At 36.5% G+C, this 72,089-nt stretch overlaps 4 protein-coding genes and 3 long non-coding RNA genes across 7 annotated transcripts; 5 read left to right on the top strand and 2 right to left on the bottom strand.

The window, feature by feature from the left end:
- The first annotated feature begins 12,053 nt into the window (after positions 1-12,053).
- On the top strand, positions 12,054-36,949 carry LOC135768986 (uncharacterized). Its single transcript, XM_065278344.1, has 3 exons — positions 12,054-12,114; positions 31,578-31,796; positions 34,264-36,949. The coding sequence occupies exons 2-3, from the start codon at positions 31,709-31,711 to the stop codon at positions 35,109-35,111; spliced, it is 936 nt and encodes a 311-aa protein (XP_065134416.1). The 5' UTR covers positions 12,054-12,114; positions 31,578-31,708; the 3' UTR covers positions 35,112-36,949.
- LOC135768427 (uncharacterized) lies at positions 19,707-21,614 on the top strand. Its single transcript, XM_065277655.2, has one exon. The coding sequence runs from the start codon at positions 19,707-19,709 to the stop codon at positions 21,387-21,389; it is 1,683 nt and encodes a 560-aa protein (XP_065133727.1). The 3' UTR covers positions 21,390-21,614.
- A 3,392-nt stretch (positions 36,950-40,341) lies between the features above and the next one.
- LOC135768983 (uncharacterized) lies at positions 40,342-60,237 on the top strand. The gene is made up of 2 exons (XM_065278340.2): positions 40,342-40,525; positions 58,286-60,237. Exons 1-2 carry the CDS (start codon positions 40,438-40,440, stop codon positions 59,635-59,637), a joined length of 1,440 nt encoding a protein of 479 aa, XP_065134412.1. The 5' UTR covers positions 40,342-40,437; the 3' UTR covers positions 59,638-60,237.
- LOC135768987 (uncharacterized) lies at positions 45,243-47,047 on the top strand. Its single transcript, XR_010542318.2, has 3 exons — positions 45,243-45,766; positions 46,331-46,467; positions 46,786-47,047. It is a non-coding gene; the product is annotated as an uncharacterized lncRNA (long non-coding RNA).
- LOC135768988 (uncharacterized) lies at positions 46,831-48,584 on the bottom strand. Its single transcript, XR_010542319.2, has 5 exons — positions 48,104-48,584; positions 47,494-47,587; positions 47,263-47,395; positions 47,082-47,180; positions 46,831-46,971 (listed from the first exon to the last, which is right to left on the bottom strand). It is a non-coding gene; the product is annotated as an uncharacterized lncRNA (long non-coding RNA).
- On the bottom strand, positions 50,194-53,933 carry LOC135758397 (uncharacterized). Its single transcript, XR_010536493.2, has 5 exons — positions 53,852-53,933; positions 53,227-53,322; positions 52,051-52,182; positions 51,909-51,968; positions 50,194-51,383 (listed from the first exon to the last, which is right to left on the bottom strand). It is a non-coding gene; the product is annotated as an uncharacterized lncRNA (long non-coding RNA).
- Positions 60,238-65,782: 5,545 nt separating the features above from the next.
- On the top strand, positions 65,783-70,503 carry LOC135768985 (uncharacterized). Its single transcript, XM_065278342.2, has 2 exons — positions 65,783-65,998; positions 66,736-70,503. The coding sequence occupies exons 1-2, from the start codon at positions 65,911-65,913 to the stop codon at positions 67,695-67,697; spliced, it is 1,050 nt and encodes a 349-aa protein (XP_065134414.1). The 5' UTR covers positions 65,783-65,910; the 3' UTR covers positions 67,698-70,503.
- Positions 70,504-72,089: the final 1,586 nt, after the last annotated feature.

The following is a 72,089-nucleotide window of genomic DNA, read 5'->3' as shown; positions in this document are numbered from 1 at the left end:
AATGCTAAAAATGACGTGTTGACTGATTTAATTGTAAGTAGTACTTAAAGTCTTTCACTAAGAAACCTTCATTAAAAGCATAATAAACATTATTATTATTATAGTGTCAGCTTACATTTAATTATCTGATTTACTGGCTAGGTAGCTACTGTATAAACATTTTGGTGTTTGCTAGTTAAACGTGCTGACATACCTCAAAGTATGAGTCAGGAGATGTTTATGACGCTGTCCGGACAATGGATCCCTGCTCCAGACAACATTATCTGTCTGCACAAGCGGAGGCTGCAGTTTCAGGACCGCAGTTTCAGGACCGCAGTTTTAGGACCGCAGTTTTAGGACCGCAGTTTTAGGACCCTCGTTTTTTTTAACAGCGCCATCTAGCGAAACTGTAGCCTCTGGTGGTGCAGGCAGATGCTACTCGAAAAAAGTGCCACAAATGCATATTTTCACCCAATTTAAACTACTTTTAAAGGCTCTCTAAGCGAATCTGCGAGACGTTAGTTATTGTTGACGTTTGAATCTGTTTTCAAACAGACGGAGCGTAGCTAACTCCTCCCCCTCCCTTCCGTGCTTTCATGAACGCGCCCAACCCCCACCCCCAAATCCTTCTTGTCGTTTATTGGCTGGAATACTTTGTTTTGTTTTGTGAGCTAGGTTTGGCCATTTGTTGATATTGCCGTTTGTGAAGCCTGGGCTGTCTACAGAGATCGCGTTTTTTTTACAGTTTGATCAGCAGACAGGCAGCAAGCAGATAGTGAGGAGATGTTTCCGGTACGTAACAAAAAATGTTTTATGGTCTAAAACGCTTCAATTCGCTTAGAGCACCTTTAAAGTTTTAGATGTTTTTAAAGGTTTATTACACCCAAATACTGCTTTCTTTATTTAAATTAAATCTGATTTTTAGGAATGTTAAGTAATTATTGGCTCTACGTTGCATTATTTAATAACTCATCAAGTAAAATAAACAAGGAATCGTGTACTTTAGCCTTTTTAGTCAATCACATATTCAAGTACAGAGGGAATACACAAGGATGACTCTGGGGTAGATTTCAAATTTTTGTATTTATAAAATTATATATTGCAACAGTTGAATTTGAACACACACAAAAAAATAGTGTAACACTTTACAATAAGGTTCATTAGTTAACATTAGTTAATGTATTAACTAACATGAACAAACCATAAGCAAAACATTTGTTACAGTATTTATTAACCTTAATCTTTAATTAAGCTAAATAAAGCGTTTGATTGTTTTTTCATGTTAGTTCACAATTCATTAACCAACTATCAAGTATTACTAATTGTTGAAATTAACATTAACAAATATTAATAAATGCTGTATAAGTGCAGTTTATTATTAGTCCATGCAATTAATGTAGTTAACTAATGTTAACTAATTAACCTTATTGTAAAGTGTTACCCAAATTTGTTAATGATGTGAACAACATAAGAACTGCATGGACAACGTCTTCACTGACTCCTAAGTGAGAGAAAGATAAAGAAATGAATGAAACCAGGAACATTTAGTTGAACATGTTCAACAACTCTTTAATTTTTGATTTCAAACTTTAAAGATCTTAGTCACCACAGAGCACACACATTATATACGGTACAAAATTATATCAATCTTCATACCAAGTAATGTTCATATTAGTATTGCATAGTGTTCATTACAGGATCAAAGGTTCTTGAAACATTCATGTCAATAAAGCACATCTGAGCAGATAAAAAATAATAATAGAGAGAGATAGATAAATATAAATATTAAATATTTAAAGCACACATTGTGATGTATGCAGCAGCAACTGGATGCTCTCCCCTCTTTTTTTCATTTGTTTGTCTATGATTCGATTAAATTCCTCCACTGCAGTCTCCGCTTGTGCAGGCAGATGCTACTCGCTCCAGAGACAACAGTGAGTCCGGGTCAGATTTTCAACTTCATCTCACTGCTAACGGTTAGCGTATTATAAAATAATCGAATACGGATTAATTATTTCAGTGAACACCGAAGCATTAACACGTGAAGGTATCATGCTTTAGTGATCGATTGCTTTAAACCAGGGGTGTCAAACTCAAGGCCCGCGGGCCAAATCCGGCCCGCCCCCTCATTTCATCTGGCCCGCGAGAGTTTACAAATTATGTTAATAATGTGGCCCGCCAGAGTTTACAGATTATTTTATTGTTATTATAAGTTTTATTTTTTGCAGGTTATTTCCTACATTGATTTTTTTAGCAGCCACCAAAACAAATTTTTGTCTCGCCAAAGTCTTTTTGTAATGTAATTATAGTGATAATGTTGATGATTGAATGAGAAAGAACGAGCAGTGCCCCGCACGCGCGCACTACTAGAGTGGGCGTGTCTGAATGCGAACGCTGCAGCCTCCGGAGGTCGCATATCCAGGCTGCATACGTCATCAAGACTGTCTTGTTTCAGAATATTAACAATTCTAAAGTTTAATATTATTCTTTGTTCATAGTAAATAGTTGTAATATGCGTATGACTTGCGAATGTAATGGTCAGTTAACTTAAATAAACCAGGCTTGATGACGCTGCCTATGCGACCTCCGCATATGGAAACGGACAGTATCTGCTCGTTGTTTCTCTCCCTCTCTCGCGCACGCTCACGCAGATCCAGCAAGAAAAATTTTCCCGTCTTGTGTACAGAAATGTTTGCGATGTCCAGCTGATTAGTTTACAACGCGTCTATTCCCGCTAAATACGCGAACTAATGACTCATCTGACTCCTTAATAAACGATTGAAACTATTGATCTGTAGCCTACAACACAGAACTCATGAGACGTCAGTCAATCAGACACTTAAAGCCAGGTAAAAAATCACAGCTTTTTTGTAAAGAGGGCAAGAAATGACAAGTGAGAGTATATGTGTCTAATAAATGCATATTGTGGTGGAGATTGTAAAACTCTTTATTAGTATCTAACAGGGACGTGCACAGACATTTTGAGGGGCAGGGGCTCAAGTGAAATAAAGGGCAATTCTCATAATTATGTATATTTTTTCTTTTTTTTTTAAACAAGAAGTATATATATTAACGCAATTCTGACTTCCTTTTAAAAAAATTAAAAAAGTTTAATTAATTTTATCTTCCTCAAACTCACGCAATTGTTTAATTTTCAAAAGATGTCTACAAAAAAATCAGTTCACAGACACCATGGTCTCCTTAGTAGTCTAGGTTTATAGAGCAGCAAAGGAAGCCATTACACAATGTGCATGATTTGAAAACATTAAATTACATTACAATAACATTAATTACCAATTTGTTAAAAAGCTAAAAACAACGTTGTGACTGCTGAGTTAGCGCTACATGCCAATAAATGCTATATCATGTGCTAGCGTTTAGCTGATTAGTTGTTAGTTGTTACTCAAAATTTATTTTTGTCTGATAAGGGCTCAAAATATAAGGTCTGTTTACTAATGTGAGCTTCTGGCATGAGCCTCAGAGCAGAGCAATCAGAGCAGAGCTCAACATTATTATTCATGACCCTTTCAAATAGGCCAAAAATAGACAATTTAATTAAAATGACAAATTCTAGGGTTGTAAGTTGACATGTAAAAACGTTTCTGGATAATTTTTGCACTTAATAAAGCAACATACCTTCTATGTAATTGTCAAAGAACAATTTAACATATTATGGCAACACATCCTATGGCACCTTTAATCTTAGGTTTCATATTTATTAGGGTTACACATGTCAGAAACAACAAATTTAGATTAGGCCTATTTTATTTGTATTTTATATTTTACTTTTTTGTGATGTCAGTGAAAATTCAGACTGGGCAAGTAAAATACTGAACCATCAGATTTCTTCCCAATCTACTCCAGCACTCCAGTATAACACATTATAGTTATTTAACAGCCATTACAAAAAACGCAAACAAAAAAGCTTACTACTGCAGTTAGCAATTATTTTATTGTTTGTGCTTTATTATTTTATGAGCAGTCTGTTTAAACTACATACACTACACTGTTACAAGTTTGCAACTCTTCAGGTTAATATGGGATTGCCATGGAAAACAATGTCCCTGAATCGTTATGTGTAACAACGTGTCCCATATTTTGTGCATAAAAAACGCTTTCTTCCTCACACACTTACCGGTAGACTCTAGCCTGCCTGCATAATCATGCACATGATCGCGTCTCGTTCGGGCTGAGCGCTTTGGCGCTTGAAGCGCGAATGATTCAGCATGAGTGTAGACCAGTGGTTTTCAATCTTGTCCTAGGGGACCCACAGCTCTTCACATTTTGTATGTCTCCCTTAACTGACACACCCAGTTCTGTTCATGGATCTCTCCCTCAATGAGCTGATGATCTGAATCAGGTGTGTTAGATAAGGGAGACATGCAAAATGTGCAGGGCAGTGGGTCCCCTAGGACAAGATTGAAAACCACTGGTGTAGACAAACCAATCATAAAGTGAAGTAATTTAGAGAGGCGGGACTAAGGAAAGGTAAAGCCAATCATATTAGCGATTTGAATTTCGGAGGCGAAACTCATCTGTTAACTGTTTGTGTGCCACAAATAGCGCTATTTTTCTTTATATAAGAGTTTAAATCTCATTTAAATGATTCCTGAATAAATTCATGTTAAATTAAATAAGCAACAAGTAAAAAACACAAGAAATAGACAGACATCAGTTGTTATATGAATAAAGATTTTTTTTAAAGCACCCCAGAAAAAAAGGGCACTTTCTCTCCAGGAATAAAAAGGGCAGGTGCTCAAGCCCCCTTTGATGTCTATGTGTGCACGTGCCTGGTATCTAAAATGCCTCTAATTTTCTGACCTGCACAATGAAGGGTAACAGAACATTTTGAATGTACTCACATACAGGGCCGTGCAGAGACCATTGGAGGGGCAGGTGCTCAAAGAATAAAAAGGGCACTTTGCTCGCCGACACGCAAGCACACAACTGAAACAAACAATAAAGTAATACAGAATAGAAAGATGATAAGTCTAACGTTTTTCTTTATTTTCCTTGCAAATAGAGTGAGACAGAAAAATCTATATAGACTGAGTTTTATATCTATATATTTATGCATTTGGCAGCAGCTTTTATCCAAAACGACTTACAGTGCATTTCATTTAGTGTTTGTGTGTGTCAACACAGTATATGCAGTTTTGAAATTATATGATATTATATATTGCATTGTGACATTAAGATATTATTACGTTTACAGGCTTGTGTTTTTGTTGTCATATTTAAAATATAATTCTATTCTATTCTAATCCTGTTCGAAATTTGTATACAAAGAGAGTAGCCTACATATTTTAGTTTTGAATCGTGTTTGTGTTGTGTTTTTGCACACTTTGATGCCTTGATGACAGGGCAATAAAATAATGACATTCATCTCTCCTTTCATTAATTTCATGAAGCCTCTAGTACTTTCTTTATTTTCAGGTAAACTAAAACTGGTTGCAAAGCTGGAGAGTTTTTGACTGAGTTAATAATTTAGCACGAGTATGGCTATATTACCCAACATCAGCTCTCATTGTCTTTTATCAAAGGCGAGTCCAGGAATCGTAAATTCAATGTGATACAAAAATTAAGAGTTTTTTTTACCGTATTCATCGGATCTTGCTCTTCCAACAAACTCCGCGTGACAAGTGGATGACATTAGAACAGCGCGAGAGCGATTTGAAATCAAACTCCTCCGTATGATTTCCCGAATATTTCTCGCGGTACTTTGATGTCATGTGCGTTTCGGTTCTTGTATTGCTGCGTGAAGTTGAGCACACCTAAAAACTCGAGACAGCTACCTGTATGAACTCCCGGCAGAGAACGTCCCTGCCTTTGCCTCATCCATTGTTTTTATATGGGAAGAATGTTTTATTTTCAGCGTGAGAAATACAAGGTGTGGCGTGTGAAGGCTGAAATGCGTGAGACTTGAGAGCCCTGTTTGCATCTAACGTTCTAGAGATGTTAATACACACAGACAGCAATAAACAAAAGCTGTGCATGCTCTCCTCACGTTGTTCTTGTAAAATAATAATAATATAACAAGCATACCGCTTCGGTTCAATGCCGGCTCGAGGGGGATCCTCCCTGTACTGCGCACTGTGTCGTGCACGTGTGGGCGCTGCTAGCGCTGTGAGCTTTCCCTAAAGAGATTGTCCAATAAAAGGTCAATACGTCATCATGTGACTAATTTTATTTTGCGGCTAAATTATTTTTTATTAATTTTACTAATAGTTAGATTGGGCAGGCCTTCACAAAAGGGCATTTAATTACAAAAAAATGCCTTGACAAAAAGGGCACTTTGGTCATCCAGGGGTAAAGGGGCAGGTGCTTGGGCACCCGCCGCCCCCCCCTCTGCACGTGCCTGCTCACATACAACATGTGCTTTTGTCACCACAATTATTTTTAAAATAATTTGTAGAATAGTTGTACTCTATACACTTTGTCATTATTTGCCTGGGCTTCTACTTTCAAAGCTAGGTATTAATTGAGTTATTAACAAAACCAATAGTAAGCAAATGCAGAGAAAATTATGCAATGTACAGTAATAAAAGAGTTGATACATTCATACAGTCGTTCAAATACAACCGGCCCTTTGAGATTAACCGTAATGCTGATGTGGCCCGAGATGAAATTGAGTTTGACACCCCTGCTTTAAAGAGTAACTAAACCCCAAACCAACTTTTTTTAGTTAATGATCTGTAAGAATGATGCTTTATTAGTGCTGTTCATTGATTTTAGTAAGTTTTTTGACATTTGGATATAAAGTGTTTCAATACTACAATATATGGTGTAAAAACGTCTGAGTGCTGCCCTCTTGAGGTTGAACGGTGGCTACTACAGTTGAATTTTCCTATTGGATGTTGGGTCCAAGAAATGACTCGTGACGTAAGCAGGTTCAAGCTCACCACGCCCTTGTTACGATCTCACCACACACTTAGTTCGTCCCCTCTATCTCCGTTGGGATCTGCCCACTTTTCTTGCATTTTTCAAATATTGCAGTGGGTGGAGTCAGGCTCTGACCAGGGGTTTAGTTACGCTTTAAACACTGATTCGTGAGGCTTCAAAACCTTTACGAATCTTTTGATTTGAATCTTCTTCTGGAGTTTTATGGCGGTTAGTAACCCAACTTATGGTGCACTACCGCCACCTGCTGTACTGGAGTGTGGAGCACAGCCATGCAAGGAAAAACATCACTAAATTATCCTGTATAAACCAATTTCTTTTACAAATTTTATAATGGCTCTAGACTTCCTAAACACTCTCTTACGTCGAGTGATTGACATATGCCGTAGCCAATAGGAACACAGTGTCTCAAACAGTAACATATGATTGGCTCTTAGCAAAGCCTAAGAATACTACAGTCGCCTATCCATTTGTACAATAATCAAAAGCTTCTAGCATCATATGATATTCTCCTCATATAGACATGTCAAATCGATCAAAAATTACTCAAATATTCATTCTCACATATTTAAGTTACTAAATGAAGAAAGATAAAAAGAAACGCTAGAAACGTCTAAAAAGATAAAAAGATAAAAAGAAACGTCTCTGAGACGTAAAGCGAAATTTTTTAAATGACTTGAGTTAAGCTTTTTGCTGAGCACAAGAGAAAGCGGGTATGCCTACTGGTGAAGAGCGGTGCCTGAAAAAGCGCGTAGAGGAGCGCGCACATATCAGACGTGCACTCTAAATAATGGGTTTAATTATGCTTTCGTTTCATTTCCTCAAATGAAATAAAATAAATAATAATATTAATGATAAATATAACCATTAGAGAAGGTTCTGTATAAGTTATTTTTAATAATCACCCTGCAACTTTATGGGACCGTGATTTTGTGGTTCCCAAAAAAATACAAATAAATAACTACGACAAAAACGTCATGTATAAGTTACTTATAAATAACCACCCTGCAATGTTATGGGAAAATATTTTTTGTTGCAAAAATAAAACATAAAAAGAATATTCCCAGAACATTATTATTTGGTTCCCAAAAAATTACCGAAAGATAACAAAAAACTAATCGTTTCTGTGGGTCCCTGCTCATATGTGAGTGGAGGCTAATGAAGTGGTTGACAAACTAGCTAAGCAAGCTTTAAATCATGCAGATGTTGACATACAAGTGGCACTTAGTAAAAGAGGTCAAGCAAGCATGCAACTGGTAAATGCAGACATTGTAATCAAACAGAGACAATAGAGCATATTTTATGTCAACAAACACAGTGTGAAAATTAAATAAAATATCACTTATTCAGGAAATGGAATAAAATGGACTTAAAAACTTTTTGGAATGTAATTTAGAGCAACAGAAGTAGTATAGAGCCATTATAAAAACGAGTTAAAGAAATCGGGTTATACGGGATAATTTTGTGTTTTTTCCTCGCATGTCTGTGCTCCACACTCCAGTACAGCAGGTGGCGGTAGTGCACCATAAGTTGGTTTGCTAACCGCCATAAAACTCCAGAAGACGAAGATTCGAATCAAAAGACTCGTAAAGGCTTTGAAGCCTCGCGAATCAGTGTTTAAAGCGATCGTCAATCTGATGTCTTCACGTGTACATTGAAATAATAACTCCGTCTTCGATTATTTTATTGGTTTGTCAACAGAAGACAGGATTTCTTAATACGCTAACCGTTAGCAGTGAGATGAAGTTGAAAATCTGACCCGGACTCACTGTTGTCTCTGGAGCAGGGATCCATTGTCCGGACAGCGTCATAAACATCTCCTGACTCATAAAGTTGTGTACTTTGAGGTAATGTACAGCACGTTTAATACCAATATTATTAAATGTTTTTACACATGTATTATAAAGCAGTTTACTGTGCAGATAGAGGACTAAAAACAGAAGATGTGCGCTATTCAGACAACTTTAAAATTACCTGAGGATTGCATCTGTATTTATCACTTCTTATTTTAGTTCTTACCTTTATATTTAATAACGTTAGGGGAGAGCGGGGTACAAACTAAGGCTTTTTGACTTTGGCTCTATCATTCAAAAATATTTGCGTTAGATTTGCTATTAACATAATTTACAAGTTCCTGTTATTTAAAAGTGCTCACTTTTGGTTGACATCTTCGTTGGAAACTGTAGCAGGATAGGCTGCATCTCTGTCGGCATCCTCTCTGACTCGGGGTGTGGGAGGTGGATGGAGCAGATGTATGGCGTTTAAACAGACCCAAAAGTCGCGCGCACAAAAATTACGCGCGAGCGCAAGATACGAGCGCGCAGAACACTATTCGCGCGCGGACAAGCGTCCTCGCGAGCGCGCAGAACACTATCCGCGCGCGGAAAAGCGTCCCCGCGAGCGCGCAGAATACAGTTCGCGCATGGAAAAGCGTCCTCGCGAGAGGGCACCTCCGCTCAGCGCGCACAAATGTAGTCACGCGAGCAAAGGCTTGGATGAGCGCTCGCTCGACTCTCTCTATGCTCTCACAGCTGCACCACACGCGCTCGCTCGATCAAGATGACTTTTGGGACTTTGGGGGCGGGACATTGACTGATGTCTCCGCTTCTGTGATTGGTTGTTTGATTTGATTAGTGACACGCATGATCTCTTGTTCCACTATGCGTATCCAGTCAATCTAGGTAGAGAAAACATGTTTTAATATGACCATTATGTCGGAGTAGGTAATTTATGTTAAAACATTAGTCTTGTTTAAACCATGCAATAAGCTCCCCTTACAAAAATGAACCATGGTTTTACTACAGTTAAAACCAAAAAAACATGGTTACTGTAGTAAAACCATGGTAACCACAAAATAACCATGGTTTTGATAACCATGGTTTTTAAAAACCATAGTTAAACCATGGTAAGTGTAGTAAAACCATGGGGTTGCTGATAGTAATCAATACACCAAAAAACATGGTTTCTACACTTTTACTACAATAAAACCATGGTTAATTTTATTAAGGGTCCAAACATAACCAAACAATAATGCTTATTTTAAGGTATTAATTTTGTTTGTTGTTTAATATGTAGATAATTTAACAACCATATTATGGCAAATGAAACTCATTGGGAAACTCAAATACAACAACAAAGTAAAATTAAATGCTATTTTGACCCTGAAAAGATACAGAATAAAACTAATATATTAAACAAAACTAGTATCTAGTTTTTTAGTTTTTTTATATAAACATATACACATACACATTTATACACACCAACACAGCAGTCCATAATTTCTTTATAGTGAGTTGGTGTTTGTATGTATCATTTCTGGTAATCTTTGTTTACATATTCTTTACACTATACTATTTTGTTTTGTATATTTAAAAAAAATCTTACTGTTCCATTTGACATTTTTAACTATCTCACATTTACTTCTTTTATTTGTACACAGCCCAACTGAAAATGCTATACATGTACAGTCTTTGTCATGCTGATAAGGTACACTTAAATTACAATTGTTAGATAATATCACCTTTTTTTATAAAGTTTTGTACAGGACTATACTAAGTTTGCTAATGCTAAGTCCGAGCCAACTATGTGACCTGACAATGTCAGTAGCCTACAGTATATATGCAAGATGATAAACAGTAAACATAATAAAATTGGCAATGTTGTTTGGTTTTGCAATCATTAAAATTACGTGCTCCGACATAATGGTCATATAAACGTGTCTTCTCTACCTAGATTGACTGGATACGCATAGTGGAACAAGAGATCATGCGTGTCACTAATCAAATCAAACAACCAATCACAGAAGCGGAGACATCAGTCAATGTCCCGCCCCCAAAGTCCCAAAAGTCATCTTGATCGAGCGAGCGCGTGTGGTGCAGCTGTGAGAGCATAGAGAGAGTCGAGCGAGCGCTCATCCAAGCCTTTGCTCGCGTGACTACATTTGTGCGCGCTGAGCGGAGGTGCCCTCTCGCGAGGACGCTTTTCCGCGCGCGAACTGTATTCTGCGCGCTCGCGGGGACGCTTTTCCGCGCGCGGATAGTGTTCTGCGCGCTCGCGAGGACGCTTGTCCGCGCGTGAATAGTGTTCTGCGGGCTCGTATCTCGCGCTCGCGCGTGGTTTTTGTGTGCGCGACTTTTGGGTCTGATTAAACGCCATACAGATGAGGGCGCTTTGCAATCGTTAGCTGAGTTGCTGGCTAACAACACTGATGTTGATTACTATCGTTAGTTTGAACTGTACTGCTAGCTAAAAACGGGGATGTTGTTTGTAAATCTGAAAAAAAAAGTTTCAGTAGTTCGCTTCATCTTTCCCCCTTCAAGGTTTGTAAACATTGAATGACTATCGGGTGCGCGCGCAGCACGGGGTCGAACTGTTCATAACATTTAGGCTTTATAATTTAATCTAACAGGGCTGAAAAATTATGACTTACTTGAAATGAAGTGAGCACTACAAACACAAGCCTCTTTGATCTTTGCATTGTCCCAGTCTGCACGTTAATTGCTTGCAGACTCAGATGTTGTACTTTTTGGTTTTTGAGATTCTGCAGGAATCGCGAAAACTTAACGGAAGACCTGATGCGACTTTCACAGCCCACGACGTAAGTAGGCATTTTTGACGATACCGAATAATACGCAACTCAATCTGGTGTAATTACTTTTCTGACCCCGACATGCGCAGTGGGAACAGCCTGTGACGTGAACCGTGAAGGGGTCTATAATGATGGCAGGCAGTGAACCAGGTAGTGATTGACAGTTCTCTAATCCAATTGCGCTGGGCATTATCAGATTGACGGCAACCTAGCACAACGGTGTTTAGGCGAATCATATTTCAAAGGAACCCGGTGCCTCAATCCTCCTAAGTAAATTATTTTACCGAGTGTTTTAGGGTATAATTGCGTTTATTCACATCGTGCGTTTGGATTAGCTACAAGAGAAATGGAAATACGCCATATACTTGCATATACCCTGCACTAAATCACTGTTTAGAAGTGGCTATACGCAAATCCTACTGAAATAGAAGTGGGTATACACCGTATACTTGCGTATACCTTGGACTACAGCACTGGTAGTGTCTTAAAATTAACTGCCCCCCTCCCCATACACTATCACTCTCCTTAAAATAAAGAAATCCTCCATATATCATTTAAGGTGGGGGATTATTTCCCTTCCATTTTCCAGGCCTTGACCTCCACAGAAGCCACACTTGCATTTGACCCCAAGGACTACATCAAGTCAAGTAAGTTTTGATGATAAACTTGGATAAATATATTTGATCCACGGTATTATGGTTTAACTAGCAAATACTAAAATGTGTTTATACAATAGCTAGCTAGCTAGCCAGTAAATAAGATGTCTAAATATAAGCTACTATTATAATAACTATAATAATGTTTATTATGCGTTTGTCTTTCTTAATGAAAGGTGTCTTCATCCTTGATAGTTGAGGAATAATAAAACTTTAATAGATTAAGTGTCTGTAGTTAAATCACAAAACCTGAACATTGTCATTGAGAAACATGAGGTGAAACTAAACTAAAATCCATGAGATGATAACTTTCTGCATCTATAATCGATTCAGTAGAATTAGATTGAAACATCAAGTAAAGAGTTTTATCCAAAGCAACCCTCAGTGAATTGAATGACTGTGATTTCTGGGAATTGATCCATGTGTAGGGTTACAAATTTATAAAATGTTATATCTAGGTTCCGATGTAATAGTATATAAACTGAAAAGTGATATACATTGGGTTTTACATCTTGAGGTAAAGATTATGACATTCAACAATCAAGTCAGGCAGCCCAGGTGGCTAAGACATTAACCTTTTGTCTTTTACCTTTTCTGCGTTTTGCGCGTTGCAACATTCGTCTGTTATAGGACAACTGACAAACGAGCAGACACTGATTAGCTACTTGCTCAACTTTTATTTAAAATTAACAGCAAGACAACTAGCAGTGAATGTGCTTTAACCGCTTTACCCCACGACCCTCTTCTTTAGACTAAGAAGCATCCCCCTCTAACCCGTCGTTTAAAACAATTGACCCTTCGCAGGGAGCTTGATTGACAGGTGATCTGACAAATCATACTTCTTCACCATTTAAAGCAGTCAGGAGAGTTAGTAGATTAACATGGGAGGATTTGAACTTGAAAAGCGGAATGTACAGACGCCTTTCTGCGGTTAAAAGAACATTTCTCTTTATGATCATTCATGTTTATTTGATGCTATAAATTAACTAGAAGGAAGAGATTATTTGAAAGGTGAGACTTTGTTTAAAGCTCCCGTTCTTCCTGTAATTTTGAAGCTTTGTTTGTGTTTATAGCTCGCAATATAACATGTGTTCATGTTTCACGTGTAAAAAACGCTGTATTTTTCACACAATTTACTTATCTGTTAGGGCTGGGTATTGTTAGGAATTTCACAATTCGATTCAATTTCGATTCTTGAGGCTTCGATTCAATTCAATTCGATATTGATTTACTTGCTTCGATATCGATTAGGGGTGTCTATGGTTAACCGATTAACCGTTAAAAATTGTTTAACCGAGTGAAACATTCGGGAAAATTCGGTGAAAATGAAAAATGCATCGGGGAGCAGAGAGGACACTGACAACGCGCTGACACACAGGACAGACCAGGTTACTTTTTGGTTACGTTTGATATTAAACATATTAAAGGTCACGTTCTTGCTGATGCCATTTTTTAAACCCTAGTTAGTGTGTAATGTTGCTATAATAGCATAAATAATACCTGTAAAATGATAAAGCTCAAAGTTCACTGCCAGGCGATATATTTTCTTCAATAGAATTCCTCTTTCAAAGCCTACAGCGAACGGTAGGTTTGGACTACAGCCCTCTATTTCCTGCTTTAATGACGTCAGTAAAACAGTTCATTGTAAAACTCCGCCCACATGAATACATCAGTCACCAGCTTTGGCTCAAACGGCTCTGCTAAGCTAAGCTGCTATCGAATCACAGCACACTAAACAAACTACACAATTAGAACTTGTTACGTATTTCTGAAGGAGGGTCTTCACAGAACAAGGAAGACATCAGCCTGTTTTGAGGACAGTGAAAACAGTGAAAACAGCGGTATACAGATAATAGGGCTGGGTAAAAATATCGATTCATCAATGAAAATTCGGTGACAGAATTTTCCCACCGGTTAATGCATGCAGACGTGCGCATTTTACTTTCACTTTTGAATTACGCAATTGTTTAAATGCAGCGCTTGCGTAAGCTGCATTAAATCGCGTATGAATTTCTTGATAAAAAATACAACAAAACTATCTCGCTTATATTAAACATCATATATGTGCATTATAACAAAAACGAGTAAGCACGCGGCTTCTGCTATCGTCTGGTCATTCAGCTCGCCTCGCAAACTCTGACAGAAATAAATGAAATCTGACACCTGCTGCTCTGTGACGTGACTCGCGTTCAGCTCCGCTGTGAATTCATGCAGCAGACACATTCAGTTATAAGTGTTTGCTCTCTCTAATAAAGCTAAATGATTTAATTACAAGAAAATATCAAAACGACGGTGAAAGACGGTGTCGGGGTGGGCAAGTGATCTAACCGGTGAGAGGCTGAAGCACCGGCAATCACCGTTTCACCGACTATCGCGGCAAACCCAGCCAACACCCTGACCCGGGCATCATAGAGAGGCGGCCGCATACCTGCGAGTACCTTCGCCAGCCTACCATCCCCGCGAACGCAAAAGTCAGTGACATACTTAAGCTGCTCTGTCCTTACCACTGCGTCTTATTTCTATAAATTAATTTAGTTTTAAATGTGGTTCAACCAGTTATTAAAGGTGTTAAAAATTAATAACTACCCTTTTCTCGTGTGTCTGTATCTCTGGGTTGCCTTGCGCATAATATGGTTAACCGAGTATTAACCGCTAAGGGTGTCGGTTAACGTTTAATTAAAAACTTGAAAACGTGCAGCCCTAATATCGATTCAATAATAAGTAAATACACAAGCAATTAAGTACCTGAGTATATTTTTAAATAATGTGTGTAGTATTACTAATGTTTGATCACGTTGATGGTGAAGGCTTGAAAGAAGTGCTGCTGTTTGCCATCTTTGATCTTTCTGTTTTGATAAAGCGCGTCTTGTACAACGCTGAACGCTCTCACTAGAGTGTTGCCCACAGCGGCGCAACTTGCCGGGGGGGCTGAATCGATTCATAGGATTTGATGAATCGATATTGAATTGAGAAACAAATAATTGCAATTCATTGATGAATCGATATTTTTACCCAGCCCTATTATCTGTATACCGCTGTTTTCACTGTCCTCAAAACAGGCTGAAGTCTTCCTTGTTCTGTGAAGTCCCTCCTTCAGAAATACGTAACAAGTTCTGATTGTGTAGTTTGTTTAGTGTGCTGTGATTCGATAGCAGCTTAGCTTAGCAGAGCCGTTTGAGCCAAAGCTGGTGACTGATGTATTCATGTGGGCGGAGTTTTACAATGAACTGTTTTACTGACGTCATTAAAGCAGGAAATAGAGGGCTGTAGTCCAAACCTACCGTTCGCTGTAGGCTTTGAAAGAGGAATTCTATTGAAGAAAATATATCGCCTGGCAGTGAACTTTGAGCTTTATCATTTTACAGGTACACTGTAAAAAATTTCCCTGTAAAATAACAGTAAAGAGCTAGCAGCAGAGACGCCAGCAGTATACTGTTATTTTTACGGTATTTATACGTAAAATGACTTTACGGTAGTAGTCTGTAAACCAGAAAAACTGTATTGTTCTGTATTTATATAATTTACAGTAAAGAGCTGGCAGCAGAGACGCCAGCAGTATACCGTTATTTTTACAGTATTCATATGTAAAATTAATTTACGGTAGTAGTCTGTAAACCAGAAATACAGAATACTTCTGTAGTCACACTGTTAAATGATTTCACAGTCTAATACAGTAAAAAATAAATGCATTTTTCTGTGATTTATTTAGAAACTAAAATAATATTGTTTAGGTTTAAAGTAACAACCTTAACAATATTATTGTAATTTCCAAATAATCACAGAAATATGCAGCATTTTTTAAATAACATAAATTTAGTCTCTAAAAATTCTTCATTGATATTTAAAATATCAGTCTCCCATGAACTTGCCCAATGAATTCCCAGGGCTAAAGACAACTGCTTAAGATATGCATTATTGTGAATATTATGCAAAATAAGCAACAAAAACTTCCAAATCAAACACCTTTATTTCAAAGAGAAATGTCAATGTCAACATGAATACAAAAAAGGAAAGAAAATAAATCCTGTTGGACAATGCTGAAAAAGCTTTCTAGTAGTAAACAGAAACAGTAGTGTCTTGCTTTAGACTATGGCAATAAACGTACGTTCTTAAATTGCTCGTCAGAGACTGCCCCTAATCCTAACCAAATGTGAAGGGCATAACCTATAGTTTTGCATAAAAAAGTATTTTTGGAAACATACCTAAGGCCATTTTGAAACTATTATAGTACAGTAGAACATTTTGTCAGGATGTATCAATAATAAGCATAAAAAACATTTAGGATGAAACCGTATAGGCACATGTGCCACTGCAAGCTAGACTTGCAGGTTACCTCTTAAAATTGTCCTGTGAGGTAGGTTTGTGTTTTTACATCTTAGTTCTTGTGGATCCAGAAGAGACGATCATCACTTTAGTAGCCGCTGTTCCTCTCTGCAGCATTATTCCAGTGCTGCCACTGTCAAAGAACAAAAAACAATCATACTCATAAATAAACTAAACAATCACGAATGTAAAGTATAAACTCCAAGCGAATGCTTATAAAGTTAAAAATACCAGTATAATTGTGGCAATGCCAGACTGTCAAAAAAATGAGAGAAAGATTATATACTCACCGATATGAAGTTCCATTAAAAAGTCAAGGAGATCCTTCAGTAGCATGGCCACGTGTGTATTTAACTGCAGAAGACGACTTCTGGACGATCACACCTTTCTTCTTAGAGACAATCTTGTCTGATGATTTTGGCATTTGTCCCTCTCTCTTGATTTATATCAATGAAGTGCCTAAATCAAAAGCAATTAATTGTTTTTTTGTCTTTCGTCATTGCACAAATTGAGTGGATTTAAAGGAATAGTCTACCCTTTTGCCATATTAAACTATGTTATTACCTCAACCTAGACAAATTAATACATACCTATCTTTTTTCAATGCGTGCACTGTACAACATGGTGTGAATGTGTTAGCATTTAGCCTAGCCCCATTCATTCCTATGGTACCAAACAGGGAAGCCACCAAACACTTCCGTGTTTTCCTTATTTAAAGACTATTACATGAGGACTTATACCAGTAAGTATGGTTCCACAAAATAACAAACTTTTTTTTGGTACCATAGGAATGAATGGGGCTAGGCTAAATGCTAACACATTCACAACACGCTGTACAGTGCACGCATTGAAAAAAGATAGGTATGTATTAATTCGTCTAGGTTGAGGTAATAACATAGTTTAATATGGCAAAAGGGTAGACTATTCCTTTAATGAAATCAAATGGAATTATAATAAAGTCTATACCCTGTGTGTGTGTGTGTGTAGGTGTTGAGGCTTGAAATGTACAGTACTAATTCCATTTTATGCATAAAATACAAACACATTAATTTAATTGTATATATCTATATAATGATGGCAGGGATTGAAGGGGTTTACCTCTGAATGAATTCCAGAGGGCAGGCTGTCTCATCTTGATACTGAAGGCTGAAAATGTAGTAGGTTGCAAACATAGCAGCAAGTCCAATTTCAAATGTTGGTGTGATGCCCTCAGAGCCCTTAAAGGTGATCATCCAACCCTTAATTGTGACTTGCCTTGTTGCACTTGAAACTTAACAACATGGTAATACTTGTTACCTTGTGTAAACATTTGTAAACTCAAGATGAATGGATAAAATATACAATGTGTCTATCAATGATTCTAAATTAAATGTATATTACCAGGTATCAGGCGAGGACTTGCAGGAAGACTGAGAGTTGTCTCAACGTCAGCCGCAGTGGCAGATACCTGAAGGGAACAAATACATTATCCTTACCATAATAAGATTTTTAAGAAGAAAATTTATAAAAAGGACAATAATTAGTAAACACTAGGTGGAATGTAACCAAGACGTGAACGAGGTACCTACAATCAAACTTCTAAATAGATTTGACATTCAAAATTTAAAGGGTAACAATTTATCTTTTTAACTCCATGTTGTCACACGTAGCTTACATGCAGCTTCCTTTGAGCCAAAAAAATATTTACACCTCTCTTTTTACATATGTAGTAGTACTCCCACAAACTAGTACACACATTGCATTCACAAAGAGTCCAGAAAGACAATATTTTCACACCAATTTGGCGTTTAAAAAGAAAAATGCAAAGCCTTGACTATTCAACTTTAACCAAACTTTTAACTTTTCATTAAAAGTCGACACAAACAAAATAAAACTCACCAAAACCATCTTGGATAGTCGATGTTCAAATAATCCTATGGTTTGGTTAAAGTAAATTTTTAGTGTTGTTTCTCAAATTCAGAAGTAGCCTACGTCTAACTTTACCAAAATTAAACAAAATACCACTCAAAAGTAATATTGTTTTGGCTATTCAAATCTAAGCCTCACTGTTCAATGACATGTTTAAATCCCTAGCAAGAGAAGCTTCTATCAGTTGATATCAAGCATTTTTGGCAATATGAATAAGATTTGAATTACCGTTTCATTTGTAGATGCAAGACCCGATGAATTTGATGAACACTACTTGAGAATGTGCAGTACGTCATCTAAATTGTACGTCCTCTTCTGGAAAATCTCCAATCCAAATAATGGTTCCCGAAATTCCATCCAGGGGTTAATGACAAATTACTTCTGTATTTTTTTTAAAGAAAATTTACCAAAAGCAAAAGGCTAGCCTCAATTTATAAAACTAATATTGCTTCTGACCGTGCTCCAAATTCCCCAGTCAACATGCATTTTCGAGAAAATACTGTATTGTCCTGTAATTTAAAACATCAACTTACTGTTGAGGGCCTCCGTCTTGTTGCTCCAATTTAAGCAGCCCACAATGCATTGCTAACTACAGTACTAAACTGTTTAACATGAAAACAGTATTTTAGTGTTGAAAATTGGCTGTAAATTTACAGCAATTGCTTACAGTGTATTATTTATGCTATAATAGCAACATTACACACTAACTAGGGTTTAAAAAATGGCATCAGGAAGAACGTGACCTTTAATATGTTTAATATCAAACGTAACCAAAAAGTAACCTGGTCTGTCCTGTGTGTCAGCGCGTTGTCAGTGTCCTCTCTGCTCCCCGATGCATTTTTCACTGCGTGAGAACATGGTGGGGCGTGAGAGCGGCGTATCTTGTTGGACATAGCGACAGTAACTAAGGGGGTCGGGTCTTTGCGAACGGTCAATTGACCTGATATATTCTCTATGTTCATGAGTCATCTGCACATCTCACTTATTATGTTTTAGAAAAGAATCAAATACAGTTTGAAACGACGGAGACCATTAATAGCACAAACTGTTAACAAAAAAATATATATATATATAACACGGTTTTGGCAATTATAGAGTTCTATTGACGGTGTTCAACTATAACCATCGCTCTCACGGTTATATAATAACCGTCACACCCCTAATTGGAAACATCAGAAGTGTTATAGCGTTTTAAACACAGCACAAGACTCAAACTACAAGAACAGAAATTGACAATAGAAATGACATAATGTACTTCACATAAAAAATATCATGGATACATGACATCTCAAATGTGTTTTGTCACTCTTGTTTTTCAATATGAACTATTTACTGTCTTCATTTTAGATATGATGGAAGTGAAAGAGGAGAGTCAAGCTGAAGTGGATGAGAAACATCAGATTGTAAAAATAATCCATAATGTTTCACAGAAAGAAACTCTGAAGACAGAAGACATAAAGTGTGAAAATAGTTTCAGTGAAGATGAACACCCTGCAGATCACAAGAGGACTCACAGTGAGGAGAAACCTTTCACATGTCAACAGTGTGGAAAGATTTTCAGAAGAAAAGATAACCTTAAAGAACACACGAGGATTCACACTGGAGAGAAACCTTACAATTGTCATCTGTGTGAAAAGAGTTTCAGAGATAAACGTGGACTTAAGACTCACATAAGAAGTCACACTGGAGAAAAACCTTACACTTGTCATCTGTGTGGAAAGAGTTTCACCTTTCAATCGAACCTTAACCGGCACAAGAAAACTCACAGTGGGGAAAAGCCACAAGCGTGCCTTCACTGTGACAAGAGTTTCCCAGATAGAAGTCAACTTAAGGAACACATGAAAACTCACACTGGAGAGAAACCTTACAATTGTCATCTGTGTGAAAAGAGTTACAGAGATAAACGTGGACTTAAGACTCACATAAGAAGTCACACTGGAGAAAAACCTTACACTTGTCATCTGTGTGGAAAGAGTTTCGGAACAAAACCTTCCCTTAAACAACACATGAGGATTCACACAGGAGAGAAACCACATGTGTGCCATCCGTGTGGAAAAAGTTTTATAACTGCAGCTGCACTTAAGAAACACACGATGACTCACACTGGAGAGAAACCTTACACATGTCAACAGTGTGGAAAGAGTTTCGGAAGAAAAGTTAACCTTAAAGCACACATGATGATTCACACTGGAGAGAAACGACACGTGTGCCATCAGTGTGGAAAGAGTTTTATAACTGCAGGTAACCTTAAGGTACACGCGAGGATTCACACTGGAGAAAAACCTTACACTTGTCATCTGTGTCGAAAGAGTTTCTCTATTGAAAGTAACTTTAAGGTACACGTGAGGATTCACACAGGAGAGAAACCATTTGTGTGCCAAGAGTGTGGAAAGAATTTTAAAAGTGCAACTGAACTTATGATACACATGAGGTCTCACACTGGAGAGAAACCTTACACTTGTCATCAATGTGGAAAGAGTTTCTCTGCTGAAAGTTACCTTAAAATACATGCAAGAATTCACACTGGAGAGAAACCGTTCTCTTGCCATGTGTGTGAAAAATTTTTCATAAGCCAAAGTAACCTGATAATACACATGAAAGTTCACAAAGCAGAGAAACTTCACACGTGTCTTCAGTGTGGAAAGTGTTTCAGTATGAAGCGTCACCTTAAGAAACACATGATAACTCACAGTGAAAAGAAACCTCACGCATGTTCTCAGTGTGAAAAGAGTTTCGTAGATAAACGTGAACTTGAGACTCACATGAGAAGACACACTGGAGAGAAACCTTACATATGTCTTCAGTGTGAAAAAAGTTATATAAGTGAAAAAACTCTTAAGACACACATGAAAGTTCACACTGAAGGAAAACCGTTCACTTGTCAACACTGTGAAAGGGGTTTTACAATGAAAGCTCACCTTAATGCACATGTGAGAATTCACACTGGAGAGAAACCATTCACTTGTCAACACTGTGGAAAGAGTTTTAGAGTAAAGGGTACTCTTAACACACACATGAGAATCCACACTCGATAGAAACCATTCATATGTCAACAGTGTGGATATGACAACAAAGCTTAGAAATCAGCTGAGGTCTTGTTAATAAAACTGTCTGGAGGATCCTTACTAAAAGTCTACATGCGCACAAATTCCCAAGATGTCTGTACTTGTGTTCTTGTGGACTTGTAAAACGTCATCAGTCACAGCCCAAGTACTGCTCCAATTCCAACTTTGCATCGTGCCAAGTAAGGGATAATGTAGAGGCAGCCGGTAGTTATCGGGAAATAAGCCCCGACAGTGTGATCAGGACCCGACGCGAAGCGGAGGGTCTTGTATCACACTGAAGGGGCTTATTTCCCGATAACTACCGGCTGACTCTACATTATCCCGCTTATTACACGGCTACTTGTCACATAAGAAAAAAAACTGGACAAGAATATGAATTTGAAACATTTTATTGGCATATTTGTTTTAAATTAACATTTTTATCCTTCCGCGAAACTTTGCACAGATGCATAAAATGATCGTAATACCTTATTAAGATCCTCTGCTTCATACTTGTCTGTCTCCATTTTTTTTCTCTTTTAACCAGTCTTTGAGAAGTTTTAATGCCCATTCTGTATTTTTTTGTGTGTTGGCTTCGTAGCTGTCATGCTCTATTTTGTCAAGTTCAGTCTCAGTAAGCTGGTTGTGTCTTGTCGTGGTTGTCCAGTGTTTGTCACAAGATGGCGCCAAACAAACAGTAATCTTTATTGGCGCGGAGCGATCTTACTCGTAAAAGTAGTACCGGCTATGCGTTATTATTTTGGAGCGGTTATTATTCGAAAAGAACGAACCTGCAAATGTCTCAACTGACCAATCAGAATCAAGCATTCCAGAGAGCCGTGTAATAAGTTCAAATAACATCCCCAGATGTGTTCTTGATCTGCTTATTTTATTGAGGATGCATCAGGAGGTGACGTGTGGACGTATGACAGCAAAGTTTCCCAGAATGCATTTTGAGTCAGCGCAATGAAGCTTAAAACCTGCAAAATATTTGAAATATTACTCTTTCTGTGTCATAAAATGTAGCCGTTTAGGCGGGATATGAATAAACTTTAAATCTGTGGTCAGTTAGTAAAGAGGGTGCCTATATTAAAAGATTTTGAATATTTGAGATAAAGGTGATCAGCAGGCGGTCAGCGCCGAGTACACCGCCGAGGGCAGCCTTATTTTGTCAAGTATTTCTAAAATGTGCCGCTAGCTCAGTGCAGCTGCTCTGCCCTTCAGTGTCTGATGGTCAAACATGAAATATACCCTTTGGATATATAGTGAGGAAAATAAGTATTTGAACACCCTGCTATTTTGCAAGTTCTTCCACTTAGCATGTCCACTTGAGACTTAATAAAAAAAATCCAGAAATCACATTGTATAATTTTTTTTACCTTTTTTGTATGATACAGCTGCAAATAAGTATTTGAACACCTGAGAAAATCAATGTTAATATTTGGTACAGTAGCCTTAGTCTACAATTACAGAGGTGAAACGTTTCCTGTAGTTTCTCACCAGGTTTGCACACACTGCAGGAGGGATTTTGGCCCACTCCTCCACACAGATCTTCTCTAGATCAGTCAGGTTTCTGGCCTGTCGCTGAGATACACGGAGTTTGAGCTCCCTCCAAAGATTCTCTATTGGGTTTAGGTCTGGAGACTGGCTAGGCCACGCCAGAACCCTGATATGCTTCTTACAGACCCAGCCTCGACCCATCTTCAATGCTCTAACGGAGGGAAGGAGGTTGTTCCCCAAAATCTCGCAATACAGGTCATCTTGTCCTTAATACAGTGCAGTCGCCTTGTCCCATGTGCAGAAAAACACCCCCAAAGAATGATGCTACCACCCCCATTAGAGCTGTAATCGGGCCTTAAAAGTTAGGCCCGAAATGTCCGGAGCCCGACAGAATGCAGCCCGAACCCGAACGTACATTTAGATTGACAGCTATTTAAAAGCCCGAACCCGTTTACAGCCCGACATTATTTAAATGTGCGCACACACACAGCTTTTGTCAAGAATGAGAAATTTACACAGGTTTTAACATTATTTATTCATGACTAATAATCTACACGCCACTTGGAAGTTGAAACAAAGAAATAAAATAAGTCATCTGTAACATTGTAACATCTCATTCTAAATAGGCTTATGCAATACACTATAAATATGCCAATAAAATTATTATTTCTTAACGAATTAAATTAAGATAATATATTCTGAATTAAGATGGGTATTTGGCAATAACGAAATTAAGAGAAAGGCTCCGCGGGATTTGCGTCGGCACTTCTCTCCATTACTGCCAACATTAGTCTATATCCTCTGTCTAAATTATGTATTTAAGACTCGATTCATATTTAGTTATACATTGAAAAACCTACTCACCAAAATTAGGCTACATGTTTTTGATGAGGAAAATCATTAAATCCAATCCACTGTAAATGAATTCAGCGCGATCCTGCGCTACTGATTGAACTTGACCGCTCATTTACCTCACAAAGCCGGAGCGCAAGCCCGAGCCCGCCCCGAGCCCGTGTAAAATGTTAGAAAGGAAGCCCGAACCCGCCCGAGCCCGTCGGGTCCCGACGGGTCCCGTTGGGTTCGGGCAAAGATCTTCAGCTCTAACCCCCATGCTTCACAGTAGGGATGGTGTTCTTGGGATGGTACTCATCATTCTTCTTTCTCCAAATACATTTACTGGAATTATGACCAAAAAGTTATATTTTGGTATTATCTGACCACTTTCTCCCATGACTCATCATTTCTCCCATGGATCATCCAAATGGTCATTGGCAAACTTAAGACGGGCTTTGACATGTGCTGGTTTAAGCAGGGGAACCTTCCGTGCCATGCATGATTTCAAACCGTGACGTCTTAGTTTATCATCAACAGTAACCTTGGAAACGGTGGTCCCAGCTCTTTTCAGGTCATTGACCAGCTTCTCCTGTGTAGTTCACACCTTTCTTAGGATCATTGAGACCCCACGAGGTGAGATCTTGCGTGGAGCCCCAGTCCGAGGGAGATTGACAGTCATGTTTAGCTTCTTCCATTTTCTAATGATCGCTCCAACAGTGGACCTTTTTTTCACCAAGCTGCTTGGCAATTTCGTTGCAGCCCTTTCCAGCCTTGTGGAGGTGTACAATTTTGTCTGTAGTGTCTTTGGACAGCTCTTTGGTCTTGGTCATGTTAGTAGTTGGATTCTTACTGATTGTATGGGGTGGACAGGTGTCTTTATGCAGCTAACGACCTCAAACAGGTGCATCTAATTTAGAATAATAAATGAGGTGGAGGTGGACATTTTAAAGGTAGACTAAGGCTCTGTTTACACGTACATGGTTATTTTTAAAAACTGAGAGATTTACCTTCGTTTGTGCCCCTCGTTTACACGCAAACAGAGAACTCGCCTCTGAAACCGATTGTTTCTAAGAACTCCGGCCAGAGTGGAGATCTTGAAAATCTTCGGTTGCACGGTTGCATGTAAAGTGAGACAAACGGATGTTTAAGCAGGCAACGTCACAGAGTATGCGCCAGAGCTCGCACCTACGTCAAAAGTGCGACCTATGTTTACATGTGACTGCTACTCTGAACGCTTCCAAGATCACATTTCTGTTCGTGCAAACTCGTTTCGTGTGTTTGTATTTGCAAATACAGCTGCTCCATTATGTCGAGGAGCAGAGACGAGTGCTCGGAGGTCAGCAATCTTGCGCATTTTTGACTTCATGGAGCGCTGCAAGAACCGACAGACGGATGATGTCAAAGTACCGCGAGAGCGATTCGAAATTACACCTCTACGTATGATTCCTCAACTCGCGCTCGCGGTACTTTGACGTCATCGATCACCTACTGCAACAACTCCTCCCTCCAACATGAAGAACCAGTTCGCGTCACCACCAGTGCAGCCGGTGATTGGCTTACGTGGGCTTGAGCTTCTCTTGACGGCATATATGCACGGGTATGTGTAAATAAACACTTTTCTGAAAACTGACATGTGTGCATGATATTATTTTTGAAACCGGAGAGGTTGAAATGTCCGTTTATGAAAATAACCACCCACGTGTAAACATAGCCTAACAGGTCTTTGAGGGTCAGAATTCTAGCTGAGAGACAGGTGTTTAAATACTTATTTGCAGCTGTATCATACAAATAAATAAAAAAAATATACATTGTGATTTTTAGATTTTTTTAGATTATGTCTCTCACAGTGGACATGCACCTACGATGACAATTTCAGACCCCTCCATAATTTCTAAGTGGGAGAACTTGCAAAATAGCAGCGTGTTCAAATACGTATTTTCCTCACTGTAGATAGATTTTTTTAGAGGGAGTTATTTCCTCTGATATTGTATTAACAGTTATTATTGAATAGTATTTACATTGTTTTCATTTCATTATCATTGTATACATGAGGCTTAATTGTAACACTGTGTGACAACTAACCCCGCTCTGTAAAAATGTTTTCAATCCCAGCTATCAGTTATTAGGAGTTGCTAACATGTCTCAAAATTGTTTTAGGTAACAAGACCGTGATTAAAACTTAGATAAATACAAATCTTGCAGCATAATTTTGTTTAAAACATCAAGATTTAATGCAGTTTTATAATAATGATATTTATTATGCGTTTGTACCTTGGACCTGGTACAGGTTTCGCCGTGTAGAGGAGGTTAATGTATTTATTACAAAATGATATAAAACACAACCATTCATTTTAAAAGTACAAAACTTTGGTACAACATGAAGTGCCACCATACTTACTCGTGTAACTACTCATGTAACAGTCTTTAAATAGGAAAAACCGGTATGTTTATTATTCATGAAAGAGTCAGCAAAAATTATTTTGGAAAAAAATCCAGTTAAAGATTTTTTAATGTTCAAAAACAAAATCACACCATTATCAAATTTGTTAAAGAAATCGGGTTATACGGGATAAGTGTATGTTTATTATTTCCTTGAATGTCTGTGCTCCACACTCCAGTTCAGCAGGTGGCGGTAGTGCACCATAAACAACCGCCATAAAACTCCAGAAGAAGAAGATTCGAATCAAAAGACTCGTAAATGTTTTGAAGTCTCACGAATCAGTGTTTAAAGCGATCGTCCCTAGAGTCTGATGTCTTCATCCACGTGTAAATGCTTCGGTGTGCACTGAAATAATTAAAGCTTCTTCGATTATTTTATTGGTTTGTCAGCAGAAAACAGGATTTCTTAATATGCTAACCGTTAGCAGTGAGATGAAGTTGAAAATCTGACCCGGACTCACTGTTGTCTCTGGAGCAGGGATTGTCCGGACAGCGTCATAAACATCTCCTGACTCATACAGTTGTGTACTTTGAGGTAATTTCACAGTCCACACGTATAATACGAATATTAGTAAATGTTTTTACACATGTATTATGAACCAGTGTAATGTGGAGATCGATGACTAAAAACAGAAGATGTGCGCTATTCAGACAACTCCAAAATTACCCGAGGACCGCGTCTGTATTATCACTTTTTATTTTAACGTTAGTTCTTATTTACCTTTTATATTCAGTAACTGTAGGGGAGAGGGGAGTACAAACTAAGGCTTTTTGATTGGGATCTATCATTCAAAAATATTTGAGTTAGATTAATAATTTTTACGCACAAATCTCTGCTACAAATGAACACTTATGGGCGGTTTCCCAGACAGGGTTCAAGTCTTGCAGTCCCCGCATATTAGTTGTCTTGACTGAAAACAGCTTGCACAGACATAAGTTTAGATACATCCCTTTTTTTTGTCTCGAGATGCACATGAGTTGTTGTTTTTGTAAGGTATGTTTGTAAAAACAACTTAAATGGCCTAAAATAACTAAGACCTTGTCCTGCTGAGGGGTATTGCACAAAAGCAAGATATGGGATTAAGCTGGGATTTTTCCAGTTATCCTGTCTGAATTTAGCCCTGACTCGGTTGCATGAAGGGAGGCTAAATCAATCTTGATGAAGTTACTATGGAGATTTACTCTTTGCAGCTCAGGCTAACAACCCGGCTAAGATTAATCCTAGTGATTAATTCAATTCAAAGAACTTTATTAATCCCAGAGGGAAATTGCTTTAATGTTACAATTATTGAAAAGAAAGAAATTAAAGAAAAATAAAGAAAAAGATAATTGTATGTAGTGGGTGAAAGGGATTGTTCAGAATTGAATTTAGTTTTGACATTATTCTTCTCTCAGCCAAAACATGAACAGAGTCCAGCTCCATACCAAGTACAGAGCCAGCCCTGATGCTAGACACCACAGACTCATAAAACATCCACAGCATGCAGATTAATCGGCTAGTTCCTCTGTCAATACTACTAGATATTTATATGTTTTAAGTCTCTTCATGGTCCTGCATTAAAATACTAGATATACTGTAATTTATCTAAGTATGCATTCTGTTATTTTAGTATTATTATGAAGACTGCTGTCAGGGGTTTGATGAATACATTTATTAATGGCACAGATTCTCAGGTGATGTAAGAAATTTCAGTCTAGCACTGAAATCACTTCTACAAGATTGCAAGCAACAGGAAGAGATTACTCCATAAAGTGTTACATTAGGGGAGTCACAGTAAAACAGGCATTATTTTATGTTACAGCTTTCCTCTATTGTCATTGGATGCGGTGGATTGCACCCACCCCTGTGCCAGATATATGAAACTTTTTTTAATGTTAAAATTAGTACATACAATAAAATATGTCAGCAGACACCTTATGTGTAGATTTATTTCTGCAGTCAAGTCACCAGCATGCAAAATGTTCTTAATCTTGATTTTCTGAAAGTGATGGACTGTCCAAATTGTTATGCACATGCTATTTTTTTAAATAAAGTCAGTAAGTTTACAAATTGTATTTTAATCTCAATAGTATGACACATATGACAGTGTGCATGTTATTCTATTTAAATACATAATTTGACATATTCAAAATTCAGTGTGTTAAAATGATTCATACAGTAGAACAGATATCTGTCAAATGTGCTGCATGGACAGATAATTAAAAAAAGTTACATTATAATATATGAACATTTTTTCCACATGACTTTAAATCTCCAATTTATTCAACTTGTAAGTCTATAGTTTCTGTCTTTAATTCACTTGAAGATGCTAGTATTGCATTATTATTGTAGCTAGTATTATAGTGCTGTCCACTTCACAGATCTTTCATATAATGACGCTCCATAGACTCCTAAGACTGAGGTCAGAGGATAGTATTCACACTGTACCTTATTAATTGTTTTCTTATTTCATGCCCATATTAAAATAGTCAGTGTTGCTTTTTTTGCAGCATATAGTGTATTATCCTGCATGAAAGTAGATTAATTTCAGAAGACATGATTAATTTTTTTCCCATCCCCATCTTTAAGGTACTCTACATATCTTCCAGATGTACCATCTTACTTTCCAATATTCCAGTCCAAACCAGCCTTGTTTGAACATGGTGGCTATTCACCAACAATCCAGAATATACTATTCAGTGTATTATGGCATGTGAATGAATAAAACGTTTTGAAAACCTCATGAAGCTCAGAGCAAATGTAGTATTTTTGGAAGCTTCAGTTTGTGGGTGGGGTTGAAATCCACCTTTTATGCACTGAAGGATCCCATATTAAGGGCTTTTTGGTAGGGATGCACCAATAGGATTTTTTTGGGCCGATACCGATTTAAACAGACAACTTCTGGCCGATACCGATATTAAACACTTGAATACAATACTACCTCCTCTTGATATTTCTGCAGAACACTCGTTGCAAATGGCAATTTTTATTTTTTTTATTTATTTTTTTGGTCTTTATCCGAGATTTTTAAGAAAGCCCAGACCGCAGACATTTTCCCAAAATACTCTAGACTGCATGGATCACGTGAATGAGTAATCTCGCGTGATTAACTACTTGATTTATTATTTTTTCCCCTCATTGCACTGACAAACTATAATTTATACAACTTATTTTGTTTTGCAAAGTATTTAATTATTTTGATAATTATTGTTAAAAATGCTGGATTATGCAACACACATGCAAGTCATTGCCTTTATGCGGTTAATTAATAAACAATCGGTATCTGCCTTTCTCGTGCTGTTGCCGATATGCCGATGGTTTCAAATTCATCAAAAATCGGCCGATAAATATCGGCGGGCGATACATCGATGCATCACTACTTTTTGGTATTACAGGGACACCAGGATGTTTGCTGCTTAGCAGTGCCATTTTTATGGTTGCCTTTTCCTAATATTTTCCTTAAAAGATTCTTCATATGGTCAAATCCTGTACATAAATCTTATAATAATTCAATGATTTCAGTTTAGTTGCACCAAATATAAATTGTTATAGGAAATAAATAGCTTTTTTAAGATAATGCACACTTTTTTGCATCAAATACTGTATGAGCACATAGTAGTAGTTAACTGTTTGCAGTTTCATGATGAATTTTTATGAGTTTTATCAATTTTTGCATCAGTGATTCTGTGATCGACCCCATGGTCTGTTTAAGAATGCCGTGAACGTTCACTTATCCTAGCTAGCTACACCTGGCTTGACATATCTGCACGTTCTCATCCTGGCTTAACAATCGTGCAACAGACTTAGCCAGGATGGGCTGATTAAACTAGAACCTCATTCACACAGACCTCTGGTCCCAGAAAATACCCGTAAAATTGCCAGACAAGCGTCTGTGTGAACAAAAACTCGTTCCGTTAATCTTCTGGGATCGTTGCCGGAAAGAGGACCTAGTAAGATACGCGGGTAACCCTCTGTGTGAACAAGAATGCCATAAAGGGCGTGTCGAAGTGAGGACGCGCGCGTCATCATCACAACACAAGTTATGGTTCAGCTCCTTACAACGAGAGATAACATGTATATAAACATTCACAACGAGAAATGTTGCAAACTAACATGTATATAAACATTCACCACGAGAAATGTTGCAAACTAGATTGAAGCAGTTATCAGGAATGATATATGAGACGCATAAACAATGACGCACGTGCCGTAGTGAGGACGCGCGTGTCATGGCAACATGAAGTTGGTTCAACTCTTTAAAATCAGGGATTTACAACATTCACTACGAGAAATGTCAGCATACTAGACTGAAGCGGATATCAGGTAAGTTAGCTCGTTACTTACTGCGTTGAAACGGAGATCATTCAGCAGCATAAAAGAATATCGCGTCACGTGCTCATTTGAGCTATAATAAACGAAAATACCCGCATGTCATCCCAACGAGATATATTGTTCAGCTCCTCAAAATGCGGGTTTTAAATGCATATAAACAATCACGATGAGAAATGTCTGAAAACTGTATCAAAGCAGAAATCAGGGAGCTTGTCAAATATCCACTCTGAAGCTGAGATCATTCACCAGAATAGAACTGTGCATTCACGCGCTCCTTTGTAGTCTTATCATAAACAAAAATGCACGCGAGTTGTTTCTGGAGAGAGAAATAATAAATAATATGCAAACTTCAGACGCTGCGTAGAAGAGAGGGCGGGACTTTCAACATGTCACGTGTCTTTCCGGGACCATCAGATGCGGTGTAAACTTGGCAGTGTGAATGAATAAAATATCAAGCGGTCCCGTAAAATTCCAGGATGCCTGTCCCGTGTATCTTACGGAAAATCTGTGTGAAAAGGGCTTAGGTCAAGCTGGGTCTATCCTGGCTTTCTTAATTCTACTTTTGTGCAATACCCCCCTGGATTAATCTAAATCCTGTCCTGGAAACCACCCCTTAAAGTTTGTTTGTAGGACCTACAGTTATTGTACATATTGTACAATTACACCGAAAGTGACAGGAGTGCAAACGTTACCTCAGTTGTCTGTTGACAAATAAAGCTGAGGAACAGAGAGCTTAAAGTGAAGCATGAGACTCTGTTTCTCATGTTTTGCAGATTTAAATGCAATTAGCCGGCCGATATATCGGTCAAAACCTTAATCCCCCAACAAAACATTTATTCGAATTAATTAAAGTAAAATCACGCAGGTTTACACCAAACATAGATTCAGATCTGTAATTAATGCGTGAGAAAACAAGTGAATCATTACACCCCATAACATAACAGTCAATCTTAGCATAACATGAATGTCAACGTTGGAAAAAACCCATTATCTGTCATAAATAAACTAAATAAATGAGATGTTAAAAAGTCTGAAATCGATGGTGAATGTTTTACTGACATTAAATGTTTTAATGTCTCTCTTTTCATTTCTAGTTCACACCCATAGAGTGAAAGTGATTGAGATCTTCAGTGAAGCTCCTCCTACAACAATCCACCAATAAATGCTGGAGTCAAACACACAGAGAAATCACTCCATGTGTGACAACTGAAATCTTCATGACATAATGTTGATGCTGGTGAAAGAGGAGCTTGAGAAGATGACAGATCCACAACCATGCAGAATAAAGGATGAAGATACTGAGAAACAAATAGGTTGGTGGCTATTTTTCAATCTTTATTATTGAGGGTTGAGGAATAATCATAAAAACATTAAGAAACATGAGGGGAAAAATTTGAAAGTCTGCACATTAGTTCATAATGGAGGATCATACTTATGCCGAGCCACAGGAGAAGGAATCATCGTTGCCAAAAAAGGGAATTAAAAAGGAAACGTGACGGCGAATTAAAAAAACGAGGGTAAGCATTGCACTTGTGGTGTTCTCAGTCAAAAATGACCAGCCTACAGAAAATAGTTTATAATCAGGGTCTTCAAATGTCTCAGACAGAAGAGAGAAAAGGAAGAGATGCACATTGTGTGCCCCAAAAGATGTCCAAACAAGCACTGTCTGTTTTAAATGCAAAGCACCCATTAACAAGGCGCATGAAATAGGCTATTGTCATTCATGTGCATACGTTCAGTAAATACATTAGATGCATGCATCATTTACATGAGTTCACACAAAGTTGATGACATTTTGGTTTAATGACTCAGATTTGATAATGACTCTGTGCCATAGTGTAAAGCATAAAAGCAAACTTCATAGTTAAACATTAAAGTAGACTAGTGTGATCAACAGGAGTGATTATAAGATTTTCATTTTAGGGAGGTTCAGCCCCCAATGAGGCTATAATAAAATAATATATAATTAAATAAAAAAATTATTTGAATACAGTGTAAGGTCAGGTCTATATATTAACAGTGGCAGAGCTGGAATTTAAATGGGGTGGACAAGGCTACTTTACATAGTCAATGAAAGAAAACAATGTGCAACCTGTATCAAAAAGCATGAATGATTCTCATAATTACTGATTACTTGACAGACACTTCAAAAGGAAGGCTTACTATAACCCTTATGAAAATAAACCATGTTTTTTATGGTAAAAGTGTAGTAACCATGTTTTTTGGTGTATTAATTACTATTAGCTAAACATGGTTATACTGCAGTAAACATGTTATTTTGTGAAGCATTTGTTTACTACGATACTCACAAAGGCAGTTATTTTGAGACATGTTTATTTGTATGTACACAAAAAAAAACACAGAAAAATCGGTGGACAACATAAACAGCATAGTACATTAGCTAAGATTAACCTGTACTAGTAATATTGTAATGTATAGAAGAGATATCTAATTTAAACCAATGTCAGCTGACTCCCTAGGGCTTGAGAAAAAACTCCTAGGAGAAAAAATCTGCTTAGGAGGAAAAAGTCCTAGGAAGAAAAAAAAACATTGAGAGAGAGCCAGACATAGATGATTTATAGATGACATAATATATATCAAGTATATATCGTGTGTGTGTGTGTGTGTATACAGGTGATTTATTTCACTAATTCCATTCAAAAAGTGAAACTTGTAGATTATATTCATTCATTACACACAGACTGATACATTTCAAATGTTTATTTCTTTTAATTTTGAGGATTATAACTGACAACAAAACAAATCCCAAATTCAGCATTTCAAAAAATTAGAATATTATATAAGACCAATACAAAGAAAAGATTTTTAGAAATCTTGGCCTCCTGAAAAGTATTAGCATGTACAGGACTTAATACTTAGTTGGGGCTGCTTTTGCCTGTACTGTGGCCAAACCACTGACTTTACTATTGTACATATCACTCGCAGACACAAACACAATGCATCTTGAAGTGTTGTCACTATGCTACGTGGGATGTGATCAAAGCCTGGAGTGGAGCAAAAGCACGTTCTTCTCTCCACTGTAAGCGTTCTGTAATCACTTTTGTAGTCACCTTTTTAACCCATGCCCAGATATTGGTAACACCACAAATGTTATAGGGTTTTGAACAGCGCACAAAAGTTAAACTACAAGAGCAGAAATTGGCAATAGAAATTACATAATGTAAAGTCCCTCCAGAAAAACGCGATTGTGCGATCGCGCGATATATTGCATAATCAGCCAAAGTCCGCATATTTATGCGGGGCTGCATTTTTTTCCAAATACGTCACACTTTCGCCGCATTAATTACATATTTCCGCGCACAAAATATGTGGGGCTTGCATGATTTCGTAATCACGCATTTTCATAGCAAAAAGTCACATATATATACAGTATATTAGCAGAAAGTTGAGAAATGTTGCATTTACTTCCCAAAAGAGCAGCCGTGTCCTCTATTGCCATGGGAACGTTATGAAGTGACGTGATTATGTGACGTGAACATCATTGCAGCTTTTGCAAGTTTGCGCAGTTTTTGCAAGTTACGCAATTTTCGCAAGTTCCCGCAATTCCATTGCATAAATTGCATAAATATCCCGCATATTCCATTGCATTTTTTAAGAAAACGTGCCGCAAAATCGAGGATTTTTGCCCGCAACAATCACAAAAAAACTCTGGAAGGACTAAATGTACTTCACATTAAAAATAACATGGATACATGACATCTCAAATGTGTTTTATCACTCTGGTTTTTCAATATGAACTATTTACTGTCTTCATTTTAGATATGATGGAAGTGAAAGAGGAGAGTCAAGCTGAAGTGGATGAGAAACATCAGATTGTAAAAATAAACCATAATGTTTCACAGAAAGAAACTCTGAAGACAGAAGACAGAAAGTGTGAAACGAGTTTCAGTGAAGATGAACTCCCTGCAGATCACAAGAGGACTCACATTGAGGAGAAACCTTTCACATGTCCTCAGTGTGAAAAGAGTTTCAGATATAAAAGTAAACTTGAGGCTCATGTGAGGATTCACACTGGCAAGAAAGCATTCAAGTGCCACCAGTGTGGAAAGAGTTTCACCTTTCATTCAGGCCTTTACCGGCACATGAAAGTTCACAGGGGAGAAAAGCCACACGCGTGCCAGCATTGTGACAAGAGTTTCCCATTTACAAGTGAACTTAAGATACACATGAGTTCTCACACTGGAGAGAAAGCACATGTGTGCCATCAGTGTGGAAAGAGTTTTGCAAGTGTAAGTGTCCTTAACAGACATTTGAGGATTCATACCGGAGAGAAACCTTTCACATGTCAACAGTGTGGAAAGAGTTTCAGAACAAAAGGTCACCTTAAAGTACACATGAGGATTCACACTGGAGAGAAACGACACGTGTGCCATCACTGTGAAAAGAGTTTTATAACTGCATGTGAACTTAAGAGACACATGAGGACTCACACTGGAGAGAAACCTTTCACATGTCAACAATGTGGAAAAAGTTTCTCTGTTGAAAATAACCTTAAGATACACACAAGGATTCACACTGGAGAGAAACCTTACAGATGCCATGAGTGTACCAAGAGTTTTCAAACAAAATCTAACCTTAACTCACACATGAGGATCCACACTCGATAGAAACCATTCATGTGTCAACAGTTTGGATATGGCAACACAGTTTAGAAATCAGCTGAGGCATTATTAATAAAACGGTCTGGAGGATCATTACTAAAAGTCTACATGCACACAAAAGCCCAAAATATCAGGGACACGTTTCAATAAGGAGGTTCAACCAACTCTGAGTTTAAACTTGAACTCTGAGTTCAGATATGAAACTCTGAGATTTCGGTTACAGAATCGCTGATCTGAGTTAGTTCAATCGACGTAGGTTAACTCTGAGTTAAGCGCGTGCATAACCACAATGAAAAGCCATCATCAATGGAGCTCAGATATTATGATTTACCATGGCAACAGCACGTGACAAAGAGGTCTTAATCATTTTTACTACTAAAACTGAAAGTGTTACTGCAAGTGTACAGTAACTACGAGCTATATTTTAAAGAAAGTAGTTGTTATTGGAAATTGCTACTCTAGAAAATGCGTACATTTAATTTTTCATCACAGTTAAAATATCAGAAATAAATAAACCGAGGACTGTACGTTATTATATTCATTTTCATGCAGATGTAATCCCATGGACAAAAAGATGACAGTAGCTCAGCTAAAAATTAAATTAGACATAATACTTTGGCATAAAAGGCTACGAACCTGTCATGAATAAAACAGAAATACCCCAAGGCGGTATTCGAACTCAGATCGCCGAGAATATGTCAGAACAAACCACTGCACACAGCACTATCCACTAGACCAGCGATAATGATGACTGAATTCATAAGAAATGTAAAGTCAACTGTTCAGATGTAAGAGCACGGCCACAAAGACTGATATTAGTGACGTAAGGATATTTATATATCTAAAATGACTGCAAAAAATAATAATTTCGCTCACATAAATGTAAGTGGATATGACAGAAAACCACTTGGGGTCTCAAAATCCTCTCGCGATATAAATCTAACTTTCTACAAATAAATGCAGCATCATCTACAGGATCCTCTATAAAAGTACATGACATTTTAGTCACTTAGACGGTGTATGCACCTAAGTATATCATATTAGCTTTACAAGTCATTTAAATGTACTGTTTTAATTATTTAGTTGAAAGTTTATTGTAATTTATAAAAATGTAAAGTAGTAAGTTAAAATGGTTTGCACTGGCAATTTAATAATAACTTAAAGACAGCTAAAAATATTTTACAGTGTACATAATAAAAATGTGCGCAATGAATGAATGTACTAAAGCAACTAACAAGATTAAACACCGCTACTCCTTTAAAAAAGCGGAGGAGAACACAAGAAACTCTGAGTTTACTAAATAAACCTGCTTCCGACCAGGTTAAGTTAGGTTCACAAGTTACCCCAGAAACAGACTCTGAGTATAAGCTACCTCTCCTTCTGAAACAGGGTTGACTTACCCCGCTATCTCAGGTTTAACCTAACCTCCCATTTTGAAACGGAAAACTCAGAGTTTCCCTCATTTCAGGCTTAACAAACTCTGACTTTTCACTTAACCACCTTTCTGAAACGGGCCCCTGGACTTGTGTTCTTGTGAAACGTCAACAGTCGTGGCCCAAGTACTGTTCCAATTCACATGAAGCCAAGTTCACATAACAGGATGTGTTCTTGATCCGCTCATGTTATCGAGGACAATACATCAGGAGGTGACTTGTGTGGACTTATATCAGCCAAGTTTCACAGACCTTCAAATCTGTGGTCAGTTAGTAAAGATAGGACCTAATATTAATATTTCCTCTGACAATTTTGTATATTTCAGTTCAAGTTGAATTATTAAGATAAAAGTAACTTTCCTAACACTGAATGTATGTGAGATTCTTTCTGTTTTGTGACCACAGTTCCACTTCCTGTCATTCCAATTCAAATTCAACTTCCTGTTGGCCGGAGTCAATTCAATTCAAATTCCAATTCATGAATTGAATGGAGGCCAATTGAATAATATGAATAATTGAAGATTAACAATTAACATTGCATTCATATTATTGTATGTCATATGCATTTCTATAGTTTAAATATTAAACACTGAACAGTGACATTATACACTTTTAAGGCTAGCAGGTGGTTTAACAATGCGCGCTGGCAAGTACCACGCATATGCGCCTACATTCGTTTACTCTGAGACATAAAACACTTTAACGATAGTTCACTTTAAAATGAAAATTCTGTCATCATTTACTCATCCTCATGTTGTTCTAAACCTGTATGAATTTATTTTTTCTGATGAACACAAAAGAAAATATTTTGAGAAATGATGGTAAACACACAGCAGTAAGTGACCATAGACTTCCATGTTAGGAATAAAAAAAATATGCTGGAATTTAATGGGTAACTTTGTGCTTACCATCATTTATCAAAATATTTTCCTCATTATTTATCACAATACTTCCAAAATATTTTTTCCTACTGTGGAAGTCAATGGTCACTTACTGCTGTGTGTTTACCATCATTCCTCAAAATATCTTATTTTGTGTTCTTTAGAAAAAAATAAATTCATACAGGTTTAGAACAACATGAGGATGAGTAAATGATTACAGAATTTTCATTTTAACGTGAACTATCCCTTTAAATCCACACTTTTAACAATATAATTACACTAATGACATAAATATGTAGAAACGACAGTGGCAAACGTGAAATATAAGCGTAACAGAATGAAATGACCACATTAAATCGTTTAAATAATAATTATTAAGCTTAATAAACCAATTCACATTAATGGCAAATATAAGAAACAGAAGTCAAACCGTACAGAACACAGGATTGGTCATTACCGAAGTCCAATAAGATGCACTTACTTCGCATTTAAGCACAAACACACATAACATTAAAGAAATTGTCCTTAAAGCAACAGTAAAAGTTTGCGTTTTGTGGGCGGAATGCTCGCCTGCACATAGATCACGGGCGCTGGATGCTGTGCGTCAATCAATCTCGGCAAGAAAAGAGATCTTATTAGCGAACTTTCATAATTACTATAATAACAAGTAACAGTCTTTTTAACAACCGCATAAACAAGTCTAAATAAGCAAAAAAAATTGAAACATTATCTTTTAAAACTTTATATGAGAAAAATTATATTTAAAGGAAATATTCTTACAGTTATTCAAAGATGCACACATTATTCCATATTTTATTTCCTGTTTATGAGCACGTTTGTCTCTGGCCGCGCTCTGTTATGTAATAGCTGATTGACAGGTGCGCATCCCCGTCTTTCAAACAGGTATCATTTTGTAAAGTCACTCCCTTAGAAAAAATTACCATTAATTTATTATTGTGAAAATGTTTTTTTTTTTTTTGCAGATTGATTACGATTTGTATTTCCCTAGTTTTACTACAAAAACCTTGGTTATGGTTATTTTTTTTTTACCACTGAGGGTTGGTGGTCTACGAAATTTTCCTTTAGATTTTTTGGTTCCACTTCGCCCCTTGCTTTCAAGCCTTGCAAGTGGACTAAAATCAACTAGGCAAGATATTATATATGATATTCTTGCAAGTTTATTGAGAAATAGTAATACAAGTCTTATCGGGTTCCAAGTCCTAGACTAAAATAAATGTAAGAGCTGTCCAAACTGATAACAACTTGCATAGCCTATCTTAAAATACATGAATGCCCTTTGTTTTGCCTCAAAATGCACACAAGTAATGTTTTTAGTAAGGCATGTTTGTTAAAACTAGTTATATATTTCCTAATTAAACTAAGGCCTAGTCCTGGTTTAAGCTAATCCCTCTCTGGGAAACCACCAAATTATGTTTCTGTGGGTCCCTGCTCATGTGTGAGTGGAGGCTAATGAAGTGGTTGACAAACTAGCTAAGCGTTAAATCATCAATGCAGATATTCATATATTGACATACAAGTGTCTCTTAGTCAAAAATGGATCACCTGTAATAAATGTCAAGAAGCATGAAATATTGATAGCAAGAGCAGACATCTTAATAGCGTTCAGCTACTTGTTGGAAATGGAAGAAGTGCATTTAAGAACAGAAAAGAAGATATTATCATTTCACGTCTTCAAATCAGACATTCTGGACTAAATAATTCCCTTTTAAAATAGGAAAGCATGCAACTGGTAAATGCAGACATTGTAATCAAATAGAGACAATAGAACATATTTTATGTCAACACAGTAAGAAAATAAAAAAAAACACTTAATCAGGAAATGGAACAAAATGGGCTTAAAAACCTTTTGGAATGTAATTTAGAGCAACAGAAGAAGTATAGAGCCATTATCAAATGAGTTAAAGAAATCGGGTTATACAGGACAATTAGTGTTTTTTTCCTTGCATGGCTGTACTCCACACTCCAGTACAGCAGGGGGCGGTAGTGCACCATAAGTTGGGTTACCAACCGCCATAAAACTCCAGAAGAAGAAGATTCGAATTAAAAGATTCGTAAAGGTTTTGAAGTCTCCCGAATCAGTGTTTAAAGCGATCGTCCATATAACCTGATGTCTTCACGTGTAAATGCTTCTGTGTACATTGAAATAATTAATCCGTCTTCGATTATTTTATTGGTTTGTCAACAGAAGACAGGATTTATTAATACACTAACCGTTAGCATTGAGATGAAGTTGAAAATCTGACCGGACTCACTGTTGTCTCTGGAGCAGGGATTCATTGTCCGGACAGCGTCATAAACATCTCCTGAATCATACAGTTGTGTACTTTTGAGGTAATGTCCAGCACGTTTAATAACAATATTATTCAACGTTTTTACACATGTATTATGAACCAGTGTACTGTGGAGATCGAGGACTAAAAACAGAAGATGTGCGCTATTCAGACAACTTTAAAATTACCTCAGAACTGCATCTGTATTTATCACTTCTTACTTTAGTTCTTATTCACCTTTATATTTAGTAACGGTAGGGGAGTGAAGAATAAAGGCGTCGTTAATTATGTAGGGTATAAATACCTGTGTGGGTCCTGATTCGTTTTCAATGCAGGAAAACCCTGCTGCAATAATCAGGTGATGTCTGCGTCATTTCACTTTGACATGTATAACTAAATTCTATTCAAAACCTTGATCGCTCAATTTAAATAAAATGAAAACGTTCATTTAAATTAATAAAAAAAGGAAAATCGCCCAGGTCTACACCAAACATAGATTCAGATTCTGTAATTAATGCTTGAGAAAACATTCTGAAGTGAAACATTAAAAAGTCTGAAACAGATGGTGAATGTTTTACTGACATTAAATGTTTTAATGCCTCTTTTTCATCTCTGGTTCACACCTATAGAGTGAAAGTGATTGAGACCTTCAGTGAAGCTCCTCCTACAACAATCAAACACACAGAGAAATCACTCCATGTGTGACAACTGAAATCTTCATGACATAATGTTGATGCTGGTTAAAGAGGAGCTTGAGAAGATGACAGATCCACAACCATGCAGAATAAAGGATGAAGATACTGAGGAACAAATAGGTTGGTGTCTATCTTTCAATCTTTATTATTGATGGTTGAAGAATAATCGTAAAAACATTGAGAAACATAAGGGGAAAATAAACTTAAATCCATGAGATGATAACTTTCTGGATCTATAATAGATTCAGTAGAATTAGATTGAAACATCAGGTAAAGAGTTTTATCCAAAGCAACCTTCAGTGGATTGAATGACTGTGATCTCCATGCAATGCTCTACTACAGTTAAACCTCATGTTGTGTTCACGTCATTATGGAGAAATTTTTCTTTTACCCTAAAATAGTATTTAAAGGGACATTTTGTAGAGGCACTAGAGAGCACTATTTGTTTTAATGCAATATTCAATTTCACCGTTAGATGAGAGAAATTCCTACACAGTGGCCCTCATTTATCAAAAGTACGTACACCAAATTTCCAGCGTACACCTGGCGTACACCCAAAACCACGGTGACTTTGAGATTTATCAATATGGACGTTGGCGTACGGCACGCTCAAATCCTACGCCTGCTCAGGAGGTGGTGTACGCACATTTTGAGTTAGTGCAGGAATGCGCAAAAACTTCCTAACACAACAAAACGCACTGACAAACTAAAATATATGATATATTATGACCCACTGTAAAAAAACAAAAACATAGTAATTATAAACTTCATTGTTTATTTTTATGCAACATGGACTTCAATGTTTAATTTGTGAGACTTTACCAAAGCATTTGATTTGTATGCATATGTATTCCTTCAGTTGAGAGCCTGGGTGCTTTACCTGACGTTTCAGGGCAAAGCATGTGAGCGGAGCGGAGCGTACCTTGAGCGGTGCGGTAATATTACCATCAAAGCGCCTCTCTAAAAACTCCGCTCGCTCAGCACCGCTCGTTGAACCCAGAACGCCCTTTGATAATTTGCTAGTTCGAGAATCTGTAAAAACGTCTAGCAATAAGTTATGGAATTCAAGCCTTATACATAAATGTAAAGTAAAAATCAAAGTTTAGATTGGACAGGAAGAAAACATTGAAAGGAAGTGCGGAGAGACTGTAAAAGTTAGCAAATATTCATCCTGGAATCTGAAGCGGCACATTGCAAGAAAGCACAAGGATGTGCTACGAAAACATGGTAATAATGCATCAAAAGGTAAGCTAGTTACATACCATTCGATGATAAATAAATAGCTACACATGAATAGGTAAGGTAAAATGCTTGTGTTGAATGGAGCCATAAATCCGATCATGATGACATGCGGACAAAATCATGGCCACGAAATATCTTTTATGCTACATTATGGACACTTCTTTTTCTTATTTAGTCTAAAGTATGGCCATAAATATAAAATTCGTTCCCAATATTCAACAGTTTGTTCCTTGGAATTAATTATTATAATATTTCGTAATTACTATTACAATTATTATTACTTCAAATTATGAATTAGCCTAGTAAAACATGTGGATGTCGTGGAAACAAATTGTTAATTTGAATTATATTCGGAGCTCCGTATCAAACTGGATCTTAGCTAACAAACAACTGTATGTAAATACAGAAAAACACGCTACAAAAGTTACTAAATCATTTTAAAATATTATTTAAAAAAAACTTAACCGAACTATTAAGCAGACATATAATTTAGATGTAGGCAATAGTAAATAATAATAATAATAATAATAATAATAAATAATTATTCTTCTAAATATCAATTAAGCGTCATTAATAATAAAAATAATAATACAAATATTACAAAACGTCATGCAATTATTAATGTGTCTTTAATCCCGCTCTTTAAACTCCCAAATAAAACAATTTTGTTTCTTTCCACTTCCCTGGTTTGTCTTCTTTGCCGTCTTCCATGTGTCAATGTCGTAAAATGATGGCGTGTGGGAGGTGGAGACTTGAATTTATATGGGCGTGTTATTCTAATGACGATCGTTTTCAGCCGCGGCATTTATGAAGGGCAGATATTGCTTACACCTGAATTTCAGAGGTACGCACAGCTTCATTAATCAGGCGGTGAGAGGAGTGTAAGCATAATCTTACGCCAACATATACGCCCGTTTCTACGCAAGAATGATAAATGAGGGCCAATGTCCCTTTAATGTTATTTCACCAGACTTAAATTACTACATGAACTATAACAATCTATAACAATCGGGAGGATTATTTTTGTCACTTTTTAAAATGTATTTCTCCACCTTGTTACACTTGTGGTGTTCCCACAATTTTCATTTTAGGGTGGTTCAGATTTCAAATGTCAACATTGGCTTTCAAACTTTGTGCACTCCGCCTTTAAGACAATAAACCATGTTTTTTATGGTAAAAGTGTAGTAACCATGTTTTTTGTGTGTATTGATTACTATTAGCTAAACATGGTTTCACTGCAGTAAACATTGTGAGTATCATAGTAAACAAATGAAATAACAAAGACAGCTATTTTGAGACGTGTTTATTTGTCTGTAAACCAAAAAAGAAAACACAGAAAAATCTGTGGACAACATAAACAACATGGTAGAGGGGCTAAGATTAACCCGTACTAGCAATAATGTAATTTATAGAAGAGAGGCCAATTAAACCAATGTCAGCTGACTCCCTAGGGCTTGAGAAAAAACTCCTAGGAAAAAAATCAGCTAGGTGAAAAAAGTCCTAGGAAGACATTGATAGAGAGCCAGACATAGATGATTCATAGATGACATAATATTCAGTCGAGCTCAAAATTATTCATACCCTTTGTAAATATGACCAAAGGCGGCTGTGAAAATAAATCTACATCATTAATACTTTTGATCTTTAATATAAAAAATCTACAAAAATTCAACCTAATCCAAATTTTAAAATGGGGGAAAACCATTATGAGAGAAATATTTTTCTCTAATTCACGCTGCTCACAATTAATCATACCCTTTTATTCAATACTTTTTGCAACCTCCTTTTCCCAAGAGAACAGCTTTGAGGCTTCACCTATAATGCATGATGAGTTTGGAAAACACCTGACAAGAGATCAGAGATCATTCCTTCATGCAGAATCTCTCTAGGGCCTGTATGTATAAAACATCTCATAAATGCTCTTAAGAATAGTCTTAAGCTATGACTTATATGTCAAAAAATTCTTAGTAAGGAGTAGAACCAGTTTGAGAATAGAAGACGTTTATAAAGAAGCTGAAAGCAACTTTCAGTAAAGTGTAAGACTCATTCTTATGTGCTGACTTAAGTGCCGCAAACTGAGGACTACAATAGGTGTGTTCGACTTCATGCGGCGCTGCGCAGACCGATCGGTGGCTGACTTGAAGCAGTGCATTCCGGTTAGTAATTTTGTCCGACTTAAGCTGGCGCTGCAGGCACGTGACTGTGTCATATGGTTTTAAGTACCGCGAGAGCGATTCGAGATCAGTCGCCTGAGTTAGCCGGCGCAGTTCCCGAAGAGGAGCTGCACGGGCTGTAATGACGACACAGCCAGGGGCGTAGGAATAAGTTTAACATTGGGGGGGACACATATCGGAAACCTGACAGATCCGTTAATAGCTTGAACAGAAATATGTCTTAAATAAACTACAGTGCAAAACATTCACCAACATACTTTATTCAGGCATGAAAATGGGTTAGGGGTGAAAATGGTGAGAAGGATACCCCTCTAGGGGTCTTGCAAGAAAATTTTGAAAATTCCATATTTTAATTCATCAATCTGATGCATTTTGAGATGCATTTTTTTGCCATTAATGCCATATTGAAGTCTCCTGAGGTGTAGAATGATCAGAATGATAGCTAATCTCCTAATTTATAACTTTTATGCATACAACATATTGTAGGTAGTTTGTTAATTTACAGCTTTACTTTTAACACAGTCCTTTAAACAAAACACTTGTGAATCTTGCACTAAGGGTTAAAAAGGTTATCCCCTTCATATTAATCTACGTGCGACAAACTAAAAAAAAACATCTTAAATAGATTCTGTAAGCGGTAGTTTCGAGTCAACATCATATACTTTAACAAATAAGATTATTAAAACACACATAAGTTACAGACTGTGAATCATGTACGAAAATGTCCAAGCAAAGTTGGAAATGCTTTTGAGGCATAGTAGATTGAGGCGAAACGGCTAAATAACCCACTTTAAAAAAAGAAAACATGAAATCGTATTATATCATCCCTTTTAATGTACACTTGAGGGGGTCTGTGATTGAATGACAGGTGATCATTCTCATGTGTTGTCGTGATCAGCATTGCTGCTGGTTCGACTTCGTACAGCGGTGCTGAAACCGACAGGCAGATGACATCAAAGGATTTCAATAGCAGTCTCACCTGTATGTTTTCTTGAATCGCTCTCACATGATTTTGATGTCATCTGCCTCTGTGGCGCCACATGAACTTTAACAAAACCGTATCAGTCAAAAAACGGGACGCGATCGATTATGTACGGGACAAATCAATTACCCCCAAAATACTGCCCTAGACATACAATGCCTGGCTCGGCTGGCTGTTTGATTCTTTTATCCCACGAACTAAAAGGCATCCCCCCCGTTCCTACGCCCTTGGACACAGCTGTTTCAAGATTGGTCGGATTCACCACATGACAACAATCACGTGTGTTTCGTGAGTATTTTCACGCCCTCAGTTCCACAAATGCTCACAAATCTGTATTTTTATAACATTTAAAGCTCTTTTCATGTCGCTATGTTATATTGTGTCATCTTCATCAAAATAAAATGGATAAAAAACATAGACCCCACTACATTGGTATTTAAAGAGCACCAATTATGCTAATAAATTGGCACGTTAGCACGTTTTTGCAATATCCCATAGTACATACATGTTATTAAAACTTGAACTAATGCATTGTGAGTCTTATAAATTGCTTACATACCTCACCGATTTCTGCATGTCTGGAAAACGCTCGGTTTAGTTCCTGTCTCCGCCTCCCAAAATGTCTAGTGTAATCGGATTGGTCAGATGACTACTCAACTGTTATTGGTCAGCTGGGTTCGGCTTGTGTTTGAAAGGTTACGCCCCTGACTACGCGTGGGTTGACACAGATTCTGACTGAGAGTCACAGCCTCAGAGGCATCGTAAACAAGCGTTATATTTCTCTATAAACGATGGTGTCTGTACTGCCTTACCACTTCGAGCTCGATCCAGAGAGTTCAGAAGGCTGTTACGATATAAACGATCTCCGTCAATGAATGCGATTGGATTTAACTTTTTTAGGTGTCCTTAGCTCTGCCAGAATGCTAAACGAAGACGAAAATGTGTTGCAAAGACATCCAAAAGGTAATTATAACGTACTACATAACTATATGGAAACACCAAATGTAGCACATAGAAAGTATTTGTTGAAATGATTATAAAACGATTTCACTTGGTAATTTCTACATTATTTTACTCTAGTAAAATTTATTATAAGACTGCTTACATACTGTATTACTGTGCAAACTATATGGAAACACCAAATGTAGCACATAGAAAGTATTTGTTGAAATGATTATAAAACGATTTCACTTGGTAATTTCTACATTATTTTACTCTAGTAAAATTTATTATAAGACTGCTTACATACTGTATTACTGTGCAAACTATATGGAAACACCAAATGTAGCACATATAAAGTATTTGTTGAAATGATTATAAAACGATTTCACTTGGTAATTTCTACATTATTTTACTATAGTAAACTTCATTATAAAATACTGCTTACATACTATTTTACTGTGCAAACTATATGGAAACACCAAATGTAGCACAAAAAAAGTATTAATTGAAATGAATGTTAGTTCTACATTATTTTACTATGGTAAACTTTATTATGAAAGACTGTGCTATGTTTTTACTTACTAGGTTTTAAGGAGAATGCAACAGGTTCCAGGGCCTCTTACCTGCGTGATTCATCATCCAGGTTTTGCACAAATTGTCTAAATCCCTACACACAGAACATTTATTGTACCGACTATAAGCCTTTGAGGCGCAGGACTAGAGTAAGTTTTATTACATTTTTAAACCAATAACACTAAAGTATCATTATAGTAACAAAGTACCCAAAAGAACAAAAGATGTAACTTTAAAGAAAATATAAAAGTCAGTCAAAAGTTTATTTATTACAAATATATATTTAAATGTTAAACAATATACAAATAAACATACTTTAGTAACCATATTGTGCCCTTCTTTCAAAAATTGTTCAATTCACTTCTTACAGCTATCTATTCAGATAAATGGCATATCAAAGCTTTGTCAGCTGATGCTATCTAAGATGACACTTTAGGGTTATCATCCTGTCGTGTGTTGTTCTCCAGATACGCTTGGAGCTTCCTGATCGGAATGTTGGCTTCCGACGACCCCTGCACTGAAGATGGCATGCAATCACGTCCTCCTTTGAAGGTCTCTCAAACTGTGATGCCAGGTCCATTGGAATCGGGGTTTCCTTCAGCTTATCTTCAAATACCTCAGCAAACACAAGCCTGATCACATCATCCACATAACTGTAGAAATATTGCGGTCAATAAATCTTTTGTTTTGATCATTTATTTCCCTGCTTCATGCATTAAGTTTTTAATTATGAATGTATTTGAAATAAAACATTACTGCTTACGGTATGTCATTTGTGTTTTGGGAACATAGCCTTGTACTTTCCCTCTCCTGCTTTTGTTACGGCTTGGTGACATTGTAATGGATGGCTGCAAGGTACAACCTGTAAAAATATAAGCAAGCATAAATTTATTGTAAAAGTAAATACTACTTTATTTAACACAGTTACTAAAATACTTAAATACCTGCATAGCATTCCAATAAATGAGAAAATCAATTTTTTTTGCTGCAAATCTGAAATCTCAGGCTACGGACGGCAAAGGCATCCACTGATGATGGTGATGGAAACATTGTGAAACGATGCTACTGCCTGGGTTCCTATTATTATGCAGAGAAAAAAAACTTTGTCATCATCAGTTATACATTTAAGACTGGTAGTGGTTTCATTAGCTAAATACATCATTTGTGTTACACACCTTTGCTCCTCATATGCCAGTCTGACTCCTTGTACTGTGTGTTATGATGTTGCATGTTTGCATACAGTGTAGAAGGATGTGTCCAGCTGCGAATCTAAGATATAGACAAATAAAACAAACATGTATTCAGTCAAAAATACATATTATAACAATAGAGTACAACGACTATAACTCGTTAGACTATTCATTAAAACGTAAATGTATTACATATTACATGGCCCAACATTAGCAACACACATTACGTGTTTACTTCGTTTCAAAATCTAAGAAAGCTTCAAGTAAAAACAACAGTAAAATACATATAACTTTAAACAAATCATCTGTACTTAGAGTTTCTTGAGTTTGATCATGAGAACAAATTTTAACGGTAACAGTTTAGCTGGTAACTTAGCAAGTTTGTAAACATGTCTTAACCAACATCGATAAAAAAACGATAGTCTGCATAATTCAACATACACGTGTGTAAATATGGTACGTTGTTTATGAAATACAGTATTACAACACAAAACAGTTCGCTGGCAAGCTTAGCTCTACACGCACATTATGTTAATCTCCGGTTACCGGTTACGTAATGTACAGTAAAAGGCAAATAATAAACGTGAATACTTACAGCCTGTGATCCAGAAGTGCACAGTAATCCAACTTTCAGAAGGAGACGTCCAGCTTCGGTTCATGAGAAGCAGTTATTGTGAAAACTCCGTGAACAACTTCTGACTGGATTTTTCCGGAACCGTATTAAACATGATGTCCTCTGTGTAAGTCCATAAAGTGCTATTTTGCCCTCGCATCTAAAGAGACAGCGTCTACTCGAGAGATTTAATCGCTTAAACTATGAAACAAGAGTTTCCAAACAGAGTGAAAGCAGGGACTCCCAACCTCCGCCATTTTAGCTCTCTTCTGACTCGGCGCTCCCCACCCTCGTCTTTGAGGGCGTACCCAAGCAAAGCAGAGAGGGCTGAACTATGATAATGTTGGTCTTATCTACGTCACTAATCCCAGGAAGTAAACTGTTGCCTACAATCCGAGTGTTTTTTGTAGTCCTCGAACGTTAGAGACGATAACTCGCGTCATCGTTTTCTTTGAGGTATGTACTTTTTGAATATCGTTAGCATGTACTAATACACACTTACACACAAAATGATGTTTAAAAACGTGTATCCCATAATAGGTGCTCTTTAAATCATATCTGCTTATGTTGAACTTTATTCTTGTAAAAACAGATGCTGTAAGCCTCTTCAGTTCCACTCATGCTCATACACGGACATTCAAAACAGTATAATTCACTTTTTATGTAGTTTACATCTTACAAATCATGTTTAATGCGATTAAGCAAGCAAACGGCACGTGATCAGCCATGCTTGACGTAAATGCAGCAAACTACGGGAACCACAGCGCGTCCGACTTCACGTCTCCGTTTTCAGCTCCTCCCCGCCTGCACGCGGCTAATCTCGCCGATCGGTTACATCCAGTCACAGCCGATGTCGAACACACCTAATGATTTCAACCTAAAATGGCCGCCCTTAAAAGAATAGTCTACTCATTTTCAATATTAAAATATGTTATTACCTTAACTAAGAACTGTTGAATCATCCCTCTATCATCTGTGTGTGTGCACGTAAGCGCTGGAGCGCGCTGCGACGCTACGATAGCATTTAGCTTAGCCCCATTCATTCAATGCTGCCATTTAGAGATAAAGTTAGAAGTGACCAAACACATCAACGTTTTTCCTATTTAAGACGAGTAGTTATACGAGCAAGTTTGGTGGTACAAAATAAAACGTAGCGCTTTTCTAAGCGGATTTAAAAGAGGAACTATATTTTATGGCGTAATAGCACTTTGGGAGTACTTCGACTCGCCTGAAAAGTCCGCTCCCCTTCTCACTCTCATAATGGGAGAGGGAGGGTGTTACTGCGCCGAGTCGAAGTACTCCCAAAAGTGCTATTACGCCATAAAATATAGTTACTCTTTTAAATCCGCTTAGAAAAGCGCTATGTTTTATTTTGTACCACCAAACTTGCTCGTATAACTACTCGTCTTAAATAGGAAAAACGTTGATGTGTTTTGTCACTTCTAACTTTATCTCTAAATGGTACCATTGAATGAATGGGGCTAAGCTAAATGCTATCGTAGCGTCGCAGCGCGCTCCAGCGCTTACGTGCACGCACACAGATGATAGAGGGATGATTCAACAGTTCTTAGTTAAGGTAATAACATATTTTAATATTGAAAATGAGTAGACTATTCCTTTAACCTCTGAATTAGCCAGTTGAAAGCCAGCAATGTTATACAGTCATAGCAGCATTTGACACCATACATTCATGAATCATGAAGACATTCAAATTATATCAGTATTTAAATATTTTAATTTAAATTTGCTTCAAGAAATGTTATTACAAATAAGTACATGCATTTATTTTACACGATTTTGCAACATTTTAATTAAGTTTAAACATGTTTATGAAATAGACAAACGTAATACTATTTAAAAAATTAAGATGATGAATCACATTCTTTTAACTTCACTCACAAGCTGTTTATAAAGAAAAGACTAAAGTTTGCAAACACTTAGATAAAAACTACTTTGATGATCAAGCCTGAACCAGATGATCAAGTTAAGTTGGATTCCTCCACTTAAACACAATTGTAATTTTTGCCATTTTTGTCACTTTCACCTTTGGCTTGCTCACTGCTACACTCTTAAAAAAAATGGTTCTATATCGGACCAGAAATGGTTCTATCACCCGCTTCATATATGGAACCCCCAAATGGTTCAACATAGAACCACTTTAATGGGTTCATTAAAACGAACCCCAAATGGTTCTTTGAATCAAAGTTAGATGGTTCTATTTAGAACCATTAAAGGTTCTTTATTATTATGAGTAATTTATTATTGATAAGAAATTATAACCGATCCAGAAAATTATAAAAGTTTACTATTTATTAATTGTATTATACAGAAATATAAATCTATAAAAATTACTTAAAATCACATCTCTTTATTCTGTATTAGACAGCAAAACTTTAGTTTACATTTAAAATGTCTCATTTCATTCAACCATTTAGTTATTTAATTATTTCCATTAAGCATTTTCACTTTTTAATAAACATACATACGTTTATATATTATATATAAATAAATAAATAAATAAATAAATATATATAAAAAAATATATTAGTATTATATCTCACAATCTAAAATGACAGACACCCAGTTAACATTACAATTAGATCAAGTAAAAAGTTGTACAAGTAAGGGATAATGTATTGGCAGCATGTCATCACAGAAAAAAGCCCCAACAGTTTCTTCAGGACAAATGTCACGAACACATTTAATCATTTATAAATTTAATGTCAGATATGTAATTAATAGACATTGATATTTAATTTTTGTGTAATATAAAACTGTACCTGTCAAAATTATTTGCAGCATTGGAGTTTTTAGTTTTGAGCAGTAGTAGAATGTCACGACTGGCCAATCAGAATCTAGCATTTTAGAGAACCGTGTAATAAGAAATGGTTAATGTAACACATAAGATCAACACAAAGTTGCACAAACAGTCAATATATGATCAACATGAGTTATCACCTTAGCATGACAAATAACTTCACAGACTTCTTATAGAAAGGGATTCCGTTCTTGGGAGTTTGTAAACAACAGTCTTCAAAAACACCCACACTGATGTGCACTGCTTAGTAAAATTAATGTCCAAAACATAAAAAAAAGTTCAAAACATGTCAACATCACCAAGGAGGGTGTATTGCTGGAGTGACTGTCTGTCAAAAACAACGAAGGCTTGATGGCAGAGATCGCCATCTTCCAATCCAAGGACAAATGGGAATGGTTTTGTCACATCAGCCTCTCAGAAGAATGCAACCATGTTGGTCCCAACCTGTTGAAAACAGACAAAACACTTGTTAGAATGCAGGCAAAGACTCTAAATGCATGATGCAGCATTATTATACAAAACCAAACAATTCATATTTCATACACACAAATGTAGTATCTAGTTTAATTGTAATGAAATGTATAAATTTCTGTTTTATTTCAATAACCTTACAATTTACTCTTTGTTCATGCCAATAACTCAGATTCACAGTAATTTCAGATTCTGCCACATCACTTTACCTGGCAGTAAGCCCAATTTTTTTGATTTTGCAACAACCTGCATACTTGCCCTTATTACTTAATATAGCCAACACTTTATTAGCATATATTATGTAATGAATACAAGGCTGGACATTAACGTTTGTCCCTAAAGTTAATGTTTTGGATGTGCGAGTGAAAGACAATTTTTCTTGTCCGAGTTTTAACTCTATTCGTACTTGTAAACATGTCTTCTTGCTAGTTCACAAACAAAATATTAAATGTTTTAGGTTGCTTGCAAAACAAAGTGTGCAATACTTCCATTACTTACATAGACTTAAGATTTTCTTCCCACTTTTGTAGACAGGAGTTGGAATATCATCATGGGGTTCTGTAGAGATAAATGTTTAGGTTAAATTAGTAACTTTATTGTCATAATACACAGCAAACAACTATTGTATTCCCAAGTGTACCTGGAGGTGATTTGTTGATGCTCCTGGTTCTTGGCTGGGAAGTTGCAGGATTCTGTCTGGAAAATGCAATGCCCAAGTTTCAAATAGCTTTTCGGCATGGTCAGGAAATACCACAGAGAAGTCTGGTGAACTCTGAAAATGACAAATCATGCATTCATTTTCAATAAAACTTTAATGTAAATTTATGCGATAATGAATGCTATGGGCTAGCTTGTCAGTGAACTACGGCGTGTAGTTAACGGTGCTTCACCTGTTTTCAGATTATGGCAATTTACTACTAATCACAGAACCGGCTTTACCGATTAGATAGGCTTGACAATTTTATACAATTAAAGAGATAGTTGGGCCAAAAATGATATTAAACCCATGAATTACTCACCTCCAAGCCGTCCAAGATGCATATGTCCATCATTTTTCAGTTTAACACATTTTCAGTTAGTTTAGAAAATGTTTTAGATCTTTCAGTTAATCAAATGTAAAGTTATGGGGTCCACTCTTTCAAGTCCAAAAATATTTGCATCCTTCCTTCACAAAATAAATCCATATGGCTCCACGATAATAAACAAAGGCCTTCTGAGGGTAATCCGTGCAGTGTTGTTGTAGAAATATAACAAAAATAACTAGCTTCCGCTAATAGCGCCATCTTGGTCGCGTCCGCATTTAAGATGAGAGCTGTCCTGAATACAGAGGAGTCTTGGATGGCAGTATTACCGGAAGCTAGTTATTTTTGTTTATAAAGTTTAAATATAGATATTTCTACAACAAAACGGCGCGGATTACCCTCAGAAGACCTTTGTTTATCATCGTGAAGCCGTTTGGATTTCTTTTGTGAAGGATGGATGCACATTTTTTGGACGTGAAGGAGTGGACCCCGTAACGTTACATTTGATTAACTGAAAGATCTAAGACATTTTCTAAAATAACTCAAAATGTGTTCGTCAAAAAAATGATGGACATATGCATTTTGAATGGCTTGGGGGTGAGTAAATCATGAGTTTAATATAATTTTTGGGTGAACTATTCCTTTAATCGTGCAACCTTACATACCACTTTTGAAAATGACATACTCACAGCAAAATAAGCAGGAATTCTTAATAAATAAATGCTTTGATATGCCTCATTGTAATATCAACATATCACTTTAAATTATAAAAAACAAGTGCATTTTCATGTTACCTGTAAATAACTTTGTAAAAGCTGGTATCAGAACCTCAAAGTTACATTGTTTTAGCTTCTCCAGGAAAAAAATATCCATCTTTTATCCATCAGGGTCTGTGGAAAAGAGCCAAAACTGTGATTTAAGTGGGCATCATCAAAAACATTTGAAAAAGATAAAAATGTCTGTAACTTACACAGACCAAATGAGAGTTCACAACATGTGACCCTGTCTGTGAACTCAAGGCTAAAGTTTCATGATCTAAACATGATATTAAAAGCATCAGTTTGATTTCAACTTTTTCAACAAACGATTATTTATTTAAAACGTACACGTTTCTTCCTCATATTAACGTTATCTGTTTTAAACTGAATTTCTAAACCATTAGAATACGTTACATTCTAACGTTTCTAAAATTATTAAAACAAGCCATGTTTTAGACATATTTCATAAAACGTTTGATCAAACGAAATATTTAAATCATTTAAAAGCAAGCATAAACATCGTTTAAATTTACTGGGCATTACAGACCAGCCAACGGAAGCTAATAAAACTAGTTTAATAACAGTTATGTCATGTGAACCATCATTTAGCATACTTTTGCATTCAGAAATAGTTTAAATGATTAAAAACAATGATACAAACCTTTTCCTTTAAATAAATCAAAGATAAGTCGATGAAAAACCGTTCATGAATCGTGAGGTGAATAGTAAACTCCCGCTTCAGGTATCGTTGCAGTGAGTGAGAGCAGAAGTTCAGCTGACGCGTCTGTGTGGGGGAAGGGAGGAGTTCTCTCTGGGGAAGCAGAACACTACTGGCTGCGTTTACACTTGGCATTAACATGCGACCTGTATCCGGATGTTGTCCACATACACATTGAAAAGACAAGTGTAAACGCGTCTGTGATCGGAATGTTATCCGATCTGTGTGTCCTGATGCAGAGGTAGTCGAGGACGCTTTGTGATCGGATCTCATTGTAATGTAAACGCAATCCAGCCATCGTATCTGCATTTACAGGTCAACGTCACACAAAACCCCGCCCACTATCATCTCCTCTCACTGACAGCTGTCAAAAATAAAGGACGTTAGGTCATGGAGCGCAGGTGAGAGACGCATAAATTCATATTTGTGGAGCAATGCTAGCTACGCTTAAAAGTATCTTGAAATAAATCGATATACAAAAGCATTTTAACACTGCTAACTGTATTTAAGTTATTCAGGCATATGTTATATGTTACAACTATTCATAGTGAGATTTAATATTTAATGGCAGAATTCAGGATCGTCGTTATAATGTTTGAGTTTCCATGGCGACAAATCAACTTTGTTGTGCTTCTTTCTGGTCAATCGGCTGTTTCTGTCTCATTTAACACATTTTAAGTTACATTAAAACACGTACAAACCATAATAACATTAACCAAATACATTTAGTCAGTGTTGGTTTTATGCAAGGTTACTTATATGTGTTTGTAAATTACATTAATTCTTACGCACTATGAATAGGAAATTGTTAGCTCTTTTAATTAAATCATATTATTACCAGGAAACATAACTAAAAACAGTTTATGGTTAAAATAGAAATATACATATAAGTTCAGGCAGAGCCAAAAGCCCGTTATTAAGGCAGAATAAAACAGTGGAGTCGGTCATGTTTCACACGGATTTTGTTGTTGATTTAAAGCATGCGGGTGAAAGTCAAGTTCAGGTAAAGTTAAACAGAACATTCATCCGCGGTGCGGACGCTATAAGGCTTTTAAAGATAAGGCTTTTAAAGCTAAAAAATATAACACTTAAAATGTGAACATCATGGTTGTTGGGGTTGCTAGTTATTCTCTGTTGTTGGCTTCTCAGTTGCACTGTACAATACGGGATTGCGGTTAGCGCGAAAACCCTAAATCATGTGGCTAAAGACAGCTGTACCCATTTTGATTGACAGCTATTCATCCAGCGCGCCTCCCCGCACGGTATCCGATCACACATCCGGATACAGAAGCCACTTTGATGTTGACAAATGTAAACGCGCCGTGTCCTGATAAACGGATGATCGGATCTGCGTGAACGGATCACCGAGATCGCATGTTAATGCAAAATGTAAACGCAGCCACTGACACCCGGTGGTCACGCCGGAAACATTCCGACTTTGTGTAATTAAACTTTAAAATTGCCGTTCACTTTACAAACCGACTGCAAATTTGAACATTATACATATATATTCTCGCCTGAACTTATGTTTAAAATACATTTTGTGGACTAGAGAAAGTAATATTGAAAAACAGCTATGTATCTATTAAGCTGGCTCTGCTTCAAAATTACCCAACATATAACTACCCAACACTGATAAAACAACCAAACAAAATAACCCAACTGGCTCACGTTTTTTAGAGTGTAATATCGTTTCAAAAATGTAGAAAGTTTACTTACCTCAGGGTACCAACAAGCAGAAATGCCGGTCCGGAGTCCGAACTCCAGTTTGAAAAAAAAACCTGTCACGTCTTGAGGCTCATCTTCGCTTATGGTGCAACGCATATATACGCCACCAGAGGGCACTTTTGCGATTATTTGTTTTTAATGCCCCTTCAGGTTAAATTAAACATTGACAATATAGAATGTACAAAATAAAGAAAACACCTGGTTATTCACCAAAAACGCAAACTGCACTGTAAGTTTCATGCTAATTTACAAACTTGCATAAAAAAGCTCACAGGAAATAAATCATACAATAAATATGAATAGCCTATTTGTTGACTCTCTCTTTATTTGACCACAGCCTATTGACACAAAATGGTTTGTGAATGAATTGTGTAAGTTTGTAAATGAGTTCTGTAGGTCTGTAATTATTGTGTAATCTTTAGTTTACACTTCAGTCACAAACGTGAATTATAGAACCATTTTAATAAAATGGGTTCTTTGCCCTCCAAGGGCTCTATATGGAACCCTTTTTTTGGTAAAAGGTTCTATTGGCCAAGTAAAGCACCCGATGGTTCTATATAGAACCTCAAGGAACCTTTTTTTTTTAGAGTGTAACATTGCTAACATTATGTTTTGGGTCAGGCTTGTATACTCTATTAATATCACTTTACAGTTATAGTGTCACTGCAATCTTGTAGATACATTTTTATTGTAGATTTTATTTACATTTTATGGTATTTTATTTACCTATCATAATCTGTCAAATGTAAAAGCGGCTCTACTTAAAAACTTACTTCAATTGGTAACACCTAATTTTTTTATTTTTTATTTAATTATTTCACTTAAACTCAGAAATTTAAGTTGAAAAAACATTACATTTTAAGGCATTATCAATAATTTGATCCAACTTAAATGTATATAAATTTGAATAATATACACTGTAAAAAGTTTAAGTATATACCATTGCTGTCTTGATAATCCCATAAAAATTATTGGTACTGTGCAAGCACTTGAATAAGTTTTACTAATATACATTTTATACTGTATATTATATTGTGTAATATAATACATTGTATAGAAAACCCTATACTCTTTATATTTCATGTTATATTCATTCCTATCTGTCTATATACTACTAACATGTATTTATTGTACATTTTCTGCTCTGCAACAATGAAACAATATTTTTTTCAAAAGTGCTGTAGAAATACAATTGAATCAAAGTAATTCTAACACATTATTTGTTGTAAAGTGCATGATCTTCACCTCTCTGCTGCCCTCTTGTTACTCTTAACTAGGTTAAGAGACCTCTCCAGCTCTCTTAAATAATTTAGGAGCTGAGACCTAGTCTTAACACTTCGGAGGCTTTATAAATCAAACTTATTCTTAAGTCTAAGAATAAGAGTAAAATGATGTCATTCTTAGAACTTTGACACAATTAAGACTAAAATTTTACTCTGAGAGGCTTAATACATACGGGCCCTGATCCTTCAGATTCCAGCTCCATGTTGGTGCTTCTTCTCTTCAGTTCATCCCACTCATTTTCCTTAGGGTTCAGGTCAGGGGACTGAGATTGTCATGGCAAAAGCTTCATTTTGTGCTCAGTGACTCATTTTTGTGTTAGTTTTGATGTTTGTTTTGGATCATTGCCCTGAAAGAAGGTCAAACCATGGCCCATTATATGATTTCTAACAGGGACAGTCAGGTTTTGATTTTTTTAATCTATTGGTATTTCATAGAATCCACGATGCCATGTATCTGATCAAGATGTCTAGGACGTCCAGCAGAAGAATAGGCCCACAACATTAAAGATACAGCAGTATATTTCATTGGACACATGGGGTACATTTTACTCCTGTGTGCACCAAACTAATGTTGAGTGTTTCCTGCTAAAAAAGCTATTTTTTGGTTTCATCTGACCATAAAACCCATCCTGTTTGAAGTTCAAGTAGGGTTAGTTACTTTTCAAATGTAGTACACAAGTATATGATGTTGACTGCAAACTACAGCTTACAGATAGTTTGTCACACGTAGATTAATATGAAGGGAATAACATTTTTTTAACCCTTATTGCAGGAGTCACAAGTGTTTTGTTTTAGACATATAGTAAAGGTGATGGTTCAATTAAAGGAATGTTAAAAGAAAAGCTGTGAATTAACAAGCTATTACTAAACCTACTGTATGTTGTAGGTATGAAAGATATAAATTAGGAGATTAGCTATCATTTTGACAAATGGCTTAAAACAGTACACTGTATATTCACATAAAACCATATACCTGCTGTAGCCCACCTTTCTCCTGAATTTTATAGTAACAGTCAGCAACCTTAAATGTATATATGCCTCAGGAGACTTTAATATGGCATTAATGGCAAAAAAGTGCTAGTAAAAAGGTTGGCAAAAACTGAATCTCAAAATTCATCAGATTGATGCTTTAAAATATGTAATTTTCTACATTTTCGAATGAGGGAGCAACCAACGTACCCCCGTAGGGTGGTACTTTTCACCTTTTTTACCCATGCCCGGATATTGGAAACACAACATTTGTTATAGGGTTTTAAACACAGCACAAGAGTTAAACTGCAAGAATGACATAATGTACTTCACATTAAAAATAACATGCAAACATGCAAGTTTATTAATATGAACTATTTACTGTGTTCATTTTTAGATAATATGGAAATGAAAAAGGAGAGTCAAGCTGAAGTTGATGAGAAATATCAGATTGTAAAAATAAACCATAATGTTTCACAGAAAGAAACTCTGAAGACAGAAGAAATAAAGTGTGAAAATAGTTTCAGAGAAGATGAACGCCCTGCAGATCACAAGAGGACTCACAGTGAGGAGAAACCTTTCACATGTCAACAGTGTGGAAAGAGTTTCACTTTTCAATCGGGCCTTAGCCGGCACAAGAAAGCTCATAGTGGGGAAAAGCCACACGCGTGCCAGCATTGTGACAAGAGTTTCCCAGATAGAAGTCAACTTAACAGACATTTGAGAATTCACACTGGAGAGAAACCTTACACTTGTCATCTGTGTGAAAAGAGTTTCATAGATAAACGTGGACTTGAGGCTCACATGAGAACTCACACTGGAGAGAAACCTTACATATGCTCTCAGTGTGAAAAGAGTTTTTCAAGCAAACAAAGTCTTAAGGCACACATGAAAGTTCACACTGAAGGAAAACCGTTCACTTGTCATCACTGTGGAAAGAGTTTCAGAAGACAAGCTCACCTTGAAGAACACATGAGGACTCACAGTGAGAAGAAACCTTTCACATGTCACCAGTGTGGAATGAGTTTTAACTGTAAATCGAGCCTTAGCTGGCACATGAAAGCTCACAGTGGGGAAAATCCATGCGCGTGCCAGCATTGTAACAAGAGTTTCCCAGATAGAAGTCAACTTAAGATACACGAGAATTCTCACACTGGAGAGAAACCATTCACATGTCATCTGTGTGAAAAGAGTTTCAGAACAAATCCTAACCTTAAAGCACACATGAGGATTCACACTGGAGAGAAACCACATCTGTGCCATCAGTGTGGAAAGAGTTTTATAACTGCAGGTGAACTTAAGCAACACATGAGGTCTCACACTGAAGAGAAACCTTTCACATGTCAACAGTGTGGAAAGAGTTTTAAAACAAAAGAGAGCCTTAACATACATATGAGGATTCACACTGGAGAGAAACCATTTACGTGCCATCAGTGTGGAAAGAGTTTCAGAAAAAAAGATCACCTTAAAGAACACATGAGGACTCACACGGGAGAGAAACCATTCAAGTGCCATCAGTGTGGAAAGAGTTTCACCTTTCAAACAAGCCTTAACCGGCACATGAAAGCTCACAGGGGGGAAAAGCCACACGCGTGCCATCACTGTGACAAGAGTTTTGCAACTGCAAGTTTCTTGAACAGACATTTGAAAATTCACACTGGAGAGAAACCGTTCACATGCCATGAGTGTAAAAAGAGCTTCAAAACAAAAGCTACCCTTACCACACACATGAGAGTCCACACTCAATAGAAACCATTCATGTGTCAACAGTGTGTATATGGCAACAACGTTTAGAAATCAGCTGAGATCTTATTAATAAAACTGTCTGGAGGATCCTTACTAGAAGTCTGCATGCACACAAAAGCCCTAGATGTCTGGACTTGTGTTATTGTGGACTTCATCAGTCTGGGCCCAAGTACTGCTCCAATTCCAAGTTCGCGTGAAGCCAAGTTTGCTTAACAACCTTGGATGTGTTCTTGATTCACTCATTGATTTGATCAAGGATACATCAGGAGGTGACTTGTGTGGACTAATATCAGCCAAGTTTTCCAGAACTTCAAATCTGTGGTCAGTTAGTAAAGATAGGACCTAATATTAAAATTTCCTCTGACAATTTTGGATATGTGAGTTCAAGTTGATCAGCGGGTTGTCAGTGCCATGTACACTGCCAAGGGCAGATTCATCTCTGCAAGTCCTTCTGAAATCTGCCGCTGTCTCAGTGCAGCTGCTCTGCCCTTCAGTGTCTGATGGTCAAACATGAAATATTCCCTTTGGATATATATCTATATTTTTCTGTCTCTTTATTATTCATATGAAGTCTGTTATTTGTTATTATCGTTTTAACTGATGTTAAAGTTAAGTTTCATAACTTAAATCACATATATTTTCTATAGAATCTTAACACTGAATCACTGCCTTTGTACTTTAACCTTTTTTACTTGTGTTTACTTCATGTTGTACAAACATTTTGTACTTTTATAATAAACACGTGAGGTCGGGTTGTGGTGAGATTTTGGCATTTTATTGTGGTCTTGTGTGTTGCGGCAAATAGTATGCCATACAGAACCGTTTGCTGCTGAACCTGCATTAACGACGACAGTGGGGCTTCTGGCCTTAGTCAAACAGCTTGGCGTGTATATGGTCGGGTTTTGGTGAGATTGTGGCGTTAGAGATTGAGGTTAGGTCATGTCAAGGGTTTATGCATCGAGTTACGAGAAAGGATCATCTTAAAGGGCTGAGGAGTAGTGTGGCAGAGGGTGCCATCACTCAATTGACCATCCCACAGAGTCTCATGAGTGCCTCAAGTATGCATTAAGGGATACCAACATCAAGACCTATACAACAGATCTATGACCAGCACCTGTATATACAGATGGTTCTAAAGATCCTGCCTCTACAAGAACTGTTTCGGCAGTGAATATCCCTACATTTCAATGCAATATCAGCAAAAGAATAACTAATAATGCTACCCAGTATCATGTAGATGCGTACAAATAGCACGATTCATAGGGTGGTAACGGTATGACGGTATACCATGATATTAACATGCACGATTATCATCATTCTAAAGAGAAATAACTTATTTTGTTCAAATGAGTGATGCAGCTTTATTTTGTCTTTTTTTATTCAAAAGGTTTTTTTCTAAAAAAAGTTTGATATAATAAACCAAATGTTCAACCCAAAACCATATCTGTTTTCATTCATTTAAGGGTCATTATAGCGGATGATTATAATAATAAAAATTTATATCATACCGTGAAACTACAAACACTGTGATAGTTTCTGGGACGATTATCATACCGCAAAAATTTCATACCGTTACAACCCTAAGCACGAATTGTGAAAATCATGCAATACATGCGCCATTTAAGTCAATGGGAAGGACTGGCGTATCGTATGGACGCCAAATTGGAATTTGATGTATGTATTGTGAGATTTTCACACTTTGTGCTATTTATACGCAAAAGGTTAGCAGTTATCTGTTCTGATTCATTTGCAGCACTTTCAAGCCTTGTAAGTGGACTAAAATCAGATGTTGACATATAAGTGGCTCTTAGTAAAAAAGAGGTCATTTGTAATAAATGGCAAGAAGCATGGCCCTGCTTAAAAAACTAATTGACACCATGACAGAAATTCTATTGGTTTTATTGGGAATTTTATTGGTTCTAATGGAATATGGCCAAAAACACACTACAGTGTATTGGTTTTAATGGTAAAAGCTAATGGTTCCTATTGGTATTTTAATGGAAACCATTAGAATTTTCTGTAATGGTTGTATCAGGTTTTTTTTCAGCAGGGGGAATATTGATAGCAAGAGCAGACATCTAAATAGCATTTATCTACTTGTTGGAAATGGAAGAAGTGCATTTAAGAACAGAACAAAATTTTATGTCAACAGTATGAAAATTAAAAATATATATCACTTATTCAGGAAATGGAAAAAAAATGGGCTTAAAAACTTTTTGGAATGTATTTTAGAGCAACAGAAGAAGTATAGAGCCATTATAAAAGCTCCACACGCTCCAATACAGCAGGTGGCGGTAGTGCACCATAAGTTGGTTTACCAACCGCCATAAAACTCCAGAAGAAGAAGATTCGAATCAAAAGATTCGTAAAGTTTTGAAGCCTCGCGAATCAGTGTTTAAAGCGGTCATCACTAGAGACAGATGTCTTCACTTGTAAATGCCTCTGTGTGCGCTATAATAATTATTAATTAATTCGATTATTTTATTGTTTTGTCAGCAGAAGACAGGATTTCTTAATACGCTAACCGTTAGCAGTGAGATGAAGTTGAAAATCTGACCCGGACTCACTGTTGTCTCTGGAGCAGGGATCCATTGTCCAGACAGCGTCATAAACATCTCCTGACTCATACAGTTGTGTACTTTGAGGTAATGTCCAGCACGTTTAATACAAATATTATTAAATGTTTTTACTCATGTATTATGAACCAGTGTACTGTGGAGATCGAGGACTAAAAACAGAAGATGTGCGCTATTCATACAACTTTAAAATTACCTGAGAACTGCATCTGTATTTATCACTTTTTATTTTCGTTCTTATTTAGGCTACCTTTATATTTAGTAACATTAGGGGAGAGCTGGGTACAAAGTACGGCTTTTTGGCTCTATCATTAAAAAAATATTTGCGTTAGATTTAATATTTTTTACACAATGTCCCTGTCCTGGAAACTGCCCCTTAAAGTTTGTTTGTGGGATCTAACGTTACCGTTATCGTTCACCGGAAGTGACAGGTGTGTAAACGTTACCTCAGTTGGGGTCAGTGGCGGCGTTTCACGAAAACCTAGGGTATGGCAAAAATTCTTCATACAAGAAGGCCATTCAAATAACGAATCTATGAAACCACATTATATCCATATGTGTACATACTCCACCAACCTGTATAAAATTATACTATTATTGCACGGATGTACACTTACTGACAACAATACGGAAGCAATACAAATGAAAAACAAAAATAGAAATCATGGTTGTTTAAAATGATTTTCAAATGTTGTCATTCTTAACTAAGTGCAACTCCAGCAACAGATAAACTAAAACAAGATAATATCAAAACATACTATAACATCCCTTCACAAATCTTGTCATTACAGCCGCCAATAAACACTTATAAAAACACAATAAAGACTTTTAATGATGTGATAGAGCACACGTAGTTAACCCAGCCAACCAACTAAGACTAAAACACTAAATAAAACTTAGTAAAACAGGGCTAAATGCAAAAACAAGTCTTACCTTTTTGTCGTCGTGCAGTTTTTATTCCACAAGTCGCCATATTCAAAAACGCGCGCAAATAATTAATACAATTCACTTCGACTGCGATACAATTTCCCAGTGTAAGAGAACATGTTTATTTATCCACAGAGAACAAATCATTTTACTTCTGGAATAATATATGCAATATGCATTGCGCGAGTGTGGGGGAGAACCATGAGTCTGTTTGAATGTTAAAAAAAAGGAGTTTACTTGCGAAAATAAAGATTATAACAACAGCGGTCATTATGAGACCTCCTGCACAATTCAAGCTGCGCTGCAAGAACGACAGGTTGATGACATCAAAGTACCGCTAGGGTGAGGCGAGAAATCATCGGAAGAGTTTGCTTTCAAACCACTCTCGCGGCACGTTGATGTCATCCACATGTCGGTTCCTATATTATAGCATGAAGTCGCGCACACGCGTAAATTATCCATATTAGTGATGTACCAATGTTCAGATATGTTCTACTGAAAATATTTAACATTATTTTTAATGAGCTTCATTATAGCCTGTTGATTTCTGCCATACCCTGCCATACGCAAACGCCGCCCCTGGTTGGGGTTCATTGTGAACAGAGGGTTTGTTGTAACATCGGCTAGAAAATTTAGATTAAACACAAATAATTAAATCAAATTCTGTCTATATATACTAAATGTGTATATTTTTTATTTATCTGCCTATAATAGATAGATATCCACACATTCATTCATCAATGATCCTTCATCTAATCGTCCTTGTATTATGCATCAATTCATATAAACAGATTTTTTAAAGGGCAAAAATCACAATTGTGAGTTATTTCCCCTGATATTGTATTAACAGTTAACATTTTGATGAATAGTATTTACATTGTTTTCTTTTCATTATCATTGTATCTGAGGCTTTACTTGTAACACTGTGTGCAACTAACCTCGCTGTGTAAAAATGTTTTCAATCCCAGCTATCAGTTACTGGGAGTTGCAAACATGTTTCAAAATTATGTTTTGTTTTTGGTAACAACTAACAAGACAGTGATTAAAACTTGGATAAATAAAAATCTTGCAGCATAATTTTGTTTAAAACATCAAGATTTAAGGCAATTTCAGTTGAATTTATACCCTTAGGTGAGATAATAAAAAGTAGTGTCTGAAAATGACCCCCCCCCCCCCCATACACTATCACTCTCTTTGAAATTAAGAAATCCTCCATATATCATTTAAGGTTGGGGATTATTTCCCCTTCTTTTTTCAGGCCTTGACTACCACAGAAGCCACACTTGCATTTGACCCAAAGGACTACATCAAGTCAAGTAAGTTTTGATGATAAACTTGTATAAATATATTTGATCTATGGTATTATAGTTTACCTAGCAAATACTAAAAATGTGTTTATACAGTAGCTAGCTAGCCAGTAAATCAGATATCTAAATGTAAGCGAGCACTATTATAATAACTATAATAATGTTTATTCTGCGTTTGTGTTTCTAAATGAAAGAATATGTCTGTAGGAGCCATGTTAAGAGTATGTCATGTGTTGTGCTGCCTCACGATTAGTCCTGTATATTGCATGTGTATATACATAAATACATGTTTATATTTATATATAATTTATATTATATATAAATATGTATTATATAAAAAAATTCTTAAAATTGTATGTATGTATATATATGTACATATATATATATATATATATATATATATATATATATATATATATATATATATATATGTATGTATATATATATGTATGTATATATATATATATATATATGTATATATATGTATATATATATATGTATATATATAATATATATATATATATATATATATATATATATATATATATATATAGACAGTACAATCACATATAGTACGTAAACAAAAACACTAGTCATGTGACCGTGGGAGAATAAAGGCTTCATTAATTATGTAGGGTTAAAATACCTGTGTGTAGCTTTGGAAACACTACCACTTACATGGTAACGTGTAGCAGGAGCACACATTTTTTGGTTGACTGTATAATCGTATATATTCATTCAGAGTCAGTATTGTTGACTATACTTTGCTATGTTGAAACAATCTTCAAATGGATGAAGAATAAACAACAAACTGTAAGGATGATTGGCGTGTCACAATTTTATTGCTTCCCAGCTCCTTGGCTGTTTAAAACGGGTTATTGTGCCACTACAGAATCAATTAAAGTTCGACTTACAATTAAATCAGTCAAGACGTCATTTTTAAAATTTGTATTACCTTGCATGCATGTCTGCTTATGACTAAACAATATGTTTATTTATGTTTGTATATTATATAGTTTATATAAACAGATCCACAAATTTCCAAAAAATCCCATAAATTCCTGTTAAGTTTCTAATTTAGAATATTTAAAAATTCCCCAAATTAAGTTCTCATGGACAATTTCTGATAATTTACCAGAAACTTTATGCCCCTTAGCAAACCTATTTGAAATTTTAAAAGATTTTTGCCAATGACTTTGTCAGTAATTTAAATATTTCAGATTCTGTAATTAATGCTTGAGAAAACATTTTGAAGTGAAACATTAATAAGTCTGAAACAAATGGTGAATGTTTTACTGACATTAAATGTTTTAATGCCTCTTCTTTCATCTCTAGTTCACCCCCATAGAGTGAAAGTGATTGAGACCTTCAGTGAAGCTCCTCCTACAACAATCCACCAATAAATGCTGGAGTCAAACACACAGAGAAATCACTCCATGTGTGACAACTGAAATCTTCATGACATAATGTTGATGCTGGTGAAAGAGGAGCTTGAGAAGATGACAGATCCACAACCATGCAGAATAAAGAATGAAGATACCGAGGAACAAATAGGTTGGTGTCTATTTTTCAATCTTTATTATTGATGGTTGAGGAATAATCATAAAAACATTGAGAAACATGAGGGGAAAATAAACTAAAATCCATGAGATGATAACTTTCTGCATCTATAATAGATTCAGTAGAATTAGATTGAAACATCAGGTAAAGAGTTTTATCCAAAGCAACCTTCAGTGGATTGAATGACTGTGATCTCCATGCAATGCTCTTCTAAAGTTAAACTACAAGAGCAGATATTAACAATAGAAATGATATAATGTACTTCACATGAAAGATAACACATAACAGACTAGGCATGGGCCGATTACCGGTTTCAAGGTATACCGAGGTTTAAAACAGTCAAGGTTTCAAAACCACTAAAATGTTCTGTGATACCGTCTCCAAGGTATGAGCTGTGCTTATACAAAATTCATTAAATCATGAAGTCATGTGATTGATTTGATGTTTACATTTAATATACATTACGAAAATATTATATGTGTTGAAAGCATATTATAATTTAAAGGCTTTATTGTACCTGGCTTTTGAAAATAACACATTTTAGTGTTGCAATGACAAAACCGCAACACCGTGAAACCGTGGTATTTTTGCTAAAGGTTATCATACCGCCAGAATCTTATACCGGCCCATGCCTATAACAGACCCACGCCATGTTGCTTTTGTCAAAGAATCTCAAATGTGTTTTGTCACTCTGGTTTATCAGTTTTAACGATTTACTGTCTTCATTTTAGATATGATAGAAGTGAAAGAGGAGAGTCAAGCTGAAGTGGATGAGAAACATCAGAATGTAAAAATAAACCATAATGTTTCACAGAAAGGAACTCTGAGAACAGAAGACATAAAGTGTGAAAATAGTTTCAGTGAAGATGAACGCCCTGCAGATCACAAGAGGACTCACAGTGAGGAGAAACCTTTCACATGTCAACAGTGTGGAAAGAGTTTCAGATCTAAAAGTAAACTTGAGGCTCATCTGAGAACTCACACTGGAGAGAAACCATACACGTGTCATCTTTGTGGAAATAGTTTCACAGTTAAATTTAGCCTTACGAAACACATGGGAATTCACACTGGAGAGAAACCATACACGTGTCAACAGTGTGGAAAGAGTTTTACATCTTCAAGTAACCTTACGAGACACATGAGGACTCACACTGGAGTGAAACCGTTCACATGTCTTCAGTGTGGAAAGAGTTTCAGAACAAAAGCTAACCTTGAGACTCACATGAGACTTCACACTGGAGAGAAACCTTACACGTGTCTTCAGTGTGGAAAGACTTTTACATCTACAGGTTACCTTATGAAACACATGAGGACTCACACTGGAGTGAAACGGTTCACATGTCTTCAGTGTGGAAAGGGTTTCAGAGACAGAAGTGACCTTGAGATTCACATGAGACTTCACACTGGAGAGAAACCTTACACATGTCTTCAGTGTGGAAAGACTTTTACATCTACAGGTTACCTTATGAAACACATGAGGACTCACACTGGAGTGAAACCGTTCACATGTCTTCAGTGTGTAAAGAGTTTCAGAACAAAAGCTAACCTTGAGACTCACATGAGACTTCACACTGGAGAGAAACCTTACACGTGTCCTCAGTGTGGAATGAGTTTTATGTGGGAAACAAGTCTCAGAAATCACCAGCGCTTACATTCTGAAGAAAAGACATTCAACTCTTCTGTGCAGTTATGAGTTTATTATGAATCAGAAGATACACACGAGTGGTCATGAGTGGATATGTAAAGTCTTACCGTGGGTTCACACCAGCCACGTTTGAGGCGTCAAAATCGCGTCTAGTTTGCCGCTTGAACATTATGGGGCGGTTTCCCGGACAGGGATTAGACTAGTCCTAGACTACAAAATTTTTAAGAGCTGTACAAACAAAAAACAAATTGCACTTACATATCTTAAAATAAATCAGTTCTCTTTGTTTTGCCTCAAAATGCACACAGGTATTTTTTTTAGTTAGGCATGTTTGTTAAAACTAGTTATATTTCCTAATTAAACTAAGGCCTAGTCCTGGATTAAGTTTATGCCTGTCAGGGAAACCGCCCCTTTGAGTTTACTCACTTCATTCGCATGTGAAATTCTAGTCATCGAGACTTTCGGAAATGTGCGTCATGGGAGGGGCTTCTGCGACTCTGTTCGCTTTCTGTAATCACTTTACTACTAGAGCAAGCTCCTGATTGGTAAATGCAGCACGTTTTTCCGCCAAAGTATAAATTTTTCAACTCGCTCATTTGCCGCGGCAACGCCCAATTCAAAAGACAGAATCGCGTCTAACACGCCGCACTAAACGCTCATTTGCACAGTGAGACCTTGCACGTCTTCATATTGACTTAACATTGAAATCGCTCTTGCTTGGCTGGTCTGAACGCATCATTAAGCTAGGGCCCACCAAAAGATGTATTAAATCTTATCAGACCAGATACCACAAACATGATGAGAAAAAATACACTATATTGCCAATAGTTTTGGGTCACCTGCCTTTATATGCACATGAACCTGAATGACATCCAATTCTTAATCCATATGGTTTAATATTGAGTTGGTCCACCCTTTGCAGCTATAACAGCTTCAACTCTTCTTGGAAGACTTTCTACAAGGTTTAGGAGTGCGTTTATGGGAATTTTTGACCATTCTTCTAAAAGCACATTTATATGGTCAGACACTGATGTGGGACGAGAAGGTCTAGCTCGTAGTTTCCACTCTAATTCATCCCAAAGATGTTCTACTGGATTGAGGTCACGACTCTGTGCAGGCCAGTCAAGTTCCTCCACACCAAACTCGCTCATTCATGTCTTTATGGACCTTGCTTTGTGCACTGGTGCACCGTCATGTTGGAACAGGACGGGGCCATCCCCAAACTGTTCCCCCAAAGTTTGGAGCATGAAATTTTCCAAAATGTCTTGGTATGATGAAGCATTAAAAGTTCCTTCCACTGTAAGTGATTGAAACACCTGAATTCAATGATTAGGAGGGGTGTCTCAAAACTTTTGGCAATATAGTGTATAGGATTTACCAGTTTTGTTCTTATAGTATGTGGATTGCCAGTAGGGTGGCCATTCGGGCCAGTTCCGCCGGACACGTCCCAAACATGTTTTCGGGTTCGTTCTCCAGAAGTCGCACGCATACCTCATCGAGGTTCTCACATTTCAGTTAAAATACATTAGAAAATTACGATTTATTTCTTTTAAGACATACAATCATTGTAGTTTCATTCTTACCTTGAAATGTAACGGTTGCTTTTCTGAAATTTAACCCGAAATATTAAACTTTGATGACGTATGCGGTCGACCAACGCGACTTCCGGAGAACGAACCCGAAAACATGTTCGGGACGTGTCCGACGGAACTGGCACGAATGGCCACCCTAATTGCCAGTATGTGGTCATCACAGCACACCTCATATCTTTGTTGTTTGTGAGTCTTGACAGAGAACATAGAAGTCTTGCGATGTCTCTCGTGGTCAAACATGACTTCACAGTAAACAAACATGATGGAAAACGGTCATAAAGAAATGTCATAAATACTGTGGACTGCACCTCAGTTTGGACTGTTTCTGCTGCACCATAACTGCGGTTGTTATTGTTTCATCTTTCATCAGCTCGCTTTCTGATTCATGGTCTTTTGGGGGTCTAAATGATCCCAGACCCTCTTCAAATAGTTAAAAACATATGCCGTGTTATTTTTTATTCTGATATTTCATGACCGTTTCTATTTACATCAGATCATTTTACAAATGTTTTTTCTTGATTATCGATTACATGTGATGATGACCCCAGTAATAAAAGTTATAACTGTATGACCACTAAAATGATTGTCACATGCTTTGAATCTGTTCGGCATACAACACTGTTATCTTAGCATTAATAGTTGTGTTTAAAAATAGCATTGTACTAATAAAAGTGAATAAAGTGATAAACATGTTTATTTACTTATTTTAACACCATTAAAAATGTCTTTAGAAATTACAGTATTATTGTCTTGTGTTTGCCAGTTACTTACTGTAGATTTAATTTTTTTATTTACTTGCAACAGTTTGTTCAACTTAAATCAACATTAACAAGTATTTGTCTTTACAGAATAAAACTTAACTTCTTACACTCTGAGGCTATTTTGGGGATTTCCGCCTGGATTTGGCCTACCACATTTCAAAAGCTTCCCATACCCACATGCAGAGGTGCACATACAAAAGTTTGATATCATTTTACAAGAAACCCTTTGAAATTACATAAAACACTGTTAAAAGTGGTCAACATGGTTGTATGTGTTGTCAGTCCTCTAATAAACACAAAAATAATTCGGCGCTTTTTGATGTTTTTTTTCTAAAGTCTGTATTTAAAAGTGTATAACTCTGGCCCTGAGTGGTAACGAAACCTACAGACAGTTTTGTTTGATTCCAGCTATTGCCAGCTTACAGAGGAAAAAGGAATTTTTTCTCTATCATAATAAATGCAAAAGTTATTTTACTCCAACTGAAGGGAGGAATAATACCCTTTTTGTATTTAATTTTTGCCTAAAAATATTTGAAGTGCTCCCATAACCACATACAGTGGAATAAATGCAATATCTTTATATCATTTTAAAGAAAACCCTTTGAAGTTACATAAAAAGCTGCTGTTTGTGACAAATAGTGTTATTTATGTTGTTTTCATATGATGAAACACCAAATTGTCTTTTTTTATGTTGTAAACACTGTCTGTGATAGTGTATAACTCTGGTTCTGTGTGCTCTAGCAGACTGCAGACAGTTCTGGTTGTTAGCAGCTGCAGACAGTAAACACCCAAAAAAAGAATGAACTCTTTAGCATGTCGCATTCAAAAGTTATTCTCATTTTACTGAAGGGTGTGAAAATACATTTTTCATATAAATATTATTTTTTTGTTTTGCACATATAATAAATAGCAAGGGATTATATATGCACACAACCAAAGAAAATGCTGTGAATGGACTCATTTTTTAGAGTAGGACCTAAAATAAAAGATGGTGTATCATTTGTGGCTATCTGTGCTATCTGAGGCAGATCACACTCAAGTTTCCCATATGTTTACAAAAGACCATATTTTACCTCATTATTCATTCGTCGATTGTTGAATATGTGATAATAATAGAACAAAAATAACGATGTAGCTTTATTCCTGAGAGTGAGAGCTTTCATTTGATATAAGACCTGCCCATGTTGGTCATACTTGAAAAATATGAAATACGTGAATATTAAAATCATATACAAAATTGTGGGGGGGGGGGTGATAGTGTAAATTAAGTGTAAATAACTTTCTTACAGTGAAAGATATCTCAAAGTGATGCATATCTGCAGAAAGTAGAGACTCTAAGCTTTCAAACAGTATCTCATATGTGGTACTGGGTCCATGATAGACCATTAAAAATTACAGGAATATTTTATATTAAGTCAAAATAAGATAATTCTGGACCCGGTACAGGGTCCCAGAGTTAAGAGCCTCATGCAAAGCATTCTGGAAACCAAAATCTGAATGAAATAAATAGAAAAAGGTTGATGAGGATTTCTGGTTCCCAGAATGCTTTGCATGAGGCTCTTATTTTAGTTTTATTCTGTAAAGATAAAGACTTGTTAAGTCTTTAAAGACTGATACAGACCTACAGATTATTTTTAATAAAAACACATTTTGTAAGTAGTTTCTCCATCACACTCCTCAATGCATTGCTCAACACAAGCGTCCTTTGATCTTCAGATGATAGCTCTGGATTGTCTGGAAAGAAAAAATGTAGACATTTATGTTAAGTTCATATTTACTGAGAGTGAAATCAGGATTTTGTCAATTTCTTGACAGGTTTGTTTCATTTGTGCCAATAACCTTACAGTGAAAAAACACTCAATAGTGTTAATAGAGCTGTTAACAGATCCATCAGTCTTCATGAAATGTTTTTGTTTCAGTCACATCAGTGCTGTTGATAAATCTCATTATTCCAGACTGATAGTTCTCATTTACACCCAATTTATTACAATGATCTCTTAAGATCTGAAAAATTTACTCACAAAGCAAATGTTGCTGATTTAAATAAGATGAGGCTTGTAAACTGCAGTTGTTAAGTACCAAATAGT

Source organism: Paramisgurnus dabryanus, chromosome 3 (assembly GCF_030506205.2).
Source record: "Paramisgurnus dabryanus chromosome 3, PD_genome_1.1, whole genome shotgun sequence".
Taxonomy (NCBI): Eukaryota; Metazoa; Chordata; class Actinopteri; order Cypriniformes; family Cobitidae; genus Paramisgurnus; species Paramisgurnus dabryanus.
The sequence above is the reverse complement of the archived record's forward strand: the minus strand, read 5'-3'. Positions and strand labels throughout refer to the sequence as shown.

Coding starts and splice junctions, on each gene's coding strand:
- LOC135768427 (XM_065277655.2), top strand. CDS start 19,707: ATGGAAGTGAAAGAGGAGAGTCAAGCTGAAGTGGATGAGAAACATCAG.
- LOC135768986 (XM_065278344.1), top strand. CDS start 31,709: ATGTTGATGCTGGTGAAAGAGGAGCTTGAGAAGATGACAGATCCACAA. Junction 31,797..34,263: donor AGATACTGAGAAACAAATAG/GTTGGTGGCTAT, acceptor TCTTCATTTTAG/ATATGATGGAAGTGAAAGAG.
- LOC135768983 (XM_065278340.2), top strand. CDS start 40,438: ATGTTGATGCTGGTTAAAGAGGAGCTTGAGAAGATGACAGATCCACAA. Junction 40,526..58,285: donor AGATACTGAGGAACAAATAG/GTTGGTGTCTAT, acceptor GTTCATTTTTAG/ATAATATGGAAATGAAAAAG.
- LOC135768985 (XM_065278342.2), top strand. CDS start 65,911: ATGTTGATGCTGGTGAAAGAGGAGCTTGAGAAGATGACAGATCCACAA. Junction 65,999..66,735: donor AGATACCGAGGAACAAATAG/GTTGGTGTCTAT, acceptor TCTTCATTTTAG/ATATGATAGAAGTGAAAGAG.